General features: G+C 45.2%; 1 protein-coding gene across 1 annotated transcript; it reads left to right on the top strand.

Annotated features, from left to right (window-relative positions):
• The first annotated feature begins 26,677 nt into the window (after positions 1-26,677).
• Positions 26,678-56,108, top strand: LOC130490981 (keratin, type I cytoskeletal 23-like). Its single transcript, XM_056864806.1, has 8 exons — positions 26,678-27,273; positions 34,147-34,229; positions 36,460-36,616; positions 43,411-43,572; positions 45,780-45,905; positions 50,410-50,630; positions 53,186-53,214; positions 56,004-56,108. The coding sequence occupies exons 1-8, from the start codon at positions 26,869-26,871 to the stop codon at positions 56,105-56,107; spliced, it is 1,287 nt and encodes a 428-aa protein (XP_056720784.1). The 5' UTR covers positions 26,678-26,868; the 3' UTR covers position 56,108.
• The last annotated feature ends 15,981 nt before the right edge of the window (positions 56,109-72,089 follow it).

Raw genomic sequence — 72,089 nt, forward strand, 5'->3', positions numbered from 1 at the left:
CTGATCTCCAGCCGATAGAGAAAGCGACCTGGAGAAAATGGCAACTTTGGCATTTGGGCTCTATGGCATTAAAGTCCCAGCCCTCCCCAAACCCCACCCTCCTCAGGCTCCTCCCCAAAAACCTCCCACCAGTTGCGAAGAGGGACCTGGCAACCCTAGTCCTAGCATAGCAGAGAACCTGCAGTGACTTAAGAAATCAACCAGAAATTCTGGTAAGCCTCCATCTGAAAGAAATATTCCACCCTAGCGAGAACCCCAAAAGGTAGGCCAAATTCTAGCTACATTAACAGTCCGCGGCAATTGTACCCAGGATGGAATTCAGTGAGCCTCAACAAGAAAGAACTTAGCCATGTTGGTCAATCTGACTCCTTGATTTGTGCCAGTGCAGGTGTGGGGAGAATCGGCAATGTTCAACTCACCGCCATAGGGGTGGAGGAGCTGCCTTCTTCTCACCAACATCAGTGAACAGCCCACACTTTTCAAGTGCAACTGCTAGACCAAGGTGATGGCGTCTGCCTCCCCAGCAACAACTTGTCAGAGGTCAAAAAAGACACAAGATATTGATGGCTGCCCTTTAGGCAGTTTTTGTTGAGTTAGTTTCTGCTTTCTCTACAAGAAAAAGCAATCAAGGCAACAGTTCTACAGTTCACTGCCTGCTTTTCAGTCCAGTGGCAAGCGGGACAATGGAATCACTCGCTGGCTCTGCGGAGTTCCTGAACAACTCTGCATACAGTTAAGCCCTTTACATATTTGGACTAGGGCTGAAAATGTTAGGTGTTATGCTACAGATAACAGTATGAATAGGTCTTGCACAACAGCATAAGAAACCTGCATCGCACACACATGCACCCCACCCTGGGCCCACACACTCTCCAACAACAAGGAGGAGCAAGGAGCCTTAGTGCACAATGGCAAGGTTTTGTGCACTGGCATTTTACAAGGTGGTCTGTTTTCATTTGACACACAATTTGTGGTTTCAGTTCCTTTCACCAGAGGCCAATTATCGTGATGGTTTTAAGGCACATGTTATTCAAATGGCCTTGAACAAAAAACCCGAAACTTTTAAATACGTTCCCAATAGACTAAGAAAACAGATTTTTTAAAATGAAGACGTAATGAATAGCAGGCACCATCATAACAAAACCTAACACTGCAGACTCACATTACTCTCCCAGACTGTGGCTTAGTACTTGGTAGAATATGTCTGCGGTAAGAAAAACTGTGTGCACGGCTTGGGATAAGAAGAAGATCCAGCTGTTTGGGGTCTCAAATAGAAACTCCTTAAGGTTTCAGATGACTGATATGCTCTTCAAAGCCAAAAATGAGAGGTCTGCAGCAGCTTTTTTATCTGGAATTAATAGCTGACCTGAAATAAGGCATTAAGACGTCTGAGATGGGCTGGTAGTGAGTTAACTTTGTATATGCTGGAGGGAATTATTTTTGATAGTAAGTGAATTAAATCATGTCCTGATTAGAAAGAATTTATTTAATATTGAGTAGATCCATATCCTACCTTTTTCATAGCCAAAACTGCATTTGCTGGATAGAGAGGATTGGATTCAAGCCATAGAAGTAAATTATTATAGCGAGTAGTCCCCAAACTATAGGACTTAAAGGTCCAATTCACGTGTTACAGAGTCCCCGTGTCCCCAAATGTCTGACCTGGTCTTGACACTCAGACGTGTGCTGGGAGGGCTGTTCTTAGTATGTAATGCCCAAGAAGCGTGCAGGCTAGGGTTCCCAGGTGCCTGCCAATGGCAGGTAATCACTTGGCGTGCCCGATGACATCACTTCCAGTGCGATGTGGAAGCGCTGGCACTGCACCAGGGGACGCTCTATCACTCTCCCCAAAACTCTATGGAAATCTTAGAGTTTTAGGGGCAGATGCTATAACATCCCTCTGGTGTGATGCCAATGCTTCTGCATCGCATTGGAAGTGATGTCATCACATACACGCATACCCCCCCCCCCGATCTCTCACTGGTTGCCAGGAGGGACCTGGAAACCCTAGTGCAGGCGCAAATTGGATCGGGAGCCTGGTAGGCGAGGAGTGGAGGCTTAAGCTCCCCTCCTACACACACACTGTTTTCCCAATCTTAAACAATTTCATGGAGACACTTTTTGCCCCACTGGAGGAAATGTACACGTACTGAAGGATTACATGTAGGGTTGCCAGTAGGGTTGCCAGGTCCCTCTTGGCCACCAGTGGGAGATTTTTGGGGCGGAGCCTGAGGAGGGTGGAGTTTGGGGAAGGGAGGGGCTTCAATGCCATACAGTCCAATTGCTAAAGTGGCCATTTTCTCCAGGAGAACTGATCTCTATCGGTTGGAGATCAGTTGTAATAGCAGGAGATCGCCAGCCGCTACCTGAAGGTTGGCAACCCTGGTTGCCAGGTCCCTCTTTGCCACTAGCGAGAGGTTTTTGGGGCGGAGCCTGAGGAGGGTGGGGTTTGGGGAGGGGAGAGACTTCAATGCCATAGAGTCCAATTGCCAAAGCGACCATTTTCTCCTGGGGAACTGATCTCTATTGGCTGGAGATCAGTTGTAATAGCAGGAGATCTCCAGCTAGTACCGGGAGGCTGGCAACCCTAATTACATGTGTACTGATGAGCTACACTTGTTTCCCCTATGAGGCCAAAAGTGGCTCCCCGAGCTGTTTCACGTTGGGAAAACAATGTACGTGGGGGGGGGGGCTCTCCCATATGACACGGAGCTGATACTAATCGGGTCCCAGACAGCTAGTTATTAAGTTCTGAGCATGGAACACCAGTGTATGGCTGAACAACATAATTGATGTGGGACACAAGGACTTTGCAATGTAATAGCCCTCAAAGGCATCATAAAATTAAGGGAGATACTACCAAAGTGAGAACTATCTGTGAGAAAAAGAACAGCTGGGAGCAGAAGGCTGGGAAAGGCTAAGGGTCCAGAATATCCTCATTATATAATGTCTGAGTTGCAGCTAGGGATGCCATGTCCCTCTTCGCCACCAGAGGAAGGTATTGGGGACGGAGCCTGAGGAGGGCGGATCTATGACTACAAATAAAGTCTGATTCTGATTCTGAATATATCAGAGATTTAAAGGATCAAGTCAGAGTTGAAGAGAGAAAAAAATTGATAACTCTTGAAGAGTGAGGGTGTCTGCTCGTTCCGTAATTATATGTTGTCTCCACACCAGATAAACACAAATTAGACTTTGAGTCCTCCTCCGCAAGCCCAAACAACCATCATAGTATATGAGTGCTAGATAAGCCTTTAATTACCCTAAAAAATGATGTCATGAGAATGTCTTATAGTAGGTGATGTGTAAACCTGAGTGTCAAGGAAAATAGTTGGTCCATGCTTGCCAACGAGCAATTAAGGGAAGAGTTCACACATTTCAGGATTTGTTTACACTAGTGTAGATCCATGGATTAGATCAGTGTGTGTGTGTGAATCTAGTTACCCAGTATTTTTGCAAGGGGGGTCTAGTCAACAGGTCTGGAGCTTTGAGAGGTACCTGGATGGTCACAACTGTAACTAGGGAAGCCAACCTCCAGGTACTAGCTAGAGATCTCCTGCTATTACAGCTGGTCTCCAGTCAATAGAGATCAGTTCACCTGGAGAAACTGGCCGCTTTGGCAATTGGACTCTATGGCATTGAAGTCCCTCCCCTCCCCAAAACCCATCATTCCCAGACGCCACCCCCAAAATCTTTAGGAATTTCCCAACCCAGACCTGGCAACCCTAGAAACCACCAAGGAAGACTTTACAGAAGGTAGCAATGGCAAAACACCTCTGCTTCTTACTTGCCTTGAAAACCCTACGGGGTCACCATAAGTCAGCTGTGACTTGAAGGCACTTCACACACACATATAGGATATATCTTATATGGGTAGACATATACATGTGTGCATAAATATAAAATCAGAAGCAAGGCCATAGAGAGAAATATTGTTAGGCACAGGCGGTGCAAACTGAGTAGGTGATATAGAGAATCCTCTAAACAAAGAGTACAGGAGAGTTTTCAGAATCTTTAATAATTAGAAGAGGGGGGCATTTGGGGCAGGAACAATCTGGCTGAGAAGAGGAGAGAAAAGCTGCCCCTGCTTCTTTCACACAATTATGTATACTTATACAGATATATGCCCTGACCTGGATGGCCCAGGCTAGCCTGATCTCGTCAGATTTCAGCTGCTAAGCAGGGTCAGCCCTGGTTAGTATTTGGATGGGAGACCACCAAGGAAGTCCAGGGTTGCTGTGCAGAAGAAAGCACTGACAAACCACCTCTGTTAGTCCCTTGCCATGAAAACCCCCAAAAGGGGTCGCCGTAAGTCGGCTACGACTTGACGGCACTTTACACACACATACAGATATATAAGTTATATTTATAGAGAGGTTTATAAATTAACGAATTATTTGAAATGAAATCTGTGCTTTAGTAATCCTGTCCCTGTTCCATTAATGTTTCCTACCTAATGAACAACTATTATTCTGCTCACCGTAACAGAAAGCCAACTGATTTTTTTTTGTTATCATACTTGTTTTGGGGCCCACGGTGGCTCCCTGCAGAGCATTCAGAAATAGCTGGCCACACTGCTCTAGCATTTATTAAAAGAAACTTTATTAAAAGTCCATCCCCTTGGAAATGTTTGGTTTTCTTTTCTCTGATGAAAGCGATTACTACAAGTGCCAAAGGGGCACTGAAACGAAGAGCATAACAGGAAGGGAGTTTTCCACAAGGCAATTTCTTCATTAAGTGGAGGCTCAATGCCACGGGAAAGATCAAAACCAGATTCCTTAAAAGCATTTTTTCTGTTTAGCCATTCACACGGATGCGTGTGGGTGTCTCTTCCTCTTTCATTTAGGTGACCTAAATGGAGAAAACTCTTGGAAATGCAGCAACCTTACAGGTGTCCTCCTGATCCAGTGGAATTTCCTGGCAAAATATCTTACTGTGTACATGGCTGCATCATGTGGGTGATCCTCCACCACTGAGAAGAAGAGTTGGTTTTTATATGCCGACTTTCTCCACCACTTAAGGAAGACTCAATCCGGCTTACAATCTCCTTCTCTTCCTCGCCCCACAACAGACCCCTTGTGAGGTAGGTGGGGCTGAGAGAGCTCTAAGAGAGCTGTGACTAGCCCAAGGTCACCTAGCTGGCCATATGTGTAGGAGTGGAGAAACCAACCTCGTTCACCAGATTAGTGTCTGCCGCTCATGTGGAGGAGTGGGGAATCAAACCCGGTTCTCCAGATTAGAGTCCACCGCTCCAAACCACCGCTCTTAACTGCTACACCACGCTGGCCAATTAACCTGACTGATGATGCAGTTGAGACAATCAGTGCAGACTTGGGTACCTCAAAATGTAACACTAGATTACTGTGTCCTTTCACGAGAGGAGGAAAACTATTATACGAGGACTTCTTTACAAGGACAGGTCCCAGTTTGTCAGTGGGTAGATGTGCATGTTTTTCTGCTTAGGGTTTATGATCCCTGGGCAGTGCAAAGGCATAACAACATGTGAGCATGCTCTGCAAAAAAAAAAAAGGACACCTGTTGAGGTGATCATAAAACTACTTCTCTTGGCAAGACATCAGCAAGGAGTGGCCCAGCTTTGCCAGGATTTCACCAGGAAGCCATGACTCCTATGAATCAGTCCATCTGAGAGAATGTGCCTCCGATATGTCCTGTAATGGGGAACAGCGGTCCTTTATCAAGACGTTTACTGGACCAGCCATCATGCATGATAAACAGCAAATGGTACAAGAAAGAATGTTGCAAGATTGCACTGCAGGCTTTCCTATCAAATGAGGCCTCTGGAATGGTCTTACTAAGACTGTAACCTTAAGCATATTTTGCTAGGAAGTAGCTCTACCTGAACACCATGAAGTAGGGTTGCCAGGTCCCTCTTTGCCACCGGTGGGAGGTTTTTGGGGCAAAGCCTGTGAAGGGCGGGGCTTGGGGAGGGGAGGGACTTCAATGCCATAGAGTCCGATTGCCAAAGCAGCCATTTTCTCCAGGAGAACTGATCTCTATCGGCAGGAGACCAGTTGTAATAGCAGGTCTCCAGCTATTATCTGGAGGTTGGCAACCCTGCCATGAAGACTCACTTCCAAATAAAAATGCATAGGATTGGGTGGAATGGCCCACCTCGTATATTTCAGATTACATATTATATATTAATTTTATTTAGGGAATGTATATGCCACTTCTTCAGAGACCTACTTCAGGCTGCTCCCAAAATAAAATTAGAAAGCTATAAAATCATTAGGAAACCATTACAAACAGTGCTATTTTCTTGGCAAACCATTCAAGGCATGTGTAAAGTAAGGATAAACTTGGAATCCAGTGCAGAATCCTTCCCCTTCCATGGCTGAAAAATGCGTAATCATTATTCACAAGACAAGCCTGCTTTTGGTTTGCAAATGGGAATTCTATAAATCAGTTGAATTCTACCTTACACTTCAAATTTTAGATTGATCAAAAGTAGGATTGCCAGGTGCCCGGTGGTGTCGGGCAAACCCCCAACCATTTGCCTCTCTGCCTGCAGACCAGCTGAGGGTCGGCGGGCAAATGGCACAGCAAGAACTTGGGCGGGGCCAAGGAAGTGCAGAAGTACGGCGCAGGTACAGCAGAGCCCTGTCCCAGCCCCCACATGTGTTGGGAGCCATCACGCACCGCCGCGGGGAAGCACAGTTGCCGCAGTGGCTTCCCCGCCGCCCACCGGCCCCAGGATGCTCCCGCCACCGCGCCCAGCTGCCTCGACACTCAGCTGGCCGGCCCAGTCCCGCTCACCATCCGGGTCACCAAATCAGCTCCCCAGGTGAGTGAAGGGCCGCACTTCCAGCTGTAAACCGGAAGTAGCGTGGGCGCGATCCCCAGGCTCTGCCTCCAAAGCCTCCCGCCGGAGGAGAGGGGGGACCTGGCAACCCTAAAAAAAGTCAGGCGAATTCCTTGCAGGGCTCAGCTCAAATGGCTGTTTCCATTTTTTTATATATATATATTGTATGTTTTCACTGTCACTTGATATTGTATGTTTTCACCGTCACTCAGTTTCAGTTCACTTCATTTCAAGGTTTGACCCAGGAATAGGGATGTCTCCGGTTCTGGATGGGGTTGCAGTACCCCTATAGGAGCCGGTTCATAGCTAGGGGGTGCTACTGGACCCAGGCCTCCTGTTGGATGAACAGGTGGCAGCAGTGGCCAGGCGTGCCTTTCACCAACTGTAGCTGGTAAAGCAGCTGCAGCCCCTCCTGAGAAGGAAAGATCTTGCCACTGCAGTGCATGCTCTGGTTGCAATATGCTCTGTGTGGGACTGCCCTTGAAGACTGTCCAGAAGCTACAGTTGGTACAGAATGGTTCAGCCAGAACGTTGACTGGAGTGGGTCATAGGGATCATGTCAATGCATTTATTTTTCATCTACCCTTGCTCCCAAACTGCTTCTGGGCCCAATTCTTGGTATGTCTATACGTTTTTATCGTTTTGTTAAGTATTTGTGCATACGTTTTAAATGCTGCTTTTAATGTTTTAATGTCTTTATGTTTGTTCCTTAGGGATCCTATTTGGGTGGAAAAGCAGCATATACATGTTTTAAATAAATAAAGTGCTGGTATTTAAAGCCCTGTAAGGCTTATAGCCAGCATTCCTGAAGGATCGGCTTCTCCCACATGAACCTTCCTGACCATTCTGGTCATTTCAGAGGAGATTTGTCTGTTCCCTCTCATTTTCCACTGCCACGTAAAGTCTTTTTTGTTTTCTTTGGCATTTCATCCCTAATTCTTATTAGCCCACATCCCTGTTTGTTTCTACATTAATGTATTTATATGTTATGTTTTATTGAATTGTTTAACACACACAGGAGAAAAATTATAGATTAAAGCCCCCAAAGGGGTCTTACTGTGGCTGTCTTCTGTTCCATCCGGAGGACTGGGTAATCCAATATGATTCTATTAAAGCACTGGAGGTTTGCCTTGGATTTGCCGCTCTGGAGATGCATACAGGATAGGGTGATCCATTCATCCCAATAGGGAAAAGGGGAAAGCCCTTATCTCGGGACCCTCTGACCCAATGTTTACAAAACCTGGGGGGTCTCTTAAGAAGGCTCATCTGAAGCTATGCTGAATGTTTGGGGGCTGCACCCCCAAAAATGCACCCCCTGCAGCCACAGAAAGAGAAAAGGGGGGAGCCCATATTTCTGCCCCCACTGAACCCATCTTTACAAAACTTGGGGGGTTTCTTAAGAAGGCTCGTCTGAAACTATGCTGAAAGTTTGGGGGCTGCACCCCCAATAAAGTGCCCCCTGCAGCCACGGAAATGGGAAAGGGGGGAGGGAAAAGGGGTGGAGCCCATATCTCGGGACCCTCTGACCCAATGTTTACAAAACTTGGGGGATCTCTTAAGAAGGCTCATCTGAAGCTCCGCTGAAAGTTTGGGGTCTCTACCCCCAAAAATGCGCCCCCTGCAGCCACGGAAAGGAGTGAATGTGCACAAGCACCCCCCCACGAGGATTTCTCTCACTCTCTCTCTCTCTCCCCGGCCGGGCCGCGCAGCAGCTGATTCCTCCAGTACTCAATCCTGACTGATTGGCCAGAAGAAGACCCAGCTTGGCCACCGATTGGAAGGGGGAGGAGAATGCTGCTTACTGACGGTTATGCTGCTTACTGACGCCCCGAATTTGCCGAATTTATTCGTGAACTCCTGAACTCGCTGAATTCGGCTCCCCTGGTTTCCCGCCATTTTTGAGTTCGGTTCGTCCTGAACTAAAAACCGCCGAATCAGGGGAAATTTGGCTGTTTTTCAGTTCGGCCCGAACCGAATCGACAGCCCTATTTAATATATATTTTAAACATTGTGTTAATGTTTGAAATGTTTTAATGTTTGCCACCTTGATGATGATGATGATAATGATGATTCAATAGAATTCAACACTCTTCCAAGGAGGTCACTGAAAAACATAATCACTTGCAATGCCTGCTAGTTCCATTGTCCAGGTGAATATAGACATGGAAAGAATTTTAGCTTTGGTTTCAATTTAAACGGATGCACAGCCACTCAGGTGAACTTATAACTTGATTTTTATTTGATTATTATATGGATTTATGATTTTATTTCCCCGCCCCGAGCTTACAAATCAGTAAAACATCTCACACAATTCCTAGGCATATTCACCTGAGAAAAACCTTAATTACAACTTTTAAACTGTCGCGCTTGCCTAATATTGTATTGGCAATTACATCCACTCGTTGTTATTAATTTTATAGAACAATAAATCTTTAGAAATGGAATGTTCTCTGCAGACAAATAAAAGCACTAGAAATATTTCTGAAAAGACTGGGGGAAATTTTCCTTTCCACATCTCTGAGCCCTAGACTGGATATTTGTCTAATCGTGGCACTGTTTTTGGTATGACTGGGCAATGCTGCTGTAGCAACCCCATTAGGCACTCCAGTACCATTTTTCTGGAACAGAAGAAGAGTTGGTTTTTATATGTTGACTTTCTCTACCACTTAAGGAAGAATGAAACTGGCTTACAATCACCTTTCCTTCCCCTCCCCACCACAGACACCCTGTGAGGTAGGTGGGGCTGAGAGAGGACTAAGAGAGTTGTAACTAGCCCAAGGTCACCTAGGTGGCTTCATGTGTAGGAATGGGGAAACCAACCTGGTTCACCAGATTAGCATCCACCGCTCACGTGGAAGAGTGAGGAATCAAACCCGGTTCTCCAGATTAGAACCCACTGTTTCAAACCACCACTCACTACACCACATTGGCAGCACAAACACCAGGGGAGAAGACAGACAAAACATCTCAGTGGGGCTGTTCTGGAAGCACCATGGCTGCATTTAGTCCAAACATATTTTTCCTCTCCAGGGTGAAGCTCTGAATAAACTAGTTCAGCTACTCTGCCACAGAAGCCACCTGTGCACATTGCTGGTTAGCGTCCCCACTCGTGATGTCACTGAGGAACCTCTCCCACCCCCACAGCTGTTTTTCATGTTAAAGTTGCCATGTATCTTATTATTTATTATTTTACTTAAACCCCGCCCTTTCTCAATCTAATCTGGCTCAGGGTAGCTTCCAACAGTCAATACATAGAGACAATATAGAATAAATTAAAACATAGGATTAAAACATGGAATTAAAAATATTTTACAAGACAATTAAAAGATGGCAACCTAATTCCAACCTACTACTGATTCTAATGTTTTCCTGATGGTGAGGTGGTCTGTAACGGTTATAAGCAGAGGACCAACAGTGATCTGGATAACAATCCTCAGGGATGGAGACAGAAGAAATCCAGAAAAAGTTAAAGAACTGACAAGGGGAGGTAAGGAATAGGGTTACCAGGTCCCTCTTCCCCACTGGTGGGAGGTTTTTGGGGTCGAGCCTAAGAAGGTTGTGTTGGAAGAATTTTCCCTTTGCCCTCTCCCTCGGTCCTTGATGTAAATGGAAAATCTCTGCTAGCCTACTCACCAAAACGTAGCTTAGAGATGGGATAATCAGAACAGGCCATTCATTCCTGCATCACCCTCAAACATCACATTGAACAAATATCAGTAAAACATGCAGGTTTATTAGGCTTACAAGAGATATATAAGGTAAGAGAACAACAACAAGAAAGCACAACAATACTTTGGTAAATATACAAGACAGAAAATAACAGACCCACATAAAATTGACACACTAGCAGACAGACAATCAGAGCGCTCTGGGTCATCCCAAGGAGAGAATGGCAGGAACTGAGAAGCCTGACCTCTTTCCCTAGAATGACCAAATACCAGGATTTTGGGAGGCTCTTTTATAGGTCAAACTGTGGGAGAAAGATTTTTACAACAGCCCTCCTTTCAAGTTTTCCCGGAGATGGCCTTGCCATGTTTTTGTTTTGAAGCTTTCTGTTCCCAGAGTTTCTGACAAATGTTTGCCTATGAAGTCTTGTGTATTTTAACACCTTTCCCCAATCTAGCAGATAGATTGCTGCCTGACCAAATGTCTGTTCCCTCATCAAACAATTGCAAGCATCCTGGTGTGTTTACTTTTAGGTAAACTAGCTCCTAGCCTGCAATTTCCTCCAAGATCAGAGGCTCTAATTGGAACTGGGGTCAGCTAAAAAGTCAGGTCTTCTAAGCTAGAGATTACTAAACTACTTGGTTCTTATTAATCCAAAGTTATACTTTTAATAAAGAAAAAGAATTCAAAGAATTCCCGCCACAGGTTGGTGTTTGGAGAGGGGAGGGACTTCAGTGACATAGAGTCTAATTGCCAAAGTGGCCATTTTCTCCAGGTGAACTGATCTCTATTGGCTGGAGATCGGTTGCAATAACAGATCTCCTGCCACCACCTGGAGGTTGGCAACACTGGTAAGGAAAGGGGAGGGAAAACAGGAAGAGAGGGTTGGGGAAGGGGGAGGAGAAAGAAAAGGGGAAGGGAGGTCAACTGATCTACTGCCTCAACTGTATGCCTCAACTATAAAAGCAAAGCATGGATGGAAACATAGGGCCAATGGAATGGTCATAGGGCTGCCAGCTCCAGGTTGGGAAATACCTTGAGATTTTGGGGGTGGAACCTGTGGAGGGCGAGGTTTGGGGAGGGGTGGGACTTCAATGGTGTATAATGCCATAGAGTCTATCTTCCAAAGCAGCCAGTTTCTTTAGAGGAACTGATCTCTGTCACCTGGAGATCAGTTGTATTCCAAGCAGATCTTCAGCCACCGCCTGGAGGTTGCAACCCTAAATAGCCACACAGCACTTTTGAAAGATTGGTGGGTTGCCTGAAGCATGGAGGGAACAAGACTAAGAAATGCTGGGTTTACCTCATAGCTGAAGCACACTCTCATTTCTATTATGTCTCTCCTCACCGCAACATTCAAGCTGTGGCATCTTTTGTCAGATCACCTTAGGCAAATGCCAGCATAAACTGGTTCTCTCTGGCAAGGGTGTTTTTAATGGTCGGATTATGTCCCACCTCCACTTCTTATTTTGAGTCAGTACAAAACACTTCGAGCTTGGGAAACAACATGGTTCCTCCTTCTCATCTGTCAGCATTCATACACCAAGGACATCCAATCAAACCCACCCAATATCCCACAGTCCTGCCTACCTAACTGTCACCCTCTGCTGCTGATTTGGCTATCAGTTAACTCAACATTAGTTCATGGGAAACTATGGCTATTGTCCTCATCTCTTTCGATAATCTGAATAACCATAAATAACCACGATCTCAGCCTTCCTTTTTCTCATCCTGCCACTGTAGGGTTGCCAAGTGCCCGGTGGTGATGGGTAAAATCCCGCCAATCCACCAGGCTGCCCGCTGGCTGGCTGATGGCCGGCGGGCACTGTGGGCACATAACCATAGAGCTTTACCCGAGATCGCTAGAGCATCCACGTTGCTTCCGGGTAAACCCAAAAGTGAAGTGAGTGCGTTGCTCGGGGTGCGTGCGCGCATTGCGCCAGGTGCGCACGTGCACTGCGCTCTATAGCCACGGCCTCAGAAAGCTCCCGCCGGTGGAGCTACGGGGCCTGGCAAGCCTGTGCCACCGGAAGACTGCCAGTTCACCCAAAGACCTGATGGCTGCCTGGGAAACAATTGCTGTTCTGCATGGGGGGGACGGGACATAATGGAATCCAGCATTCTGCCATAAGATTTCTCCATTTCATTTTCTGTGGTTCATTTTCTTTCGCATTTTAAGAATTAGATACCCCTGACAGATGACAATTGCTTGCTAGTTATTTGTAAATGGCTGCTGTGATCATAGCATTTTTTTTGTATTAATATTAAATTTAATTAAAAATTTGAAAAGAGAGAATTTAGTCTTGCCAAACGTGGGAAGGAACCTGAGCAGTTTGGTGAGGCTCCCCAGAGAGAGAGTTTTTCATAGATTTGTCTTGTCAGAAACCGGGGGGTGGAGGGCAATATCCCTGCATGTCTGCTGGGTTTTTTAATAAAATAAAATAAAATAACCATGTTATAACCAGCAAGACATTTTAAAGCAAGTAAAGGGGAAAATGAGATCAGGACCTTGGAAGAAACTCCCAGAAACTGCACCAAATGACAGACCTCCGTGTCCAGCAGAGTTCTCAGTCAGTCTGGCCCTGGCTTGCCCATCCCAGTGAGATAAAACTGCAGCCCCCTCCCCAGTATCTAGAAGCAGGGTACTTCTTTACATTTAAGGCTAAAAGAAACATTAAAAGAGGCAACTAGAGAAAAAAGAACACTGAGATTAGGTTATTACTGGTCACCACCGCTCAACCTCAGCCCTACCCCTTGTCTTCCTGGTGGACCTGTTCTCAGCTTTCTAATATCCTCCAAGGAGGTGCAGACAACTCATGGTTACTCCACTTTCATTCCTTTAAAGGTGCTGCTCGTGTTAGGAATACCTTCTGCTCCTGAAGCTGCCCCCTGTACTTCGGGACAGCCCTACACTGGAGTCCTGCCTAGCAGCAGAGGGATCATTTGTAGGGTTGCTATCTCTGGTTTGGGAAATACCTGGAGATTTTGGGGGTGGAGCCTTAGGAGGGTGGGGTTTGGGGAGGGGAGGGACTTCACTGGGGTATAATGCCATAGAGTCCCAAAGCAGCCATTTTCTCCAGGGGAACTGATCTCTGTCACCTGGAGTTCAGTTGTAATAGCAGGAGATCTCCAGCTATTACCTGGAGGTTGGCAACCCTACCTCCAGCCTGGCCGTATTCTTGCTGGGACAATGGAGGCACTGAGCCAACACCCACTCACAGCAGAGCCATGCCAGCTGACAAATAGTTACTACTAACCTGTGCATTTGGTCTCCTTGTCAGCTAGCTGCCCAAGTCTATTACATCCCTCAAATCTGCTTCTTACAGTCAATGGTATCTACAGGGTTGCCAGCCTCCAAGTAGTAGCTGGAGATCTCCTGGTATTACAACTGATCTCCAGCTGATAGACATCAGTTCCCCTGGAGAAAATGGCCACTTTGGCAATTGGACTCTATGGCATTGAAGTCCCTCCCCAAACCCTGCCCTCCTCAGGCTCCGCCCCAAAAACCTTCCACTAGTGGTGAAGAGGGACCTGGCAACCCTAAGTATCTACAGCCTTTCACAGCTTTATTGCACAATTTGAATGCGTAGTTTATCTCTATGTCAATAAATTTGCGTGCAGCGTGCCTATATTTATTCAGGCCACACAGAAGCAAAAAAAAACAAAACCCAGTTTATTTCCTCTAAGCTTATAGACATTTTTTAATTCCATAAATAACTGACACGTACTAACATCAGGAAACTGAACCGAACACTGACATTGGGTTGACATATCTCAACTTGGGTTACCCTCTGTTTATCCTTTCAGGTCATGGTGAACTGGTTGTACCGTTTCAGCTGATGAGGGGCCACTTGAGTAGATAGCCAATGACAGAGGATGCCTCAAGCATGGCATCTCATCTTGAAGCACCCGGTCTCTAAATGTGTCCCTGCTCTCAACAACTTGAGAGCTGGAGCTCAATATGCTCCAGGGAGGGGCTGTGGCTCAGTGGTAGAGAATCTGCTTGGCATGCAGAAGGTCCCAGGTTCAATCCCCATCAGAATCATAATAAAACCTCTCCATAAAGCCACCTTAATACATTACGTAATAGTAGCTACATCAGTGCTCCAACAAAAACCAAACAAAATAGTCACATCACCCAAAGGCATGTTAAAACAAAAAGGCATTCATCTTTCTCAGAAGACTTACACTGCTTAAACTTTGGCTTTGCCCAAGAGTGTAGCCTAAGGGCTACAGAGAACTTTCAACACAATATATAGGGTTGCCAACCTCCAGGTACTAGCTGGAGATCTCCTGCTATTACAACTGATCTCCAGCGAATAGAGATCAGTTCACCTGGCGAAAATGGCCGCTTTGGCAATTGGATTCTATGGCATTGATATCCCTCCCCTCTCCAAACCCTGCCCTCCCCAGGCTCCACCCAAAAACCTCCCGCCGGTAGCAAAGAGGGACCTGGCAACCATAACAACATACCAATTGCCCTCTTTCCTCTTAGGACACTTCTATAAAATAACAAGTCAGCTTTAAAAATTGACACCTCAAATATCCCTGTGGATGTAATTAAAAATCTTGATTCATTAAAGAAGGATGCGAGCATGTTCTAGGACTAGCCAAGCAAGCTAAACATGCCATGTTGCCTGTTGGGAGGACTCCTCGTGATCAGAGGGCACAGCTTCAGCCCTTTACACTCCTCCTTACAAGGTTCCTAGGCTTAGAATATCACCTACCCTGACATCTTTTCCTCCTTCCACTCCTGCTCCAAATGCCAAAGGACTGCAAGTTCTTGGAAAGTCTCCATGTTTGAAGATGGATACATTATGTACTGATTTATTGTTTGCTGATATACAGAATTTGAGGAACCCCAGTAGACTTTTTTTGTACAAAGTAAATACTGCTTTACGAGGACCATCCTTCTTCTCGAGTTCAACAACATGAAGGCCAAACTGTATGTGATGTAAGGATGTCCCTCAGTTTTTAAAAGTACCAGTACGGTGTGGTGGTTAAGAGTGGCGGATTGTAATTTCGAAAACCGGGTTTCATTCCCCTATCCTCCACATGAGTGGTGGACTCTAATAGGGAGAACCAGCTTTCCTTCCCCTATCCTCCACATAAAGCCTGCTTAGGGTTGCCAACCTCCAGACCCTAGATGAGATCTCCTGCTATTACAACTGATCTCCAGCCAATAGAGATCAGTTCACCTGGAGAAAATGGCCGCTTTGGCAATTGGACTCTATGGCACTGAAGTCCCTCCTCTCCCCGAACCCTGCCCTCCTCAGGCTCCACAGCCAAAACCTCCCATCGGTGGCAAAGAGGGACCGGGCGACCCTAAGCCTGCTAGGTGAACTTGGGCTAGTCACAGTTCTCTCAGAACTCTCTCAGCTCCAGCTATCTCACAAGGTGCCTATTGTGGGGGAGGAAGGTGATTGTAAGCTGCTTTGATGCTCCTTGCGGTAGAGAAAAGTGGGGTTTAAAAACCAACTCTTCTTCTTAAAAATGCAATTGGCTGCAGGGAGAGGGAGGGGATTAGATCATGGCAGTGATTCGTACCACCCCTCCATGCTACTTTTCCATCGCAAATTGCTTCTGTTGGTCCATACTAATATTTGCTATATTTGGCTCCGCTGTAGAGGATTTATCCCATTATATTTTAGCTTGTCCTCTTTATGCAATACCTAGGGGGAAATTCCTTCGTACGATATTAACTGTGTTAAACTTGCTTCCTGATTCCGATGAATTAGTATTTTTGTTGTCAGACACTAACTCATTTATCATAGGCTGTCACTTTTCGCTTTAGCACCTAAAAAAGATAAGAGCTAAACTGGTGTCAAAGAATGTAACCAGCTAGAACTGATGGCCAGGCAGGATAAACTGCAATTATACTGTATTTTATCATAATTTAAATGGCATCTTGCATTTTATAATTTTCTTGTTTCATTGTTTAATAAATATTTACTTATTTACAAAGAGCCCCGTGGTGCAGAGTGGTAAGCTGCAGTACTGCAGTCCAAGCTCTGCTCACGACCTGAGTTTGATCCCAACAGAAGTTGCTTTCAGGTAGCCAGCTCAAGGTTGACTCAGCCTTCCATCCTTCCGAGGTCAGTAAAATGAGGACCCAGCTTGCTGGGAGTAAAGGGGAGATGACTGGGGAAGGCACTGGCAAACCACCCCGTAAACAAAGTCTGCCTAGGAAACCTCGAGATGTGACATCACCCCATGGGTCAGGAATGACCCGGTGCTTGCACAGGGGACCTTTACCTTTTTTTAACCTGTATTTACTTGCCATATGTGGACCTGTATTCTCCCCCCCCCCATGGAGCAAATAGTAGTTTGGTGTGCCCGTGTGTGTGCGTAGGGGAGACGGGGTTATCACCCCTCTTCCTGCATCATGGCCCCAACTCAGGTGAAGACCTTACCCTAGGCCACTTCTCAGACAGTGCAGCATCTTGGCCATCTTCTGGGCATTTAGTAGGGGTCACTGGGGGTGTGGGGGGAGAGATAGTTGTGAATTTCCTGCATTGTGTGTGGGGGATTGCCTAGATGACCCTGGTGGTCCCTTCCAACTCTATGATTCTGTGAACTGTGGAGCAACAGCCACCTTTCGCAATCAGGTACAAGATAGGGTTTGTGGCACTGTATTCCACAGAATAGTTGGACAATCTCCCAACAGGCAAGCAAGCATTCTCTACACAAATGAAAAGCACTCCCAGGTGTTCAACCATACCTGGATTTCATAACCTTTGATAACAAAAAGTGGCAACCAAAAGTAAGATTTGCTGTACCAGCCCTGAAAGAGTCACTCTAGCCCACTCTTCAAATGCATCCCTTCCAATAACGTCTCCTCTCTCTTCCAATAGCTTCTCGTCTCCTACTTACATTCACTCTGCCAGGTTAAGTGTTAAAGGCAAGTTGCCCAGCTCTGCTCAAGTCAACAAGGGCTTTGTGCTAAGATTCCTCCAAGGAAAAATCAGTCATCAGCAAGCAGTTATGGAAAGTCACATAAATCTTAAAAGAAGACTGGGACTCCCTGTTCAAAGAGAGCATGAGAAAATGCTGGGCCCCATTGACACGGAGAAGAGGGTGCCGTTGATATAACAGCAGATTTGGCAACCTTTAACGATAACAACACAGTTGTAGGTTTAGAACAAGTCAGAATGTGTTTGGACAAGGTTTTGCTGAGCGTTGCCATTCTCTCTGCTTCTTTATGATTAAAAATCATAGTGAGATTGTCTTCCTCACTGTCATAAGAAACTCGGCCATGGATTTAATACTTTTAGTGTGAAAAGGGCTACAGAGAATGAGGGAGATTAGAAGATAGGGGGAGATTATATGGAGCCAGGGTAGAGGGACCAATTCAGACCCAGGCCTTTCTCCCATGAGATTTTGCCACTCTAAACCACACACACACACACACACACATACACATATATACCCACAGAGAGAGAGGAAGCTGTTATTTGGCTTGTCCCTACCCAACTGATCCCCACATCTACTTTAATTATTATTTTTAACGTGAGAGATCTGATCATTGATCTTCTGCCATCTTGATGGAGGACCTTTAACTCACTGGCAGAGCATCTGCTTCGCATGCAGCAGCTGGCAGGTTTAATCCCTAGAATGTCTAGTTAAACAGATCAGTTAGTGTGAAAAATCTCAAACCAGCTGAGATTCTGGAAACACTGCCAGTCCGAGGAAACAATACTGCCTTGATGGTCTGACTCTACATAAGACAGCTTCATGTGTTCATATGATCTGGTATAGTTTAGCTCTTACGCATTTTGCCATCTTCCAATGCTAACGCTGCCCTATATCCTGCTGGCTGATAGCTTGTGGAAACATTTGCTGCCATACTTCATATGCATTATCAGTATTTTGGAAAGTGTGCGTACTAGGGTTGCTAGGTGCCCGGTGGTGGCGGGCAACCCCCCGCCAATCCACCCCACTGCCTGCCGACCAGCTGAGGGTCGGCAGGCAAATGTGCATGTGTGTGTACACACCGTGGCAGGTCACTTCCAGTTTATTCCCGGAAACGCCGCATCGTGAGGAGCCTTATACTACTTAAACTGTGAGTTTGAGTGGTAAAGGGCCCCTTGCGATGCGGCGCTTCCGAGAGTAAACCAGAAGTGACGTGCACACACACGCGATCCCATCAGCTCTGCCCCAAAAGCCGCCCGCCGGAGGAGAGGGGGGACCTGGCAGCCCTAGTGCATACCACCAAGTGACATCTTCTTTAAAAAAACCTATTAAAAAAAGAAGCAATATACAACAATACGTATATGACATAAGCAAAATATTTAAAATATAATAAGAACTAAATTTCAAAATTGGAAAATGCTCAAAGAAAATCTGCTCCAAAATTACAAAACTAGGTAATACACTTATCAGTGCCAATGTACTTGACGCTCCAGTCTAATTCCTGAAAATCGGTGTGCAAACTCTGGGGGGGGGGGGAATGTTGATTTTAAGATTAAAGTTGCATTCCTAAAGCCACATGTATACTGTAACTTGGACAAATAGTCTTAATTTGTAATTAATGCAGGATAATCAAAGTTAATATTTCTTACCCACAGCAAATGCATTGCTTTTGGCTATATGGAATTCCCTGGTCTTTTTAGAATTTTGAACACTGTATGGCAAACATAAGCATTTTAGTACAGGTTCCTATTAAGGTAAGGTAAAGGTAAAGGTCCTCTGTGCAAGCACTGGGTCATTCCTGACCCATAGAGTGACGTCACATCCTGACATTTACCAGGCAGACTTTGTTTACGGGGTGGTTTGCCAGTGCCTTCCCCAGTCATCTGCCCTTTGAACTAGCCAGCCATTGAGGCAAACTGAGCAGCTGCCCAGGGTACTACAGTTCGAAGGGCGCCAACTGACACCTTCTGAGTGGCCGCCTGTGTCATCACACAACCAAGTTCTATGATGGCACAGTTTCATCTCCAGGAACCTTCCAGCGCACAAGCGAGGGAGATGGCACTCATGGTCTTTTGCTTCTGCGCACTTGCTTAGTGGCAAACTGAACTCTTTTTTGCAACCACCATAAATAGAAAATCCTCCACTAAAAGTGAGATATGCCTGTAGAGTGGAAGGTGGGCAAGTTGCACAGATGATCAGTCAAAGACAACAGTTTCCAGATAAACAGCCAGTTTTTTTAAAAAAAAGAAAGAAAAGAAAACATTGAGTTGCTCCTACAAGGGGATAATCCTTCAATCACTTTACAGGTTGCGAAATTTTGCTCGGCAGCAATGAAAATTCAACGCCATCGAACATTCTCTTAGCCCAATTGGCAGAAGTGTCTCGGTTGTTATTTCTTTTTTTAAGTGTTATAAGACTCGGACTGTAATTCTTTGTTTGTAAGAATATTTTAGTCCATGTTTCTGGTTTTATCTGGCTAAGGGGCGTAAATAAACTATCTATCTATTTTTATTTAAAAAATGCAGAAAAAGAAAAAAAGAATAACACACATTACATACACAATCATTCACTTGCATACAGTATAGTCAGTCTTCCAGGAAGTTTGTTTTGAGTTAATCTTCATATCATGCTAGGTATTTTTTAAAAATAATAATCTATTTGAAACTTACATCAATATTTTCACTGCTATCAATACAATACTTAATGCAATTCTATGCATTACTTTTATTCTTGATCTGCTATGCTAAACTTGACTATTTCATATACAGAATAAGTCTACTGCCTTTATATTACTATTCTTTTACGTATTAGTAAGCCTCCACCCTTCTTTACTAAGTTATAATTTCTACTTTATATAATCAAAATATAACTCCCATTTCTTTTGAAATTCTTCCATCATTCAGTCAGTTTTTCTTCTTCATTCTCTCTGTGCAGTCTTTCAATTGGGAGAATGCATAGCTAGTATAGAGGAAGGTGCTGGTGACCCTAGAGGAAGAAACTGCCATGCATGTCAAGACCTGGCTGATCTGACATGCATGTCAAGAGTACTGTCAGGAGAACAAATGTAGTTGGAGTTCTCCATTGTTCTCACTAAGGAAAGAAGCAGTTCTTCTGGTTCCTTCATGGTGGTCAGTGAGTGGGGTGGAGCTTGCTTTGTCCTTCTAAGTATGAACAAAGAGGCAAAGCTCTCCTCCCAGGGGCACATGAGTGACAGCCCTTTGGCTAGAACCCCAAGAGGTACATAAAGAGTGCCCTGCAGAATCTAATGGTTCAAAAGTTTGGGTACCAAGATGAAGAACAATGTGGTAAGTTGCCAGCAGCAGAAAGAGCAGCAGATGCCAGTCATTTAAAAAAAATCTCCAGTGATAAAACTGTTCTAATTGATCTGCTGAGTGATGGGCTTATGTGCATTATCCTGAAAGCATGTCTCAACCACACACATTCCAATCCTACAATTCCTTTTCAGATCCCCTGTACTACTTTATTCAGTCCAAATGAGACAGCATATAAATGTTGGCAGAAGATATTCATCAGTTTGTGGTTGATCATTATCAATGTCACCATGCAGGCAGAAACAAAATACAGAATCTGCAGAGTCTGGCCATTATCACCAAAGAGGAAAATTTGGTTGGTCAGATGCCATGAACAGAGTGGATTGGACCATAACTGGACATTCAAGACCCATGTTCAAATCCGCACTACAGCAGGATACAATAGGTGGACTTTGGTCTAATTCAGCAACTCAATTTTTATGTTCTTAAACTGCCATTCCTTAGCCTAGGGAGAGGGGGGTGCGAGTCATAATAGTGAACAAGAACTAAGTTTTAGCTGGTAATGATGATAGTGATGTTAATTATAATTATTTACTAGCCATGATGGCAGCGACAGCATTAAGTAGGTAAGTGTAAAGTACTCTCTGAACTGGAAAATTTTATAAAACAATTTTATTCTTAACTCCCTTTACAATTCTTCTTTTTTAGATTTAGTTCCTCCAGCCGTTTTGCATATATTTATTGTGATCAGCCATTGACACTGAAGCTGAATAGTTAGGCCTTTTAAAGTGAGTCGGGACACAGTTCCAGTGGTGATAGGGGCAGAGAAATTCTTGAAGGGTAGCTACTGGGCAGCAGCAGTAATGGAAGGTGACACTGGCATAGGATATATCACAGGCAAAAACAGTGCCCTGGTTAGTAGTGCACAGAAGAAGGCAATGTTAAACCATGTCTGATGTTTCAGGCAACCAAATAGATGACTGTATTCATGGACATCACCTAGGGTTGCCAGCTCCGGGTTGGGAAAAACCTGGAGATTTTAGGGGTGGAGCCTGGGAAGGGATGGTTTTGGGGAGGGGAGGGACTTGCAGGGTATTGCAGAGTCCAATTGCCAAACTGGCCATTTTCACCAGGTGAACTGATCCCTATTGGCTGGAGATCAGTTGTAATAGCCACCACCTGGAGATTGACTACCCTAACTTCACCGGATGGCCAATATAGAAATCGGGAGGAGCTCCAAGATGGCGTCGAGATAAGATGTGCCAGCTCAAACTCTCCACAAGTTAAACTTATTTTGATCTTTTAAATAAGTTTACGTCCATAATTTGCAGCTGTAATCTCTTAATAGGAGGCTAGAGATTGTTGCTAACTCAATATAGACTTTAGTTATGGCTTCTTGAGCTTTTCCTGCGGCGATAAATCAGAAGGGATCTCTTTACAACACAGAAATCAAAAGATTACATAATTGTAAGTGGAAGATGTGGAGAAGCTCTATTCTCTCTGCTAAAACAAGACCAGGAGCCAACTGTGATACAGACCATGAATTGTTAATATAGAAAATTAGAATAAAGTTGAAGAAAAAAACCCAAAACATTCATAGTGCCAAAATACAATCTAAACAACATTCTGGAAGACTATGTAAAGAGCAGATTTGCATTACTAAGTTCAAGTGAACAGGAACTAGAAGAACTATGGTTTGAAACCAGAAACATTATCAGGGAAGAATGTGTAAAGCCTATTCCTGTAGCCAAAAGAAATGGAACGCCTCAATGGATGTATGAGGAAACTCTTAAAATTGATAAAGAGAGAGAAGAAGCAAAAAGAAAAGGTGACAGAATCAGAAGTCTAAATGCAGCATTCCAGCATGTAGAGACAAATAGAACTATCATAATAATCAATGTAAAGAAATAGACGAGAACAACAAAAAAGGAAGAACAAGAGCTCTGTTCCACAAAATCCAAGAAATCAAGGGAAATTTAAAGCATGGTCAGGCATGCTGAAAGATCATCATGGAATTATATTAACTGGACAAAATAAAGAAAATATGAGAACAATAAACTGAAGAAGTATACAGAAGAGATGAAAGGATGAAAAATTCCTTCCAAGAAGAATCTTTTGAAGAAGAACCTGCCATTTTCTAAAGTGAAGTGAAAGCTACACTCAAAGCAACTGGGAGAAACAAATCACCAGGAGTAGATGGGATATCAACAGTTATTTCAAGCCACAGAAACAGAATCCCTCAAAATCTTAACAACAATATGCCAACAAATATGGGAAACAAAACAATGGCCCGCAGATTGGAAATGCCCAACCTACACTGCCATTCCAAAAAAAGGAGACGTGAAAGACTGCAGCAACTATTGGACCATCACATTAATTTCTCATGCAGTTGAAGGCAGCAGGAACAGAGGAAGACTCAATCAAGGAAGCCATGGCCTTCAGTTTGCAAAACCTGAGCAAGGCTGTTTTTAGGTTTGCCAGGTCCCTCTTTGCCACCGGCGGGAGGGTTTGGGGGCAGAGCCTGAAGAGGGCAGGGTTTGGAAAGGGGAGGAACTTCAATGCCATAGAGTCCAATTGCCAAAGCGGCTATTTTCTCCAGGTAAACTAATCTCTATTGGCTGGAGATCAGTTGTAATAGCAGGAGATCTCCAGCTAGTACCTGAAGGTTGGCAACCTTAGCTGTTTCGGAGGTCATTAATTCATGGAGTCACCATAATTCAGAAGCGACTTAACAACACTTAAAACACACACAGGTCACAGCTGAGATTTTCATCAAAATCTCTTTCAACACCAGGCCTACAGGAGGAAAAAGCAACTCTGTTGGCATGTACAGAATGCCCTTCATTTTATTGTTTTGCAATTACAAATAGCCCCCAGACAGGATGAGGGTGAGGAGCATTTAGGTCAGACAGTTTGCTGGAGCCCTGGCCATGGGCAAGCTCCCATCTTCCCTCATCTCCAAATAACAGAAAAAACATTACAATGTGTCTGAAACATGTTCAGTCTCAGACTCTGGTGAATCTCTTGGGAAAGAAGTTCTAGAGTTGCTGGGCAGTCAGCATCATACAGCATCACAAAAATGCTTCTCCAAGCATGTTTTCTTGGTGATACTGAAAGTATTTTTAACAGGCCACCCACAGTCAATCAGAGAGACTGCCAAAGATGAAATGATGGAGGAATGGGCGGAACCCCAAGCAAATTCGTCCAATTCAAATGTAAATTAAAAATTACTAAACCCCACCCCGTTCCTAATTACAGATATATCTGGATTTTTAAAGAACAAAAATATCGTATACAGCAAGGTGACATACAATCTCCAGATCAGTTGTAATTCCAGGAGATCTCCAGCCACCACCTGGTGGTTGGCAACCCCTGTAACAGTCCTTGTGCTGTGGCAACATCTGCTGCCAATGAACTGTTTTTAAAATTCTGTGCAGCCGATCAAATCTCCAATGGCCAATCAGATCAGAAGCCTTGAAGGGGAAAATCCCTCCTGACCCCGCCCACTTTCTAAAAACACTTGGGGGGGGTGCCAGGAAAGGTGCCAGGTCCCTCTTTGCCACTGGTGGGAGGTTTTTGGGGAGGAGCCTGAGGAGGGCAGGGTGTGGGAAGAGGAGGGACTTCAGTGCCATAGAGTCCAATTGCCAAAGCGACCATTTTCTCCAGGTGAACTGATCTCTATTGGCTGGAGATCAGTTGTAATAGCAGGAGATCTCCAGCTAGTACCTGGTGGTTGGCAACCCTAGTTTATAGGCACCATGGTACCCACAGGCACCGCATTGGAGAGCCCTGCTCTAAACTTAGATTTTCCATGGGCAGGACACTGAGAACAGCCTCCGTGTTTCTGCAGACCCCTGGCTTGGCTGTGACAACTGGTGATGCTCTTTACATGGGTCTCTTCCATTTACATGGAGGCCTTCTGTGCCAGCATCATAACAGCATCACAAATCTGTATCTGAGGAAACCAACGTGATTGAGTACTCTGGATGTTACAGACAAACTGAGGTAACGCCTTGGGCAAGTCACTCTCTCTCAGCCTCACCTACCTCACAGCCCCACCTACCTCACAGGATGTCAGTTGTGGGGAGGGAAGGGAAGGGGATTGTAAGCCGGTTTGAGTCTCCCTTCAGTGGTAGAGAAAGTCGGCATATAAAAACCAACTCTTCTTCTTCTCCACCGTCTAAGGTGGAGGTATTTCACATGACCTACCAACTGATCCTTTTACCTCAGGGGTGGGGAACATCAGGCCCGGGGGCCGTATAAGGCCCTTGAAACCATTTGTTCTGGCCCTTCATGGGTCCTGGCAGATCTCTAGCTCAGAAGGATGCTGCCCTGCCTGAATGTCTTGGGCCCAGCTGGGGACAGCAGAGCTCAAAAGCGAGTCGCTCTATGTGGCAGACACTCGGAGCCGTCTCCGGTCGTGCCTCTTGGCTAAATGCTTGACCAAATATAGCAGGCTAATTTTTAAGTTGATAATTTTGTATGGCCCCCGAATGATGCTATAAATATCCAAATGGCCCCTGGCAGAAAAAAGGTTCCCCACCCCTGTTTTACCTGGAGATGCCAGAGATTGAACCTGGGACCTTCTGCATGTCAAGCAGATGCTCTATCACTGAGCCACTGAGCCTCTCCCTGCATGTAGAACAGCAGCTCCTCCTGCACTGGAGGTTGTCCAAGTTGGGTGCTGAATGCCTGTTCTTTCTCAATCACCTTTCTCCTCCTGGCTCTGTATGTGTAGGCGTGTACTCTGTCCTGCTGAAGCCCGGGGCTTTCTTCCCCTTGTAGTGCACCACTCTTGAACTCCAATGCCTGCAGTTTCAACCTCTGCGTGAGACCTGCCGAAACTGGGGGGAGGGGAAAAACAGGGGTAAGAGGTGAAGAACAGAGGAAGGAACCTGGCTGGAGGAGAGCATCTTCTTCCTTCCAGTCACTAAGAACGTACCAAAGGCCAGCTTCCACCCTCAGCATAGTCTGACGTACAGTACAGCCTAGGGTTACCAACCTTCAGGTAGTGTCTGGAGATCTCCTGCTATTACAACTGATCTCCAGCTGACAGAGATCAGTTCACCTGGACAGAATGGCCGCTTTGGCAATTGGGCTCTATGGCATTGAAGTCCCTCCCCAAACCCCACCCTCCTCAGGCTCCGCCCCAAAAACCTCCCCATTCTGTGGCAAAGAGGGACCTGGCAACCCTAGTACAGCCACAAGTGGTTGGATTAGGGTTGCCAGCTCCAGGTGCGGGAAAACTGCAGCCTGAGAGGGTGGAGTTTGGCAAAGGGAGGGACTTCAGTGTGGTATAGTGGTATAGTGGTATAGTGAGGTATAATGACCACCATCCAAAGCATCCATTTTCTCCAGGGGAACTGATCTCTATCGCCTAGAGATCAATTGTGATAGCGGGAGATCTCCAACCATCACCTGGAGGTACTTTTTCCCCACTTATGTATTTTTTGATAATTTTATTTATTTCTTATAAAAATTAAACGATAGCCTTATAGCTGTTGGTGAGCCCGCCCCCCCTTGTCTCCTGGTAACCAATATTTTTAGACCCAGTCCACCACTGATGCAGAACCCCTGAAATTGGCTGAAGGTTTTTCCTTGTAACTTTTCATATGACAGCCTGAGAAACCCATAACTTGAGCGGGGAATTGCAAGCGATTAAAATGTTAATGAGATGTCATAACTTGAAGTTTCAGAAATGAATGCAAAGGACGCAGGAAACCGAACCCATTTTCTGGCATTTCGCACGGTGTGTAATTCAAGCACTTTTTCTCACCGCTGCAAACAGCAAAACACATGAGCCATGAGACCGAGAAGAAACCTGAAGCAGACTCTGAGCTGTTTCAGCTCAGCTCCACCCTCTCTTTGGGGGCCACACCTCGCTGATATAATGCAAAAATCAGCAAGGCTGGGGGGAGAGAGAAAGAAGGAGAGGAAGAGCAGAAACCTTGGTATGCTGTTGTCGTTCTTCGTAATGACAACTGTATTTGCCGGCTCAAAGGATTTCAGAATTGACCAAGAGGAAACGCATATTTGGTGCTGACGCAATCTTCTTGGCATAGTTATTTAACATAAGGAAACTCCCACAGGGAAAGGCTTAAAAGAGCTCAGGGAAGGCTGAGACACTTGTCAGACTGTGCCGGCAGTCCAGAGAGCGTGCCGAGTGTTTACGTTCAGTTTCCAACAGGTGACAGCATGAACGCCGGCCAAGGCCTGCATCATTTTTCTTGCAGCTCTCTCAGGGGCGTTGGAGGATGCGGCTTTACCCACGCAGTCGTTCCCTACAGGGCTGCCAGCATGCATGCGGGGAATATGACTTATATTCCCATTTCCATTGAAAATCCAGCCTGGGTGACCTGTGAGGCAGGGCGGGGAAGCGCTTGGGAGAGCCACGGGAACATCTTCTTGGACAGAAGCGAGAAGCAGACGATGCAAGAGCTGAACGACCGCTTGGCTACCTACCTGGAACGGGTGCATTCTCTGGAGGAGGCCAACACTCAGCTGGAGGGCTGCATCCGGGAGTGGCACAATAAGAGATCTCGGGGCAACCAGTACGACTTTAAGGAATACGAGCAAAACATTCTAGACATGCACGAGCAGGTAAGTCAGAGATACCAAACTGTAAATCACTCATTCAGCCTGGATGGCGGCACTGAATATCCGAAATACTACTCCAAGGGGGTACTGCTGCTGAAGTCATGCGTCAGAAATGTCCCCAAAGAAAGGGTGTGAGCGTGAAGGTCGGAACAGAGAGAATGGGGTAAAGGTATGAGAACCTTTCAGAAAAAGATACATTCAGGTTAATTCTTCTAACAACGGTTTAGTTGGGGGGAAGTTATATTTTTCTAAATGAATATTTTTTACAACATCCCAAGAGCTGAACAATTTTTTAAAAAAATCCGATCACAAAATGGCAGACTATTGCCTTAAAGTTTTTTATTTTCAGTGGCAAGATTTGTTTCAGTCCTTACATCCCTCAAATGTTAGATGTATGCTGCTCAAGATCAATGGATCAAGGAGCTTCTAAGGGATAAAGGAAAGGAACGTTTTTATTAGCATGATAAACTTTAGTTTTCTTTTCCCCAAGCATCTCACCAACTGGAATTAAAAAAAAAAAACCTGAAATGAAAAAATTCAGATTCAAATGATTAACATTTTAAATCTCTGTTAAAAACATTTGAGTTCTAAGCACAGCATGTTGTTTTCTGTATGCTGAAGCTGAAATGATGGCTAATGTTTATATGTATTTGTAAAGGATAATTGTTGACATGCTGGCAGGTGCAAATCATAAGGGGCCTAGAGGATCCTTGTTGTGGATCCTAGACTGCTGTTAAATTAAGTTAATTGAATAACCCTTGAGCAAGCTGAATGGATGATGCATTCTAATTAAATATTTCCATATGCATATATATGTGGGACTTAACTAGCCATTGGATAGATGCAAGATATTGAAAAGCTGTTAACAAGAGGCTATAAACACCAATCCACACAAATTTATTTTTGAAGTTTCCCTTTGAGGGTCCATCTTCCATGACTTTATATGATGCAAAGGGAGGGAACTTCTGCATTGTCCACCTGTGGGAACCTATGAGCACTACAAGAAAGGGGGCCATTCTGCCCTTAATAATTACACAGTCCTTCTAATTTCGCTATAATAATAGTTTTAAAAAAGAATTTCTGGTTCCTACTAATAATTTTATATGAGTGTTCAAGCTCACAATTCTCCATGTGATTGTAATCTGGACTCATAATAAAATCTATTTAACTGGCACTAATCCTTATGACTAACCAGATCAATAACTTTTAATTTTGCATTTCCATATAAGGCAAGAAGCCATGATTTTTCACAAAGTTGTGGCTTAGTTTAGAAGGAGCATCTCTGGTTCTGGATGCAGATAATTTTTGCTTCCTGTTATCCTGGAAGACTTTTACAAAGAGCTCTGCAAGGTTGCATTTAGTGGCAACCCTCCCAGGGGTTTAACAAATATCAAGGCAACTCTTTCCCCATGGTTACAGGCCCCCTGAGATTACAGCCGGCATGATCTAGGTCTGGAGAAAGAAGCAGGAGCCACACGGCCAATGGGGAGGACCCAAGAAGTAGTGGTTTCAACTTGGTTTTTCTTTCAGTTTTGAGGATTCTCCCAGGTTTAGAGACCTCAGCCAGCACATCTGGCCATGCCAGCTGATATCCCTTCCCCTGTCCTCCTCCCCTCCCCCAACAGACTTCTCATCTGTCTTTGCTCTGATCCAAAACTGCTCGAAATTTTGACCATGTGTGGCTCTGTTTGCCTGAACAGGTCCTCTTGCTGGGCCAAGGAACTGGTGCACCTGACACCCAGAGGGTAATAAATGTGAAATCTGAGAGCCTTTGGTTCTCCTTCCACTCTTATCTCAGGAAGTCCAGAAAACCCATCAGTACCGCATGTAGAAGATGATTACATGCTGGCTTTGGCTTGGCTGTGTCCTTCTGCTGACTGGGCTGGCTCACTCCTAAGTGATCCTGGACACCTTCTGGGGCGGGGAGCCATGGCTCTGTTGTAGACAGTCTGCTTTGCACGCAGAAGGTCCTGGTTCAATCCCAAGCACCTGCATCTAAAAGGCAGTGGGTGATGTTAGACCTCCACTTGAGACCCTGGAGAGCCACTGCTAGTCAGAGGACACAATACTGTTGTTGACAGACCGAAGGCTTCACACAGTATAAGGCAGATTCACGTGTTCATGCATGAGTTGAAAAGCTGCCTCTGCCCCAAGTTCTGCTTGTTCCTTCTCCGTCCACCTAAACGACAGTCCTCCCTTTCTGGGGGTGGTGAAGAGTACTGTCAAGTTGCAGCCGTCTTATGGAAACCCCATAGGGTTTTGAACACAAGAGACAAACAGAGGTGGTTTGCCATTGCCTGCCTCTGTGTAGCAACCTTGGGCTTCCTCAGTGGTCTCTCATCCAAGTACTAATCAGGGCTGATCCTACTTAGCTCCCAAGATCTGACAAGACCTCCCCATCTGCAAGTCCTAAATCCCCTTCTCTGCACTCACGATGTTCCGGTTCTTCACCTCTGTTTGCTTTCCTAACTCAAATACTTCTATAGAATTACGTTCAACATATTGAACTTTCATGATCTGATCGGAGATCTCCATTTAGTCATACTCACATGTTGATCTAGGTCCTCAAGAATGTGAAGGAAAAGCGCAGGCATCTGTCCTTTGCAAATCCTCCACATATTTGCAGCCTCGGTCGTTTGCTTATCCAGCAAGGAGAACCAGATGAGATACTGTCTGTCTGGTCTCATAACAGTTATGTGAGCGATTAATTTCTTAAATGAAGGATACTAGGATTTCTGTTGTGGTGCCTCCATTTTGACCCAATAGTTGACCCATTCCCCAACCAATATATGCTTGTGGATTTTCTCCATTTTCTCTGAAGCACATGAACACATGAAGCTGCCTTCTACTGAATCAGAACCTTGGTCCATCAAAGTCAGTATTGTCTACTCAGACCGGCAGCGGCTCTCCAGGGTTTCAGGCAGAGGTCTTTCACATCACCTACTCGCCTCGTCCCTTTAACTGGAGATGCCGGGGATTGAACCTGGGACCTTCTGCATGTCAAGCAGAGGCTCTACCACTGAGCCACAGCCCCTCCGCTATTAGAGCCAGGCTGTAGTCCAGCATCTCATCACCTCTGCCTTCACCATAAAATTTCTTTCTGGCATGATGGCTCTGTTCACACTCACCCTCGGGCTGACTGCCAGATTTGGAGCCAGGAAGTGAATTTTCCCCTTTCAGATTGGATGGAGACCCTATGCGTGTCTGTTGTCTCATTCTCTTGCTCGCATCATCTAAAGTCATTTGCTAAGCCAGCTCTCTGATTATGACACATTGCCGTCTGGGCTGTACTTGTTTCTGAAGGGGATGCAGGGGAAACTGCTGATAGCCATCATCGCTTCTCCCAGCCACCCAAAGATGTGAGTCGGCAGCTTTTTGATAAGAGACTTCCCATCTATTATGATTATTATGCCCCTCAGAAGTTTCAGCTGATACATAATGGATGCTCCATCAAAATGTAAAATATTCATTACCAGGCTTCTGCTACTGTCCTCTTCCTGTTCCACAGTTCAATAACAATTACATGCCTTGGACTTGAAAACGTTGCCAGGTGTATTTTGCAGCCAGCTGACTCCTTCAGGGCCTTCCACATCACACCTTCTGGCGATACTTGAGGTGTACTCTAATTTCCCAGGAATGTAACACCTGTTCCCTATATTGCTTAATGAATATGTTCCGAATACAGATCCTTCCAGTTCTGTGATATTTGTTTCTTCTTCAAGGAAAAGGTTCAGGGTCATCTCCTGGGAATGTTTCAGTTGCAGAGTTCAGGTGACTCAAGTTCCTACCCAAAGCCATATACAAAACAAAACAAAAAATGGCCCTGAGCCAAACTGCACCTTCTGTCCTCGGATGTTTTATAGCCTCTTTATAAACTGCTTGTTCAGAGCCACTCTTCAATAACTCCAACTGTCTTTTCCTTCTAGAGTTGCCAGGTGCCCGGTGGCGGCGGGTAAAATCCTGCCAATCCACCGGGTTGCCTGCCGGCCAGCTGAGAACCGGCAGGCACAGTGTGCCCGCGCACGCGTTGCTTGCGTCGCTTCCGGGTAAACCATAGAGTTTCCGCCAGGATCGCTAGAGCGTCCAGGTCGCTTCTGGGTAAACCCGGAAGTGACATAGGCGCATTGCATGCGTGCACCGCGCACGGCCACTGCAGCCCCGCAAAGCTCCTGGTGGAGCTGTGGGGCCTGGCAAGCCTATTTCCTTCCCCTCCAAGGGGATGTTTGATGCACTTATTTGTGGTCACTTAACACATTTTAACCACCATTCCAGGGAAGGAGGATTATTTCCCCACTCTTTCTGCAACTATATGGGAATGAGTGGGGATCCTGACGCGTGATTGTGAATATATGGTGTCACCGAAGGTGTCGCATCATGTCAGATTAAATAGCAGACAGCAGGGGGAGGCCAAATCTTTACCGGAGCATCCAAGGCACTGCCAGGACTGCTAGAGCCAGAAGTGTGGTAGAAGGCAACGGGCACGCCTTACACCTTCCATCCCCTCCCAGACTTGCACAAGCACAAGGCAAGTCCAAGGCATCTCTGAGATAGGGTTGCCAAGTGCCAGGTGGTGGCAGTGAACCCCCGCCAATCCACCTGGCTACCCACCAACCAGCTGAGGGTCAATGGGCAACGCATGCACGTGCGCCTGCCTGCTACTCCACGTCACTTCCGGATTAGCGGAGGCTAATCTGGTGAACTGGATTCGTTTCCCCACTCCTACACACGATTCGAAGCCAGCTAGGTGACCTTGGGCAAGTTACAGCTCTCTTAGAGCTCTCTCAGCCCCACCTACCTCACAAGGTGCCTGTTGTGGGGGGTTGCCAGGTCCCTCTTCTCAACCAGCGAGAGATTTTGGGGTGGAGCCTGAGGAGGGCAGAGTTTGGGGGGGAGGGACTTAAAGGCCATAGAGTTCAGTGGCCAAGGTGGCCATTTTCTCCAGGTGAACTGATCTCTATCAGCTGGAGATCAGTTGTAATAGCAGGAGATCTCCAGCTAGTATCTGGAGGTTGGCAACCCTATCTTAGTGGGGATGTGATACAACAGACTCCACCCTCTAAAGCTGCCATTTCTTCCAACAGACATGACTCCTGTCATCTGGAGATCAATCATAATTCCAGAAGAACTCCAGGCCTAGGATTGCCATAGAGTCTAGTTGCCAAAGCTGCCATTTCCTCCAGGTGAACTGATCTCTATCTGCTGGAGATCAGCTGTAATAGCAGGAGATCTCCAGCTGGTACCTGGAGGTTGGCAACCCTATCCAGGCCCCAGATGGAGTTTGGCAACCCTTCTCCTCATAGACTCTTAAACATGATGAGTATCTATTTAGTTACAGTTCCTAAAAACAGATAACAGTTCACCTTAGGTAGTTCTTAACCATAAGGGTATTATTTTGGAGCCCAAAGTAAAGGAAATGTTAGTTAGTAAGCTACTCTTGCTAACCAAGAAACAAACAGAATGTACAAAGCTGCAGTTCTGTTCTTAGTTTAGCACAGGAGTCCCCAACCTTGTTCAACCCACAGACATTTCTGGAAGTGTGAGAACAAGGTGTGGGTATTATGGGGGGAAAGGCTGCCATGGGGTCAGCAGCCAGCCACAAGGTGAGTGCTGGGGCCAATCAAAAAATATTTCCTTGCAATACCTGTGTCCTTTTTATTCCTAAAAATGGTAATCTTTCAGGGTAAATTGGCAAGTGATATTTTGAAGTGTCTTTTACAACCACCAGAAACGGAGACATTTTTTTTTTCCTGGAAGTTAAATTCAATTGCCACGTTTGCATTACGCAAGTCCTCCAATTTTTATCACATTAATTCAAGTTGCACAATTTAAAAACTTTTTTAAAAAATTAAGTAATTCAACAGGTGTTATAAAAGAGCCCTAATGTTTGAAGTAGTCATACTATAAATTCTAACAGTGCAACCTTCAAATCAAGCATGAGACAAGAATTCAGTGCACTCTTAGTTTGAAGAAAGGGAGAGAAGAGAAATAGTAAAGAAGTTGGTACTCATTTCCCTTGCCCAAAGCTCTAACACTTCTCGAACCTGAGGCCGCTGCAATGAGAGAGACACCAATGCTTAGCACATCTTTGAAATTCATGTTATGATACTTATATAGGGTTGCCAAACTCCAGATTATAGCTGGAGATCTCCTGCTATTACAACCAGGTCTCCAGCTGAAAGAGATCAGTTCCCCTGGAGAAAATGGCCGCTTTGGCAATTGGACTCTATGATATTGAAGTCCCTCCCATCTCCAAACCCCACCCACCTCAGGCTCTGCCCCAACAACCTTCTGCCGGTGGCGAAGAGGGACCTGGCAACCCTATACTTATAGTATAGTTAAGGTATGTGTAGTATGCTATAGTATGTTAAGGTATTACTAGGGTTGCCAAGTGCCAGGTGGTGGCGGGTAAACAACCGCCAATACAACGGGCTGCCCGCCGACCAGCTGAGAGCCGACGGGCACCCCGTGCACACGCGCACGTGTGACGCGCCTACGTCAATTCAGGGTTTACCCTGAAGCGACGTGGACGCTCTAGCAAATTCAGCCGAGATTGAGAGGGAATCCCCATCACTTCCAAGTAAACTGAAAGTGATGTAGGCGTGTCGGCGCACGGGCACGTGGGCGCATCAAGCCAGGCATGCACCTGCACCACACACCCCAGAAAACCTCCCGCTGATCGACCGACGGGACCTGGTAAACCTAGGTATTACTCTCAAATCCAGCATACTAAGGATCAAAAGCCCTACCTACATTTAATTGACCTCCCAAAACACACAACCCCCTTCCCCCCCCAAAGAAAAAACCCACATGAGAACCCTCTCATAAACTATAGCCATATGTCCAGACAGGGATTAATTAAATATGTAAAAATTACAGATTGAAAATGGACGGGTTACCAACGCAGGCGTTGTTCTTCAGATTGACAATGCTAAAATGGCAACAGAGGACTTCAGGATCAAGTAAGTAGTTTCTTGAATCTCTAACTCATTCTTAGAAAGAGAACAGGGCAAAACCCTAGACCTGGTTCTTAATCTGTAACAATCCAAAAAATATTGCCTACAGATAAAGCATGGTTGAGATAATGGCAAGTTACAGCACCTGGGTGGGAAGCATCCATTACAAATGATTGCAGGAATCACAAAGGACCAGAAGAATAGCTTTTAAAATAAGTTCTGTGTAAGGAATTCCCCAGTGCCTGCAGACTGTCTCTATTTTTGCCCCATCTCTTTACTCGGTCTCGCTTTAATACTGCATTTACTTGAAAGGAAGGTGACACTGAATGTAAGATGGTTCCCCTACAAATATGCAGATAATTCAAGTGTAACTTGTGTGTAAATGTAAGAGGGGCTGTGGCTCAGTGGTAGAGCATCTGCTTGGCATGCAGAAAGTCCCAGGTTCAATCCCTGGCATCTCCAGTTAAAGGGACTTGGAAAGTAGATGATGTGAAAGACCTCTGCCTGAGACTCCAGAGAGCTGCCGCCGGTCTGAGTAGACAATACTGACTTGGATGGACCAAGGGTCTGATTCAGTATAAGTCAGCTTCATGTGTTCATGTGTTAAGATGACCCCCTCTTTTTTGGGGGGGATGGCATACCTGGGCGGGGGGATATAGTCTTGCATTTGAGTAAATACAGTGTTTGTTGTGCCATGGGTCCCATACCTTCTTCAGGGCACTCGCCTTGACCAGTTTCTTTCTATTTCTGTTGATCATGGAGTCTAGGGTTGCCAGCTCTGGGTTGGGAAATACCAGAAGATTTTGAGGGTGGAGCCTGAGGAGGGCGGGGTTTGTGTAGGGGAGGGACTTCAATGGCGTATAATGCCATTGAGTCCATCTTCCAAAGCAGCCATTTTCTCCAGGTGAACTGATCTCTGGCGCCTGGAGATTAGTCGTAATAGCGGGAGATCTCCAGCCACCACCTGGAGGATGGCAACCCTAATGGAGTCCTCTTGGCTACAGCAGCTAAAACAACTCCTTTTTGAGTCACTGTAATGTAATCTAATGGGAATGTCCAAAATGTAGTTGTTTTGCTAGATTTTCCTTGGAACAATTCCACAAATGTGCAAATAGTTCAACATGAGCTACAAGTTTCCAGGCAAATTCTGAACCTATTCCCCCTAGTCTAATGAGGCAAGACAGTTTCTAATGATGGCCATGATTAAAATTATTGCTTACACTGGGTGCCATTTTATCCTGCTATAGTAAATGGATGAATTTGCACCTTTGCATCTGTCATCTGCCATTGTGTATGCACACAAAGGAAACGTATCCTATCTAGACACCAAATGTATTAAGAATGACAATTACCTCTGAGTGTTGACAGTCACCTCAGGGTAATTCTGACATGCATTACAACATAGACTGCATTCCAAACACCAGTTCACTGCATGTTTTATACAGTCACTTGTTTCCAGAATCCACCCCCAACCACTACTTTAGCTCATGAGTTTTACCAAACTGATTTAGGGAGCAATCATTTGGGGTCAGAACCCCATGGCGCAGAGTGGTAAGCTGCAGTACTGCAGTGAAAAGCTCTGCTCACGATCTGAGTTTGTTCCCGACGGAAGTCGGTTTCAGGTAGCCGGCCCAAGGTTGACTCAGCCTTCCATCCTTCCCAGGTCGGTGAAATGAGTACCCGGCTTGGGGGTAAAGTGTAGGCAACTGGGAAAGGCACTGGCAAACCACCCTGTAAACATAGTCTGCCTAGTAAACGCCAGGATGTGACGTCACCCCATGGGTCAGGAATGAACAGGTACTTGCATAGGGGACTATCTTTACCTTTTATCATTTGGGGTCAGTTATTGATGCATGCCAAATATCAATAAAGTGCTTATTAGTTAGTTTTCTACAAATTCTACTGCTGCACTTTACTGAGGCCTAGGAATTTCCCAGAATCGAAGGCCAGATGGAATAATAAGTTATTTTTAGTTGCTAGGACCCATCCCACAATTTTTGCATTAAGGTGGTAGAAAGAAAAGTGTGGACTGGCTAAGTAGTTAAGGCTGCAATCCTACAGGTACATTCCTGGGAGTAAGCCCCTTTTGACTAACATGAGATTTAATTTCTGAGTAGACAGTCTTCGAGTTGCTCACATAAGTCATGCATTCCTAAAAGATTTGAGTGTGGAGGGAGGGGGTTGGGCTCTGTCCAAGCTCTGTTCATCTATATCACTTTTCCCCCTCTCGGTTAAGGTATGAGAAAGAAAAAGCACTCCGTCAAAGCGTGCAGAATGATGTTGAACAAATCCGTAAGGAACTTGATAATATGACAATCATCATAACTGATCTGGAAATGGAGATTGAAGCTCTCCGAGAAGATCATATACTCAAGAAGAAAAAACATGAACAGGTAGGACAAACATCAAAGATTTGCTTTAATTTTTTTTATTTCACTAAAGTGCATCGGTTGAATTTCTGAGATTTTAATTTTTACGCTTCCAAATATAACAGAGCAGTCCTAAAGTGAGTTACATATTTTCTAAATGCTTAGATGTCAGTGGATTTAGGTTCTTCTTCAAATCTGTTTAGGGCTTTCTTGTAAGTTACCTGAGACCCTTTTCAACTTGTGGTCCAGCTGAAAACAGAGGTGCTGAGAAGTCATGCTCCAATATTTGCTTTGATTTTGCTGGGAGCCACTGCATTTAAGAGGAATACTATCCATACTGCTTTCTATTCAGAAAGCTTATCTCTGACCAGGACAACTTACTGGGAAGTTGCTGGCTCTACCTATACTGCATTCATTACAATATTAAACTGTTACTGATTCATTAGTTCCCCCCCCCCCCCGCCACTTTCACAAGCCATTAAGTAATTCCCAGTGAATGGATTATTTTGGTATATACTGTTTGAGAGCTGAAGTCTCAGGATCTGATTAGCATTACTTCTTACCTGTTAGTTACTACTGAGGTTTTGGGGATTGGTTTTAAGACAGTCCAAGTATAATAATGTCAAAACTCAAAGAAAAGATAAGAACGTAAGAAAAGCCCTGGTGGATCAGACCCAGGCCCATCAAGTCCAGCAGTCTGTTCACACAGTGGCCAACCAGGTGCCTCTAGGAAGCCCACAAACAAGACAACTGCAGCAGCAGCATCCTGCCCATGTTCCACCGCACCCAAAATAATAGGCATGCTCCCCTGATATAATTGGCTTACTCCTCTGATACATTTGCCTGGATTCCTAAAAAGGAGAGCCACTTAAAGCTCTTAAACCACAGCTGAACAAACTCTTGAACTTAATCCCTGTTAGTGAAACACTGAGGCTGAATTCTCACCCTGCCTATGCCGTTTTGCATACCATTCCCTGACATATGTTGGCGCAACACTGCCAGTTTAACTTGTTGTCTTAACTGTATGCCAAGTTGTGCCACACAGAGTGATCACAGCCTGCGTTTGTTCGAGGTGGGAGCAGGCACGGCGCCCGGGCGAAGGGGAGGGAGGGGATGTGCCATGTATTTGCGCACATGCTGGAGCCAGGCGCTGGCGGCCAGAAGGGCAGTTGCGCGACGCCGCCACATACTCACCCTCCCTCTGGCCTCACGCACAGCTGCTGTAGGTGCGGCGCACATGACGAGGAAGGACGGGCGACTAAATGTTGGGTGGCAGCGTATGTACCCCCAACCTCCTTGCACCCAACGCACGTCCTGCCACCCCCCCCCCCAAGGTCCAGCCCTGGGTCGGAGGTGTATATTTAGTTGTATTTATATCCTGCTTTTCTTTGGGAGGGGGCATAAAGTGTCTATAAAGTGTCCCAGCCTGATGATTGTATTGACTTACTCTGTGAAAACCGCCTTGTGTCCCAGTGAGAAACTCAATGTTAATAAATAATGTTAATAAAATAAATAAAATTACAACAACAAACACACACACTATAGCTAAACAAAAAACAAAAAGAAAGAACAATTTGGCTTGCCTGGGCTGGGAATCAATTGCTGATTTATCCACTTGTGCTATCTAAGAGCCAAAGGCCAAGAGCCCTTTGGCTCTTGCCCTTCGGTTTGTGCCTCTGGACACGCCCAAGCTTATAGTACCTATAATATAGTCTCATTTGCCTTCCTATTCCTACTATAGTACCGTGAAAAGAGGAAAGCAAATATAGTTCAGATGGAACTCAGCTGCCAGCATGATGACCACCTCCCGCCTGATTATTTGGCTTCATTTTGAACGTTTTATCTCCTTACTTCGAGCTTAACGTTCACCTGCCAACCCACTTCAGTAGCATGTGTGCACTCGTACATGTGTATACATACACACCATGGTACAGCTAATCCATAGAAGAAGAAGAGTTGGTTTTTATATGCTGACTCTCTCTACCACTTAAAGGAGACTCAAACTGGCTTACAGTCATCTTCCCTTCCCCTCCCCACACCCTGTGAGGAAGGTGGGACTGAGAGAGCTCTAACAGAGCTGTAACTTGCGCAAGGTCACCCAGCTGGCTTCGTGTGTAGGAACAGGGAAACAAATCCAATTCACCAGATTAGCGTCCACCACTCATGTGGAGGAGTGGGGAATCAAACCCAGTTCTCCAGATCAGACTCCACTGCTCCAAACCACCACTCTTAACCACTATACCACGCTGGCTCTCTATTGTTACAAATAAATAGAGTGCTATGTATCTGAAAACAATATTCTCTAGCCAGCTACTTCTTTTGAGGATAACAGATGTACCAATTGCTAGACCTGTTCTCAATGTGCCTTTAACACGGGTTTCCCCGCGAAGCTCCAGAACTATTATTTGCTAGGGTTGCCAGGTCCCTTTTCTCAACCGGCGGGAGATTTTGGGGGTAGAGCCTGAAGAGGGTGGGGTTTGGGGAGGGGAGGGACTTCAATGCCATAGAGTTCAATTGCCAAAGCAGCCATTTTTCTCCAGGTGAACTGATCTCTATCAGCTGGAGATCAGCTGAATTAGCAGGAGATCTCCTGCTACTACCTGGCAGTTGGCAACCCTATTATTTGCTCTTCTGGTGGCAATGCAATCCAACTTCTCATAATACAAGTGAAGCGCAATCATTGCTGTGCTAAGAGATCCTGTAATCCCCACAGCTAAAGAGGAATGGAAACATCTGCAAGAATGTAGAACATGACCCACATATGAGCCAGAGGGCCATCACTAATGTAATTTTGTGCTGGGAGGGGGGAAAATACACTTTTGGCGAGATGCATTAAGATTCTCCCCTGCAAGCAAGCCCTCAGAATACTACATCACAGCTTACAGACAACTTGAATACTGGCTGGTTTGAACATTATTATCTTGGCTTCCCAAGGGCAGTTTGCAGTATATGAGCCACAGGATGATACTGTAGTGAAGGGAACTTTACCAAACCTGTTCAGCTTGTCTAATAATTAGGTTGTTTACACAGTAATTATGTGTACTCTATTCAGTTACTCCTGTAGTAATTACAGCCTTTGCATATAAATTGGTCACACTTAGTTTTGTGAAAACTGTATATAGGAAATGAAAAACAGCCTCAAGTTAAGTAGAAGAAGATGCCCCTTGAAGTTGTGAAGTGCTACTTAAGTAAGGATGCAGGAATTCCAAAATCCTATTTAACTCTGCTTTCAAAACTGGCTCAGAGGGTTAAATTTTTTCACAGCATCGTCCTACTCCAACTCTTGTATTCTTTCACAAACACACGTTACTCCAATATTACCCTGGTGTCCTATAGGTAGGGTTGCCAGGTCTCCCCTCTCCTTCGGCAGAAGGTTTCTGGGGTGGGGGTGAGGCAAAGATTGCGCGCGCAGCTGCACCAACGCGATCGCGTCACTTCTAGTTTACACCCGGAAGTGCCGTGTCTCAAGGGGCCTGGGAGTGTAAGTGGTAAATGGCCCCTTGCGATGCGGCGCTTCCAGGTGTAAACCGGAAGTGACATGGCACGGTAGGCAGGTGCCTGTGCACGCGTTGCTGCCGACCCTCAACTGGTTGGCGGGCAGCCAGGTGGATTGGCAGGGGATTGCCGGCCACCACCTGGCACTTGGCAACCTTACCTATGATGCTCGAACACCCAGTTGCAAACAGAAACATGATTTTTCAGTGATCAATTTGATGGTTCATTGATCTGTTTGTGGGTGTTCGAAAGGTTGTTCCACAGTATTCCTTACTAACCGTGCAACTGGATTTGGGGGCATGTGGGTCCTCACCCAGCCTGATTGTGATCTACTACCTCCCCACCCTTGCTGCATAACTGCTCCGCTCAGCAGGGCATCATTTAAAAAGACAACTAGATCATTTGCCGATCATACAAATCAGACATTAATAAAATCCTACCTTTTGGTGTTCGTCTTAGCTATGTTAATGGCTGCTGATCAGATTGAATCAGCAGCATCCTTGTGCGTGTGCACTTTTGGCAAAACCTGGTGCAACCGAGTTCGGGATACGTTTGCGGCTGCTAGACGTGAGCCAAATCAACTGGGAGAAGCTGGGGACACTCTGGCATTTGGGCATCAAATGTGTTCACAGTGAAATTTGCAGACTCCCTAGTGTCCTACATTTTAGCTCTCTACGGTAGGCAGACCCTGACTGGATTAGCCCCAGCTAGCCCAATCTCATCAGATCTCAGATGCTAAACAGGATTGGCCCTGGTTAGTATTTGGATGGGAGACAACCAAAGAATCCCAGGTCACTATGCAGAGGAAGGCAATAGCAAACCAGCAATGTTAGTCTCGTGCCTAGACAACCCTATGGGGTCACCATAAGTCTGCTGTGACTTGATAGCACTTTACACACAAACACTTCACTCAGGCAATGCCTCAGTGGCTAAGCATCTGCACAGCATGCACAGGATCCTGAGTTACATTTTAAGCATCTCCAGTTAATGAATCTTTGGTGTGCCACAACCTTCCCTGATATGCCCTTTCTTTCTTTGCCTAAAACCTCAGAACACACGTTGCACAAACCTGGAACACTGGGTTAATTTCCCCTGATGAAGCTTGGTGCAAGAATTTGGGTTTGGGAAACTCTGTTTAACGCAAGGCACGAGAAGTCTCGAACTGGTATTTCCAGCCTAGTTAAAACCTCCTGGGTTAAGAGCAGGAGAGCAACCACCTGGGGTGGGAAGCTTGACGGGGGGAGAAAAATAATTCAACACCCCCAAATCACTGGTTTCATACAGATCAACAGGGACAAGTGCGTGTGACGCAGAAAGGATAAGCATTCGAAAAGATGAGGATCAGGAATCCGGTTCCACCAGCATAGGCCTCCTAATGCTAGAGAAGGCTGTTAGAATCTCTCCCGGCTAATCAGTGCCAAATTAGACACGACAGGCACACCCTTGCCTGCATGTGTAAAACACCCGGGGTAGGGTGGGGTCTGCCTCCTTTCTTTGAGCGCAGAGGCCGCCCCGCCTGCCTTCCCTGCACAACTGTTTGAACCATTTACCTTTACAGCTTGGCTTCCTTCCAGGGGATCTAATGGTTCTAGCAATGAACTGCACTGCAAGGGAAGTGGCAGGATTCAGCTCCTCCCATCTGCATGCATCATTTTCCTTTTTAAGCATGAGCAATCATCCACGGTAACTAATAGACACGCATGCTAGGGTTGCCAACCTAGAGTTGATGGCTGGCGATCTCCTGGGATTACAACTGATCTCCAGGTGACAGAGATCAGTGCGCCTGGAGACAATGGCCTCTTTGGAAGGTGGACTCCATGGCATTATACCCCTTTGAGAGCCAGCGTGGTGTAGGGGTTAAGAGCAGTGGTTAAGAGCGGTGGAGTCCGATCTGGAGAACCAGGTTTGATTCCCCGCTCCTCCACATGAGCGGCGGAGGCTAATCTGGTTGGATTCATTCTCCCACTCCTACACACAAAGCCAGCTGGGTGACCTTGGGCTAGTCACAGTTCTATTAAGAGCTCTCTCAGGGTGCCTGTTGTGGGGAAGGAGATTGTAAGCCGGTTTGAGTCTCCCTTCAGTGGTAGAGAAAGTCGGCATATAAAAACCAACTCTTCTTCTTCATGATGACTCTATGAATCAATGTCCTCCAAAACATCCTATCATTAACAGGAACAGGATATAGGGGCCTGTTTTGGGCTGCTGTGGGAAGCAAGAGACAAGGAAATTGTTCTCCCCAGACAGAAGCTCTTACATCCACAGAACTGTTAGTCTGGATCCAAGCCTTGACACCGCTCCTCTTCCTATGCTATCTGCAGGGCCCAGATTACAACTGGTACTTAAGAGTTCCTATATTTGTCCTATAATCAATCGATAGGTTTGCCAGCTCCAGGATGGGAAATATCTGGAGATTTTTGGGACAGTACCTGGAGGTTGGCAACCCTAAGCATAGGTCATTTGGGAGGGGACATTCCCACCACTCCAAATTTTGAAAGGAAATATCCTTTTGATACTACTCATCCTTTTGATGGGTGCAAAGGGTCAGCTCAAGTCTTGTGCACATTTGTTACAATAAACTGGAAGGATCACTGCGGAAGTTATTTTCTCTAAAAGGTGAATTGTAGGGGCGAATATCATGGAATACTTACAGGGCCGGATTTAGGTTTGATGAGGCCCTATTGAAGGTAATGGGGCCCTTTTTATGTCCAGCTGTCCTTTGTCAACAACAAATTGTCGCTGTTTTTTGTGTTGAATATATGCTATATGATAATTTATGGACCTAATAGGTATCTAAAGCCACTTGCACGTAACAAAATATGCAGGCGGGGCCCATTACTTATATCATAGACGCCTACACAACAGAAAACAAAACACTGTTGCTGTATGTAGGTTTTATTTTGTTTTTTATCTTATATTTTGGAAATGTACATCCAGGTTTTTTTCCTTTAATTTTTTTGGGGGGCCCCAAGAGAGTGGGGCCCTAAGCTATAGCTTGTTTAACTTATACATAAATCAGGCACTGAATACTTATTTCCAACAAATGAACTCTGGTATGTTTGCAAGACGTTTGAGCTGCCTTGAAACTTGTGTTTAGCAAAGGTATTTTTGTCTGTTTCTTTTTTTACTTTTGAAGGAGCTGTGGCATCCTTAGCTAGGAAATGAAATCATTTAGAAAAATCTCACTGAAGGCGAAACTGCACATAACAGAAGTAGTGTGCCTTAAATTGGTTTATCTTCCACTCAATGTGACAAGGCAATTGGACTGTCTTCCTTCTTGTTTTGGGTCTATGCTGATTTCCTTCCTCACGTTTGTTCACGCACAGGATATGGCAATGCATTCCTCTTCCGAGGACTTGAAGGTGGACGTGAAGGTGAACACAGCCCCACCAGAAGATCTGGCCAAGATTCTGGCAGGCATAAGAGAAGACTATGAAGCAATAATTGAAAAGAACAGCAAAAGCCTTGAAGCCTGGTACCAACGGCAGGTAACTGAGCAAGGCGACAGACACCCTTGTAGATCCTAGCCTATATTCTTACGACAAATCCTTTTGGGCTAGGGTTCTTATGGGTTAGTTATCTCTGGCTCAGAACCTGGCCCCAGGTTGCCACCAGAGCTTGCTGACTTAATCCCATTCCAGGAATTCACAGTGCCCTGAGGATCTGTCACAGACAAACATTGTCCCAGACACCGCAATGAACTTCCTTGGAGATGCTCAGTTGTGTCAAGGAATAGTGAAGGCATAACACTTCCTCATGGGTGGCAATGTCCTTTCCTGCACTCGGTAATTATTAATACCCTGACCCTGCAGGGCTGGTTTAAAGCAAAGTTCTCCATTGGCTGGGCCCAAATTAGAATGTGACACCCTCCAAGCCTCACCCTCTGTGCTTGATTAGCCAAGTGGCCCGAAGGAAACTTCCTCCCCAAAGGTATCCTTTTGAAAAGCAGGTTTTTCCCTTGGGTGTGTGTGTCTGTGACATCACCCATCCAGGGAAGACTCCCTAGCATTTTGACCCTGAGATGCCGGTATATGCATGCTGATCTCGGAAGTCTGGCCGTCTCAGCTTACACCAATGCCGAGTCAAAGTCTACAAGTTAGAACCATGTTCGGTTTTTGCTTTCTTTCCTTAATTGCTTTTTTTCTCTCTTTGTTTCACTGGTAAAGTAAAATACTTGTGGTGGTTAAATGCTCTGTACTGTTGTCAGTGCAGCAAACTGAAATGTAACCTACCCACCAAGTGCCTAGATGTTTGGCTAATGTCAGTGTGGTAGGGTTGCCAGGTCCCCCTTTTGCCACCGGCAAGAGGTTTTCGGGACGGAGCTTGAGAAGGGTGGAGTTTGGGGAAGGGAGGGACTTCAATGCCATAGAGTTCAATTGCCAAAGCGGCCATTTTCTCCTGGTGAACTGATCACTATTGGCTGTAGATCAGTTGTAATAGCAGGAGATCTCCAGCTAGTACCAGAAGGTTGGCAACCCTGGTCAGTGGACTGAAGAGGAGTGTATACTATGATGTTGGAAAGACCACACACAATAGCCTTTTATGCGTGGCTTTTTCCCTTGCTGTCACCTCTTCGACAACTTCAGGTATTTCAAGTCAAGTCAAGTAGCCTTTATTGGCATAAGATAAAGTGCATAAAAGCAAATACATAAAATCCGTACAATACTTCAGGTATTTGTTTTGATTATGCATGCCTTTTCCCACCGTTAGAGGTCGCCTTGCTGTCCCCAGTGTTTCCCTGAGTTTTGCCCACGTTTGCAAATTCGAAATAAAATAGGCCTCTGAAAAGGCAGGCAAAACGCGGGGAAATCCACAGGGAGAGCAAGGAGACCTCTGACGGTTGGAAACGGCATGCATAATCAAAACAAAGGCCCGAAGTCATCGGAGGGGTGACGGCAAGGGAAACAGACAGTCATGCACCAAAGGCCATAGGAATGGTTCGGAGGCACAGATATAACTACAGCTTGTCATGGTGTAAAAGAGCTTGGGAGATTCTCAGGTTGTCTGCGCTCCCCCTCCTCTCACATACAGCCAACTAATGATCAATCTGCTGTTTGGACTCCTGATTTCCAAGCAAAGTGAAAACCAGAGTTTTTTGGGAAAGCAGGGATAACTGAGTTGGCTCAATTCAAGGGGAGGAAGGAACACATGCATCAAGGGTCCCCCAACTTATATACATAGCACCAAACCACAGTTTGCCCTTGTGTCTGAACCATGCCATATAGAGTAGAGCAGAAGACCTTATATACCCAGCTTCACAATCCCTCCCATTCCCTAACAATTTCCCCACTGTGGGAAAGAAACACTCATTTTTGAAATCTGGTGACAACTCTGTACTTTTGGGGTTGAGACTAAAGGAAAAAATCTTATGCTGAACCTGTAAAACCTTGCAGAAAATGGGGTACTAAAGCCCTCTCAGTAGGGTTGCCAGGTCCCTCTTTACTACCGGCAGGAGATTTTGGGGGTGGAGCCTGAGGAGGGCGGGGTTTGGGGAGGGGAGGGACTTCAATGCCATAGAGTCCAGTTGCCAAAGCAGCCATTTTCTCCAGGTGAACTGATCTCTATCGGCTGAAGATCAGTTGTAATAGAGGGAGATCTCCAGCTAGTACCTGAAGGTTGGCAAGCCTACCTCTCAGGTGAGCCAGGACATGACAGCCAGTTAACAAAAATTATTTTGTCTGCTTCTTCTCTACAGTTTGCAAAAGAGTCGACTGAAGCAAGCCCCAACCGTGAAGAACTACAAACTGCTCGGAAAGAAATCATGGAACTGAATCGCACACTGCAAGCCCTGGAAATTGATCTGCAGACCCAGATAAACAAGGTAAACTACCATGATCTAAGGCGGAGCTAGGCTGAATCACTTTTTGTGCCCCCTTAATAAATTCCTCCACATTCTGATTGTGATTTAAACATTGTGTACCCAAGGCTGGCTCCACTGGTGCTGTAAATGACAGCAGCATTTGGCTAAAAACGTGACTTTTGTCCATTTGCGCCCCATGATCCCATGCCTTGTGAGATTCAGCGTAATGTGCTCAATGGGGCCATTTATATACAGCGTGTCCTAGGGTTGCCAGGTGCCCGCTGGCAGCGGGCAAACCCCCAGTATTGTGCCCCTCTGCCCACCGACCAGCTGAGGGTCAGCGGGCAATTGCGCATGCGCGTACCGATGCACACTTCCGGTTTACAACCGGAAGTGCAGCGTTGCAAGGAGCCTTAGTACACTCAGACTCTTAGTTTGAGTGGTAAAGGTCCTCTGCAGCCCTTTACCACTCAAAGGCTCCTTGCGACACAGCACTTCCCGTTGTAAACGGGAAGTTCACATCGGCGCATCAGCACCCCTGCGTGCACACGCAAGTGAGAGAGAGGTCTTCTTGGAAACCTCCCGCCGAAGGTAAGGGGGGACCTGGCAACCCTAGCGTGTCCCCATGTTTTAGGCTCTTTTTTTCTTTATTTTCTCAGCGTATGGTTTTATACAAATTAAGGCCAACTTGCTAGATCATTCTGTCATTCAACATTTGGTTTCTAACAGCAGCTAGATAAATGCCTATGGGAATTCAGAGTCAGAACATGAAGGTGACAACAGCCTCCTGGGTATTAAGGGCTTAGTTGTACATTACAATGGGCACAAATCGTGTGACTCACAACTACACATAGGGGGATTTACCATTAGAAAGAGGTTGGCCATGCTGTGAGGCTCTGAGCACTGTGGACAGGAGATGGGTTTCAGGGCACTTTTTGCAAGTGGAAACAGCCACAGAGTGTTTGCCCCTTCCAGCGTGGTGTAGTGGTTAAGAGCAGTGGTTTGGAGAGGTGGACTATGATCTGGAGAAGCGGGTGTGATTCCCCACTCCTCCACATGAGCGGCGGAGGCTAATCTGGTGAACTGGATTTGTTTCCCCACTCGTACACATGAAGCCAGCAGGGTGACCTTGGGCTAGTCACAGCTCTCTCAGTCCCACCTACCTCATAGGGTGTCTGTTGTGGGGAGGGAAGGTGATTGTCAGCCGGTTCGATTCTTCCTTAAGTGGAAGAGAAAGTCAGCATATAAAAACCAACTCTTCTTCTTCTTCTTCTTTGGTTCCATGTGTTCTTGATCACATGACCGCAGGACACATGGAGCTCAAGAAAGGACAAATAGACAGCATAGCTGTTTCCACTTGCAAAAATGACATGGAGGGAATCCTGAAACCCCTTCTTCCACCTCCACACAAAGCAGTGGAGACCTTTGTAAAGGTGAATTCCCCCTCTGTGCATGTGCAGTTGTGAGTCATCCTGGAGGATCCCCAATATGACTCATGTCCATAATGTACAGATAGCCCTTAGAGGTATAGTTCCTCTGAACGTGGAGAGACATTTAGGTCCAAACTACATTACACTTTTGGACACAAGTTGGGTCGGTGTTTCACCATAGCCAGATGACAAACACTGCAAAGCCCAATTTGGGTCAAGACCATGACAAATATGCTATGGGTTACCAACCAGCCAGGAGAAAAATGTCCTGCCCCTTTCACAGAGGTGTAATAAGTGAAAACAGGCAGTTCAATCTTTTAACGGCACAGAGGTAAACCCATCCCCTGGTATTTACTGCAGATCAAATTGATATTAAAGGAACAGCTAGAGGGTACAGGTAAAAAGTTGGCAACGTTGCCAACCACTAGCAATCAGCAGGCGAGGGAAGGGGCGGGAATTGAGGGAATGACATCATGGTGTCACTTCCAGCAAACACCTGGACGTGACATCACTGTGCCAACATGATGCCCTAGGATTTGTCCAAAACTCTATGGTAAAACCATAGAACTTTGGGTGAATCCTAGAGTGTTGCACCTTCACGGTGATGTCACTTCTGGATATTCGCTGTAAGTGACATTGCACTGTTAGTGCAAACAATGATTTCCCAAGCCATTTTTCCTCCACTGCTCATCAAGCAGCGGTGGGCAGCAGGTAGAAGGTGGGAGCTCTCCCACTGAAGCAGGAGACCCTGGACTGCCTAATAGTGCACAAGGGGAAGCCTCAGCCTCTGCACCCTTTTCCTGACGTGAAACGTCCAGAGGTCATTTGCCCCATGGGGCCACCTGCACATACACTAAATACTGCACAGGCAAGTAACAAAAACTCGCACTGAATACCTATACCTGCAGCTCCCCCCTCATGGGGCTATTTAGGGTTGTAGAATAATGCGGGGGGGGGGGCTGAAGTCCCTCCCCCGCTGCAGTCCCAACCCAAATTGGGTTTTTTAAGCAAGTTAGAATAATGTTTCCATTAGGACTGAACCGAAATGGTGAGAAATGTTTCATGAAAAAGTCACACAATATAAATTGCATCTGCCTTTTTTTTCCAACAATTTGTAGGGGGCTCCAAAGAGAACAAGACTTTGCAACCATACAAGGTGGTGGAAAGTGCTCTCATAGGTTACGGCTGACTTATGGCAGCCCCATAGGGTTTTCAAGGCAAGAGGAGAACAGAGGTGATTTGCCGATGCTTGTCTCTCCCTGACAACCCTGGACTTCCTTGGTGGTCGCACATCCCATCCAAGTGCTAACCAGGGCTGACCCTGTGTGATGAGACACACATTTGGCTAGGTAGACACTACAAAACCAGTTCTCCATATTAGAGGCCACTGCTGTTAACCACTACACCAAGCTGAGCTGTACTTGCAGACAGAGGCTGTATTTTGCCCAAGAATCTTCCAGCCATTGTGCACATTTTGAAAAGATAAGCGAGGGTTATGGGGCTTACCCAGAGCCCCCTTTTGCTGTTCCAGGTGGGGACAGAGGCAGGAGGAACCTGGAGGAGGCTTGGGGGGCCACTGGAAAGCAAGACGCATTCTGCATGCTGCTCCTTGAGAGCCAGCGTGGTGTAGTGGTTAGGAGCGGTGGTTTGGAGCAGTGGAGTCTGATCTGGAGAACTGGGTTTGATTCCCCACTCCTCCACATGAGCGGCGGCGGCTAATCTGGTGAACTAGATTTGTTTCCCCACTCCTACACATGAAGTCAGCTGGGTGACCTTGAGCAAGTTACAGCTCTCTTAGAGCTCTCTCAGCCCCACCAACCTCACAAGGTGTCTGTTGTGGGGGGTTGCCAGGTCCCTCTTCTCAACCGGCGATTTTGGGAATGGAAGAGAGGGCGGGGTTTGGGGAGGGGAGGGACTTCAATGCCATAGAGTCCAATTGCCAAAGCGGCCATTTTTCTCCAGGTGAACTGATCTCTATCGGCTGGAGATCAGTTGAATTAGCAGGAGATCTCCTGCTACTACCTGGAGCCCACGTGCTGTATCATTGCTACAGTCACTACCTTGCAGTTGGCAACCCTAAGCGGAAGGGAAGGTGATTGTAAGCCGGTTTGAGTCTCTCTTAAGTGGTAGAGAAAGTCGGCATATAAAAACCAACTCTTCTTCTTCCTTCCCCACTGCTCAGCTCCTGGCTCAGCAGGCTTGCTGGCCAATCGGGATCCTCTCTGTAGGCTCAAACGAGCCTACCAGCAGTTGGGTGGAGTGGAGGACAGATGCTGGAGGGAAAGTTTTCCCTCCGGTACATCCTCCCTGGATAAATTAGGCGCTGCTGCGGCATAGACGGCAGTTCGCCGAATGGTTTTGTCCCAACTCTCCCTCCCTTTAAAAATAAATAAATGTTTTTTCAATGTTAGTTACCACAACTGCGGTGGTAAGCATGGGACTGGTTTCATTTTGGGGGGTGAAACGGTCTGCATGCCCCTTTCCCCCATGATTTGGGGATCCAAATAAGGGATTTGGGGGGAGGCTCATGCCCAGCTCGGGGGCTGTGCAGGGAGCCTCCTCTCAAGTGGCGGGGGAACCACCAAATGGCTCATGCCCAGGTAATTATCCCAATACTGCCATCCTGCACTACTAGGGTTGCCAGGTCCCTCTTTGCCACCAGCAGGAGGTTTTGGAGGCGGAGCCTGAGGAGGGTGGGGTTTGGGGAGGGGAGGGACTTCCATGCCATAGAGTCCAATGGCCAAAGCGGCCATTTTCTCCAGGTGAACGAATCTCTATTGGCTGGAGGTCAGTTGTAATAGCGGGAGATCTTCTGCTACCACCTGGCGGTTGGCAACCCTACGTGCTACTCTCAGCAGGCTTGCTGAGGTAGGATGTTTACATCAGCCATGTTGGGGTCAGCCCATGTTCCGGGTTCCAGTTCCCATGCTGCACCAATTGTAGTGATCAGGTTTAGCCAATAAAACCGGCCATTTACTTCCAAAGGTACTGTTGTGGTTTTGTGTTATTATGGGGAAGTGGGATTTAAAGGGTTTGGATGACTCTGCCTCCATCACCAGCTTGCCTTGGGACAGCAAAATCTTTTACTCTTTCAGAAATATGCCCTGGAGAACAGCTTAGATGAAACCAGATCTCGCTACTCCTATCAACTCCAAAGTATCCAACACGTCATCTCCAAATGTGAAGAAGAGCTCGCTGATCTCCGCCACGATGTCAAGCGTCAAAATAACCAGTACAAAGTACTCCTGGGAATAAAAACTCGCCTGGAAAAAGAGATTTCCACTTATCGCCAGCTGCTGGAAGGAAAGATCAGTGGGTAAGGCAAAATTAGCTGCAGGCAGGAAAATAAAAGAGGAATCAATGCCCACAACCTAGGTGTGAATGATGAGGGCATTCATGCACAGACAGTGCATGGCAGACAAAATTGAGATTAGTGAAGAAACAAATCCAAAAATTTAAGAAAGATGTAGACAAGCTGGAATGTGTCCAGAGGAGGGCAACAAAGATGGTGAGGAGTCTGGAGACCAAGTCCTATGAGGAAAGGTTGAAGGAGCTGGGTATGTTTAGCCTGAAGAGGAGAAGACTGAGGGGATATGATAACCATCTTCAAGTACTTGAGGGACTGTCATATAGAGGATGGTGCCAAGTTGTTTTCTGTTGCCCAAGAAGGTCGGACCAGAACCAACGGGTTGAAATTAAATCAAAAGAGTTTCCATCTAGACATTAGGAAGAATTTTCTAACAGTTAGAGCGGTTCCTCAGTGGAACAGGCTTCCTCGGGAGGTGGTAAACTCTCATCATCATCATTCCTTTATTGGCATAAAAACATAATACCCAAAGGATACAAAAGGAATGGAGATTTCCACTATTGAAAAAAACCCGAATGATTGCTAATGAGCTGAGTTCTGCTGATTTAGTTGCAAATTGATAATGGGTTTTCCAAGATGCATTATGATGGAAATAAATGCCTAAATATTTAAAATATTTGACCTGCTCAGGTGAGTTGCCAACAATTATCCATTTAAGTGGTTTCCAGGACTTTGAAAATACCAGGACCTTGGATTTTGCATAGTTCCACACCAGACCACTTGCAGTACAATACTCATGGCACCGGTTTAGTAATCTCTTTAAGCCAACCCTTGAACATGACAATAGCACAGCATCGTCAGCGTAAAGTAACAGGGGAGTATGTCTGGAGCTGAGTTTGGGACTGGCTGTCAACCTCTCTTAACGCAGTAGCTAGATCATTTAGGAAGAGGTTGAAAAGAGTCGGAGCCAGGATACAGCCCTGCTTAACCCCTTTATTGATATTGATTTTCGGGGATAGTTTGCCTGGCGGTGTGCACTTGACTTGACAACTTGTGTTGGTATACAACCCGCTGATTAGGAATACTAATCTCTTGTCGATGATCATGCTCATTAACTTATCCCATAGAAGGTTTCTTGGAATGGAATCAAATGCTTCCTTAAGGGTGGTAAGCTCTCCTTCCATGGAGGTTTTTAAGAAGAGGTTAGATGGCCAACTGTCAGCAATGCTGATTCTGTGACCTTAGGCAGATGATGAGAGGGAGAGCATCTTGGCCATCTTCTGGTCACTGGGGGTGTGGGGGGGTAGTTGTGAATTTCCTGCATTGTGCAGGGGGTTGGACTAGATGACCCTGGTGGTACCTTCCAACTCTATGATTCTATGAAATAGGCCTCCGGCAGGCCCTTACTATATTTGCATCCATAGCTTATATGTGGGGTCCCACATGTGCCTTAAAGGATTACTTTTAGGTGGCTCAGGACTCTTATGGATTTTACAAGACATTCCCAGTGCAATCTTTACTCCAGTCTAAGCACATTGATTTCAGATATCTTAGACTGGAGTAATTCTGAATCGGATTGCCTTTATATGGCAGGAGATACAGTACAAACACACACACCCTTTCATCAGCTATATTCACTGCTGACCATTTTTAATGGGGTTTTTTTTTTTAATGACAGGGCAGGAAAGATGTGTACCCAGCAGTTTCTTGAAGATTCACAGCTGACAGGGATTTCACTACATGCTGCTCCCCTAACCATGTATACTGCGGGCAGAAGCAAATTTAAAACTAGCCTGGGCTATACACTACACACGCCCAGAGCTAAATAAAAATTATGTAGCTTTTAAAAGCTTGCCTACGTGCCCGATTTCTCTCACGTGTGGCAAAACAGAGACGTATGAGGAGATGCAATCTGGATGCATCCAAAATTAAGGTTCCTTCAACATTTTTTTTCCAAGGGCTCCAGCACCATTAAAATGTTGGACTTGAAAAGCAACTTTCAATCCTAACCACAGCTTATAAATCATTGCCTTTGGACCTTAAATTATACTGTTTACCATAACCACTCCCTAGAAGCAGGAATCGCCTTAGAAAAGAGGTCGCCAATGGATTTTTAAAAAAAATTATTAGTTTTACCAGACAACATGAAAAATACCCAGTAGGGCCTATATCAATGGTTCCCAAACTTTTTGGGCTACTGCCCCCTTGGTTCCACAAACTCAACCCCAGCGCCCCCTACCCTATCCAACAACACAGTTGAAGAGGCCCCCATCTAGCACCCCCCTGCTGCCCCCTAGCCTCTTAGTGCCCCCCTAGGAAATCTCACTGCCCCCCAGGGGGTGGTACTGCCCACTTTGGGAACCATTGGTCTATATTCTACATACAAATATTGCATACATTAAATATGAAACAATATGTATACTTATAACTTCACAAGGGTTTCAAACATCAATTTATTCACATTGCTTACTTAAACCAACACTTCCGTTTTCACCTAGAGAATCTTATGAAAGACAACGGTACTGCGTACTGATTTATTCTGCTTTTCTTTTATCGCTTTACAGGACGACAGGCTCTGGGTCAAGTTTTAAAGGTAAATGCTTCTTGTCCTGATGCTGGTTGAAAAGCTTGCAGTTTCTGGGTCTGATTATGGTCACAGCAGAGTAGAACTAATATCTGTGGAAAGCTGGAGCAGACCCCCAGCAAGCCCACCATTTAAGGAATTGAACATCACCCGACTCCGAGTATGAGCAAGTTGGACGTGTGTTCCACTTCACCGGAGATTAGGGTTGCCAGCTCTGGGTTGGGATATACCTGGAGATTTTCAGGGTAGAGCAAGGGGGGCATGGTTTTGGGAGGGGTGAGACCTTAACGTGGTATAATGCCACAGAGTCCATCCTCCAAAGCAGCCATTTTCTCCAGAGATACTGATCTTGGTTGTCTGGAAGTTGGCAACCCTAAGGAGCTACTTCCATGATATTTAGCCATTGGCAACCCATCTATTTGAACTAAGACTCAAATTATTGTCGAAGGCTTTCACGGTCAGAGTTCATCGGTTCTTGTAGGCTATCCAGGCTGTGTGACCGTGGTCTTGGTATTTTCTTTCCTGACGTTTTGCCAGCAGCTGTGGCAGGCATCTTCACAGGAGTCAGTGTCCTTCAGTGTTACTCCTCTGAAGATGCCTGCCACAGCTGCTGGCGAAACGTCAGGAAACAAAATACCAAGACCACAGTCGCACAGCCCGGATATCCTACAAGAACCAATAAGACTCAAATGTTCTTTGTAACTGGACGAACAAAACATTTGTTGTGAGAACATCAAGGAAGTGCTGTACCACCCACTCTCTAGAATCCCTGCCTTAGGACCCCTGCTGCCTTGACTAAACCTGAACAGGTAGGGCACACCTGTTACATAGGTTTGAAATGCTGCCTTTGTGCTTTGGCCATCCCATTGGTTTATGCTGGTGTAGGCAGTTTGTGAAGTATCCTGGTCTCAGGCAGTTCAGGGCTTTCGGGATAAGAATCAGCGATTTGCATTGTGCCCGGACACAGACTGGCAAGTACTGTAATCCTTTAAGAGCAGGCAGGTTATGATCGCTACAGCCCACAGCAATTAGCAGCCTTTCTGTGCCACTTGAAGTCTCCAGACAGTCTTCAAAGACAGCCCCACATGCATCACAGTGAATTGCAGTAATCTATCCTATCGTATTTTGTCACATTATGAGAAGACAAGAGTCACTGGAAAAGACAGTCATGCTAGGAAAAGTTCAGGGCAGCAGGAAAAGAGGAAGACCCAACAAGAGATGGATGGGACTCAACAAAGGAAGTCACATCCCTTAATTTGCAAGATCTGAGCAAGGCTGTCAAAGATAAGACATTTTGGAGGACACTGATTCATAGGGTCGTCATGAGTTGGAAGCGACTTGACTGCACTTAACACACACACACATCCTGGATGTGCTCAGAGCACAGGCAACCATGGCCAAACTTCGCTTTCTGGGTCCTAACTGGTAAACCAACCAATGCTGATTAAAAGTTCTACATTCTCCAGAAGAGTATTGAGCCTCTATTCAGTGGCATGCATCTAATAGCATGCCAAGATAAGAACTTGCTATTTGGGGAAGGGGGGGGATGCAACCCTGTCCAAAAGAGGCAGACTTCTTAATCCCTGATTGGCTACATTCTCAACCAATTTCACTTGGGACTGAGCTTTTTGGCCCTCACCCAGCCTGTTATTGCCTCCAGACACTCACTGAGAACAACCATTGACTCACCTAACTTGGTTAACAAGAAGAAATGCAGGCACATGCCATCCTCATACTGATGGTATCTCACTCCACATCCCCAGGTGGCCTCTCTCAGACAATCAGGTATATATTAAATAGCATGGGAATCAGGATAGAACCCTGCAGGACTCCACAGCACAAGTGCCATGGAGCCAAACTGCTGTTACCCAGCGCCACTTTCTGAAACCAACCAAGCACACAGAAACGGAGCCCCATGAACCTGATAGCCATCTTGGACTACCAGTCCAGAAGAACAGCATAGCTGCTGCTGAGAGGTGCAGGAAAACCAAGTCACTCTCCCTGTTTCTCCCCTGACAAAGGCCATCCATTAGCATGATCGAGACTGCTTCAAGTACCCTAAAATACATATAGGCCATTTATGCAGGGTAGTTTTTGATGCTCGCTCAAAGCTGCTCTTTTAAATCTCCCCTTTAAAATGACTACTCACTGTCCCGATGCAAGAGGAGAAAGTAAAACAAATTCCACCACCCCCTCCTCTGGCCTGCTCCTTCGTTCCTTCATTTGCATAGCCATTAGCAATGGTCTTTTGCGTAGATAAGCCACGGCTGTGATTTTTCATGGTTCCTTCAGTAAAGGGGAGAAGCAAATACAAAAGTTCTCGTTAAAAGGGCTCTTAAGAACTGCAAAGCAGGTATGCGCCGGCTTCGCAGTGACGGCTGGAATGACATTCAGCGTGAGGAAATAAAAAAAAAATATGCAGGGCGCTTCAGCCTGGAACACGCTGCTAATTACCAAGCATAGAAAAGTTTGAAATTACTTTGGATAGGGCTCCCCATCCATAACTTTCACAGATCAGCATTCTGTACCATGTGTGGCTTGGCTTGCTGTCTGCTAGAGCTTACCTCTTTTACGAGACAAACTTTGTGTCCTCTGTTTTGACTGTAACATGTCAGGTTTTCAGATTTCTCCAACAATGAAAGTGGTTTAGGAGTGTATGGGACAAATTTCCACTTTCTAGGTCATACAAAAGAATCCTAAGATTTCTACTACCCTTGCAAGGTACTCAGTCCAAAGAACCATTATGTACATACATCTACTACTTCCCACATAATGATGTATCTCTAAATTTCTTCTAGAACATGAAGGTTCAAACAGCCAAAATCTCAAGAAAATTGTGCGAGACAGTGTGGACGGGCACGTTGTTGCCACACACACTGCTGAGATCAAAAGACAGGCGTGACCTCATCGATTTGAAGAACGAACATTCGTCTATACAGAAAAAACTACAGAATTTTCTGAATGTAAACACCTCTTTTAGGTATCTGTGCTCATCTTTTCTGCAATTTCAGAATGTAATTTAATTTAATATGAATGCAAATAATCTACCATTCTTCTTTTGTCTCTGACTTCTTTAAAGACCCCAAAGATGTCATTTAAAGACCACAAAAATTTCATTAAGTTACTATTGTTCCTGGTGCCTGGATTTTAAGTATAGCAATACATCAACAAAGAAGTGTGTTGAAATGCTGCATAGCTATATATTTAAAAAATATAGAAATGTAGTTTAAAGGAAGGGTATGGTGCCGGCTAGTCATGATGCTGCATAAATGTTTTCAAACAAATTTAACAGCAAACATTTTCAAAAGTGGGTGCACCTCTGGAGAGCTTATTCATCCTGGCTTTGCATGAGTTGTTTGTTAAAGATATACTGAAAATCAGATCTTTTTAGAAACAGCTGAAAATAAACATTCATATCTCTTTGCAATTTGGTGAGCAAGCAATAATTAACTGCGAGGGAATTTTATTTATAAGATGTTCTACCTTTGTCCCAGTGAGTCCACAAAGCATTGTACAACAATAAAGACTACAGTATATCAAAATTAAAACAATAAAAATGAAACAACTCCATAAAAATATGATTTATTAAAATTCATATGGAACACCATGGAGGAAAAACAGGATGACTGATACACATCTCCCTGGACTGACAGAAGATATATATTTCCTTCCCAAAGGTAAATAGGGAAACCCTGAAGGCTTCCTAGCTGGTGACACAGCAGGAGTTTGGGAGACACCCTACTCCTCGTAGGGGCTAATCTCACTTTAGACATAGAAGACATCCACACAGCATGGTTCCATCTGAAGGTCTCACAAGGAGGCTCATGTGATAACACTGGCCTTTTATACACGGGTTGTTTCCATCATGACCACCTTCTGACTACTTTGGGGCTTCGTTTTCATTATGCACATTTTTTTTTCAACCTTTAGAGGTCACTTCGCTCTGTTCCCGCATTTCTTTCGTGTTTTCTGAAGTAGCTGGGGGAGGATCGCCATGGAAATAACCTGTGCATAAAAGGCCATACAGAACCAGGCTGTACTTTAAAAGCTATATATGTGACAAAAAAGAATAACCTAGATAGGCCTTGAATTTGGAAGGGGGGCTCCAGCTGGTGGGACAGGACTTGTTGGTCAACTCTGCATGAAGACTTTGGTGATCTGTGTGGGACACAGACTTGGACAAGATGGCTTTTTGGTTCATGAAATAAAACCGCTTTGAAAGGTTCCATGAAGGAGTAGTCTTAGATTGCCCATTAAGATGACTGCATACAGAATCCATTCTCATGAGCCAAACCTTTTAGAAACATGTCAGGACCAGTTGATGACCACAACCCATGGTTACATAAGGAAGATTCCAAAAGAACTTTAGTGGATTACCTAATCTTTGTGTGTGTCTAAATTGGGTAGAACGGGTAATACCTGATAGATGGCTTTAGATGCATTCTGAAATATTATTTCAGTTTAACTCCCAGAAGCAACCTAGCCAGCAAGATCTGATTCTTACCATCCCAGATAGATTAGCATGGGCATGACTTCATAATACTGTACCATTATTTTCACATCATTCATCCCATTAATTTTTTTGCAGCAGCGCAGTAGTGGTAGAAAAGACATATAAAGTGCTAACTAAAATGATCAGGGTTGAAATTTCTACCTGATGAAAAACACACCTAAGTAGCTGGAGCTCTTATGCTCGGCCAGCGTGGTGTGTGGTTGAAGTGTTGGACTAGGATCTGGGAAACCCAGGTTTGAATTTCCATTCTGCCACAGAAGCTTGCTGGGTGACCTTGGGCCAGTCTAACCTACCTCACAGGGTTGTTCTGAGGATAAAACAAAGGAGAGGAGAATTATGTAAGCCACTTTGGATCCCCGTTGGGGAGTAAGCGGGATATAAAATAAATAATAAAATGAATAAGTTTTAAAAGGGCTGAGCGGGGGTATTAAAAGGGGGTTTTGAGAGGGGGGACAGACTGAAAGTAACAAGAATCTCTCAATACACAATGGTCCCCAATTCTGTTGTGCCTCTGGGCACCTTTGGAATTCTGACACAGGGTGGAAGACAGTTTCAGAGAGTAGCCGTATAGGTCTTAGATACAACAGCTAGATTTGAGTCGAGTAGCACTTTAGAGACCAACAAGTTATTCAGGGTATAAGCTTTCGAGAGTTGGAATCGGGGTTGCCAGACACAACCACAAAATGCCCCAGGAGGCATAGCCGCACATGCAGAGGAAGTGAGGGAGAATCACAGAATCATAGAGTTGAAAGGGACCGCCCTTCTAGGGTCATCTAGCCCAACCCCCTGCACAATGAAGGAAATCCACAACTACCTCCCCACACACCCCCAGTGACCCCTACTCCATGCCCAGAAGATGGTCAAGATGCCCTCCCTCTCATCATCAGCCTAAGGTTATAGAATCAGCATTGCTGACAGATGGCCATCTAGCCTTTGCTTAAAAAACTCCAGGGAAGGAGAGCTTACCACCTCCCAAGCAAGCTTGTTCCACTGAGGAACCGCTCTGTTAGAAAATTCTTCCTAACGTCTAGTTAGAAACTCTTTTGATTTCATTTCAACCTGTTGGTTCTGGTCCAACCTTCTGGGGCAACAGAAAACAACTCTGCACCATCTTCTCTATCACAGCCCTTCAAGTACTTGAACATGGTTATCATTTCCCCTCTCAGTCTTCTCCTCTTCAGAAGAGAAGAGGCGTGAGAAAGGATAAAACCAATACTGTGAGGGCAGCTGCTGCTGAAACAACATTCCTTTAATCTGCACAGCCAGCCAGATCTCTGGGCAAAAGCCCCATAAGGCCACACCAACTTTCTCCAAACACTTGGTAGACACCAGGAAAGAATGTCAGTGGATGCCATGGTACCCATAGGCACCATGTTGGGGATCTCTGTAATACACTATGGATCATATAATATAATTCCCTGGCAGCAGGTTCAGACAAACATAACAGAGAGTACGGCTTTGATCGCCAGAAAGGGACACTGGTAATATTGTCCTTGTTTAAGCATGGAGGGGACAAACCGTGTTAAACCAAAGCCAAAAATCAAAAACAGGTTTACTTTCCATTAACGACAGCCTTTTTTTCATAACATTCTAATAAATCTTATGTCTGTATAGAAGCAAGGTATACTGGCAGAAGCCAAACTTTCAGACTACCTAGAAAGCTCTTTCGTCATGCTAACTGAGAAAGAAGATCAAAGGCATCTCAAATGAATTTGCATGCATCTTGTTTTGCATCCCCAAAACTTATAATCAGTTTCATTATTATTTGAATACATACTTACCATGCCAGTGCTTCTAATTGCAAAATATGAAACAAGTACATCAGTTGCTGGCTACAAAAGCAACCCCCCGCCACCTAGGCCTCTTGCTTGTTCTCCCTACTTTCCTTAGCCATTGAGTAACAACAATTCCTCCTGCAGCAGTGTGCAAATTTACGACAGCATTGATCAGACTTCCTAAAGCAGTAGGTGAACCACACACACACTTAGCATAGTGTAGTGGTTAAGAGCGGTGGTTTGGAACGGTGAACTCTGATCTGGAGAACCAGGTTTGATTCCCTACTCCTCCACATGAGCGGCGGAGGCTAATCTGGTGGATTGGTTTCTTCACTCCTACACATGAAGCCAGTTGGGTGATCTTGGGCCAGTCACAGCTCTGTTAGAGCTCTCTCAGTCTCACCTACCTCACAGGGTGTCTGTCTGCTGTAGGGAGGGGAAGGGGAAGGTGATTGTAAGCTGGTTTGATTCTTAAGTGCAAGAGAAAGTCGGCATATAAAAACCAACTCTTCTTCTTCTCAAAGAAGCTGGTGGGACATCATCTTGATGTGTAATAAACCTGAAAATTTTCAATTATTTGAACAAGCCAAATACTTTACATTCGGCTTTTTAGAATTTTTAGAAAATTTTTGGATTTATTAAACTCAAACCCGAAATATACTGGAAAAAGGAGTGCACAGCCCTATACAGCACTTCCATCTTCTGTCCACATTGAATTTCCACTGTGTTCTTATGTCCTGTCCAGTCACCACTATGCTGAACAAGTACTGGAGAATGTAGGCTGGCCAAGAGTACAGAGGTACACCTCAGCACATGTGCTTTACAATTATATAAGAGCAATAGCAATACTTGCGATTTATGGGCTGCATTTCAAAACACTTCACATACATTTCCTCTGTAATGTTACAGTAGCCCCATTAGTACTGTAATCCCCACATGGCAAATACGATGGGAGCTAACAGTGATTTTCTGAAGGCCACGTACTAAGTTCATGGCTAAAATGAGATTTGAACTAGATTTTTAGCTCACAATTCATTCCCTTTGCCATTATGCTGCACTAAGGTGAGAGAAAATTGCTAAACAATTTTGGAAGAAGATTTAAGGGCTGGAATGGATAACAAAATGAACCTGGCTCCATAATGTGATATTGCTGTATTTAAGAACAATGTCGTTTCGGGCAGCATCAATCTAAGCATTGTTTCCAAGGCCTTGTTCTGGTATGGCCACCTCCCAGTCCTCTGTACAAAGTGCTGATACCCCAAGTTCAATCAAATGTTGACTTATGGGAAAGGATCCATCAATGAGTTTGACCTAAGGGGAGATAAAAACAAGAAGTAATTTCTTGACTTTAATAAAACTGCCTAGGAAGGATGCAGCATCATTCTCCTGGGAGGTTTTCTGAAGAAGGTTGTCACGGGTTCTTTGTATACAGGGCATTGTATGATGAAAGAGGGTGAATTACCTGAACCAATTGGTCCCTTTCCAAACCAATGATTCAGTTCTGTTATCTCAGCATTCTTGGGTAGGGCACTATTATATTTTAGAAAGGACAGAACTGAATCCAAGAGATCGCAAATTTCCAAAGGCCACCCATAGAATCCCGCAGCTTGCCTGCGATTTGAATCCAGATATTCTGTATGCAGTTCCAACATTCTTGGCGGGGGGGGGGTGAAGCAGTTTAAGTATCACTTAAAAATATTATAGGTTTCATGCAACTCCCATTTATTCGTCACTAGGGCTGTCAATTCGGTTCGGCCCGAACTGAAAATCAGCCGAATTTCCCTTGATTCGGCGGTTTTTAGTTCGGGACGAACCGAACTCAAAACTGGCGGGCAACCGGGGGGGGCCGAATTCAGCGAGTTCGGGAGTTCACGAATAAATTCGGCCAATTCGGGGCCGTCAGTAAGCAGCATAACCTTCAGTAAGCAGCATTCTCCTCCCCCGGCCAATCGGTGGCCAAGCTGGGTCTTCTTCTGGCCAATCAGTCAGGATTGAGTACTGGAGGAATCAGCTGATGTGCGGCCGGCCGGGGAAAGAGAGAGAGAGAGGGAAATCCTCATGTGAGTGTGAGGGGGTGCTTGTGCACATTCGCTCCTTTCCGTGGCTGCAGGGGGCGCATTTTTTGGGGTACTGACCCCAAACTTTCAGGGGATATTCAGACAGGTTTTTTTAAGAGACCACCCAAGTTTTGTAAACATTGGGTCAGGGGGTCCCGAGATATGGGCTCCCCCCTTTTTCTTTCCATGGCTGCAGAGGGCGCATTTTTGGGTGTGCCGACCCCAAACTTTCAGCGGAGCATCAGACTAGGCTTCTTAAGATACCCCCCAAGTTTTGTAAACATTGGGTCAGGGCCCCCCGAGATATGAGCTCCACCCCTTTTTCCTCTCCCCCCTTTTCCATTTTCGTGGCTGCAGGGGGCGCTTTTTTGGGGGTGCAGCCGCCAAACTTTTGTCATAGCTTCAGAGAATCCCTCTTAAGAGACCACCCAAGTTTTGTAAAGATGGGTTCAGTGGGGGCTGAAATATTGGCTCCCCCCCTTTTCTCTTTCCATGGCTGCAGGGGGCGCATTTTTGGGTGTGCCGACCCCAGACTTTCAGCGGAGCTTCAGTCAAGGCTTTTTAAGATACCACCCAAGTTTTGTAAACATTGGGTCAGGGCCCCCCGAGATATGGGCTTTCCCCTTTTCCCTATTGGGATGAATGGATCACCCTCGAGAGATGCATACGTATGGATCTTATATTGGATACAAATGGAATCATATTGGATTACCCAGCCTCCCAGCCCCTCCTGCTGGAACAGAAGACAGCCACAGTAAGACCCCTTTGGGGGCTTTAATCTATATTTTTTCTTTTCTGTGTGTGTGTGTGGGGGGGAAAGCAGAGTCTGTGTGTGTGTGTGGGGAGGGAGCAGTTTCTGTGGGTGGGGGGGGGAAGCCAAAGGGGGCTTTTGCCGGTTCTGCCTGGGGTGTGTGTTCCCCCTTCAGTCTCTCTCTCCCTGGTTTGAGGGGGGGGCTTCATTTTTATTCTTCAGGGTTTTCCTCATTCATAAGATCAGTTAGGTTATTTTGATGCTTGCTCAAAACTGGTTTTCAAATGGTGACTTAAAGAATGCATCTGCCTGGTCCCAAGTCCAATGCAAAAGGAGAAATTCCACCCCCTCCTGCTCATTATGCATAGCTAGCTGCCTCTGTTCCTTTCCATGGTATGCAAACTCCCAGGCATCAAGTGTTGCTATGCACTGTTGCAAAGGTGTTGCATTGCGTGCTTGTGTTGCTTTGCAGTTGTATTGTTTTGCAAAATTCTTCACACCTGCCCCGCCCTATGCATGTTTGCAAAGGGGTTGCTCTGCCCTTGTGTTGCTTTGCAAAGTTCTTAGCACCTGCCCCGCCCTTGCTCTCATCAGCTGTTTGTCAGGGCCGGGAGCTTTGTGCGTGGGCGGCAAGCTCTGCGGAGAGATACACATTAAGGGTGGGGGGGACCCCTTTCAGGGCCCATATCTCAGCCCCCCCTGACCCAATCTTTACAAAACTTGGGGAGTCTTTCAATATACGTCCTTTGAAGCTCTGCTGAAAGTTTGGGACCTCTAAGCCCAAAAATGCCCCCCCCAGAGCCGTGGAAAGGCGCGGTTGTGTTTTTAATGGCTTTATTCGGCCGAATTTTTTTTCCGAACTTTGAATTCCCGCCGAATTGAACGGATCCGAAGTGGGGGAGTTCGGACTTCGGCACGTACCGAACCCACAAGGGCCAAATTCGGCCGAATCCGAACTGTACCGAATTTTTTTTTTTTTGACAGCCCTATTCGTCACCATTCCCAGCAATTATCCTACCTCCTCATGCATCTTATTGCCTCCTTGATACATAAATAGGCCCTCACAGGGTATCTTCACTAACTTGCCTTTATCCGTTTTTTTATCTACCACTTACACCGTTTACAAAATGCGAGAGAAGCATTTGTAGCCCAATAGCAGACTACACGTTTTGAGTTTGTGAGATCCAGTCGGTTGCAATCCTTCAATGTCTCTGCTTAAAGGATCTCAAATTCTTTGCATCTCTACCTAAGACCCTGGAAAACTGCTAACAGGTGGGACATATTCTCTCCAGAGAGAGAAGTGCAAGCCACTTATGCATTATGCAGCGTGATGTAGTGGTTAAGAGCGGTGGTTTGGAGGGGTGGACTCTGATCTGGAGAACAGGGTTTGATTTCCCCGCTCCTCCACGTGAGCGGCGGAGGCTAATCTGGTGAACAGGGGTTGGTTTCCCCACTCCTACACATGAAGCCAGCTGGGTGACCTTGGGCTAGTCACACTCAGCCCCGCCTACCTCACAGGATGTCTGTTGTAGGGAGGGGAAGGGAAGGTGATTGTAAGCTGGTTTGATTCTTCCTTAAATGGTAGAGAAAGTCAGCATATAGAAACCAACTCTTCTTCTTTCCGCACTCCTCAGTAATGTCCAATGCAACAATCTGCATGTATTCTCTGCAGACTAGAGTTGCCAGTGCTGGGTTGGGAAATACCTGGAGATTTTGTGGCTGGAGCCTGAGCAGGGTGGGTTTTGGGGAGGGGAGGGGCTTCAATGCCATAGAGTCCAATTGCCAAAGCGGCCATTTTCTCCAGGGGAACTGATCTCTGTTGCCTGGAGATGAGTTGTAATAGTGGGAGATCTCCAGCCACCACCTGGAGTGGTGCCACCTCTAGACTGCCACCTCCAGTCCGAGATTTCTTGTCTTTGCCATTTCCAGTCCAAGATTTCTTGTTACCTTTTGGGGAGTTGATGCCTTTTGAACTTTGTACTCAGGCACACCCCGACTTTCTGTATGAACTTATTGCGCTGACTATTGTTTGATTCCTTTTGAATTTGTAATAAGCATGTTATAAGCACCCAAGGATTGAGTAGTTATCAACCTGTTGAGGTGTCTAAAGAAAATTATAATAAAAGAATGTAAATAGTTAGATATAGTTGCATATGTATTAGAATTTGTTGAGCCCCATGCTGGTAGTTGTTTGCACCACCTGGAGGATGGCAACCCTACTGCAGACTGATGCAGATACCCTTCTCGTCAACAGGGAGATGTCTATGGCAGAAATTCAGACATTTCCTACAGTAGGAATAGAAAAGTGGCAGCCTCTGCATCAAATCTTGACCACTGCACAGTGCCACCTGGCCCTACCATTGACAACCCAGGGCTCAAAAGTAGGTGTGGAGGGAACAGCTGTACCCATCAAGCTGCTGTACCTATCAAATTGCTAGCAATGCACAGGCATGGCAGTGCCCTGCTCTGCTAACCTCCTGGTTAGGGTTGCCAACCTCCAGGCAATAGCTATTACAACTCATCTCCAGCCAATAGAGATCAGTTCACCTGGAGAAAATGGCCGCTTTGGCAACTGGACCCTATGGCATTGAAGTCCCTCCCCTCCCCAAACCCCGCCCTCCTCAGGCTCTGCCCCCAAAATCTCCCACTTGTGGCGAAGAGGGAACTGGCAACCCTACTGCTCAAACCCATATGGATTGTCAATGGTAGGGCCAGGTCGTTAATATTACTGGTCAAAGCAGCTGACCAGTAATATTAATTGCTAACCAGAATACTACTGAGTACTAAGAAAGAAAGACTATTAATTACATACGATGGCAACTGCTATATACTTAAAATCAGAATGTGGCTTTAGGCAGATTTTTTATCACGGCAGAGTATTATAAGGGATAATCAACACTTAAGAAACATGGCCCTTTCCATATCCCCCAGTTCTTCTTAAGAAGTGACTACACAAAAGGTCGAACTAGTAAAGAATTCATATGCAAGTCTGTCTTCCTAATATAAAAGTTATGTGTTTTCTTTAACATGGGTATTGTTTCCTTACTTCTATGGACTAGTTTATTGTTTAAGGCCGTTGCTAAGTTTCTGCCTGTGTCAACAGGTTGTGTAGGGCAGGAAACAGAGGTGGCTCAATTATAGTCTGCTGCTTTACTCTCAAGTGGCAGCCCCAAGCGACTCGAGGAAGTGCGGCTACTCTACCCACAGAAAACAAAGCCGTAATTAATTGCTCAGAGACCATTAAAAGCATTATCTCATGGCAAAAGTCCTCCAATTTAAGGATTAACATTTTGTGCTCTTGTAAGATCTATGAGAAGATATGGCATGACTTTGCATTCTTTGCAACCCAAACAAGATATGATTCATGCTTGCGATGGATTGTGTTCAATTCTGGTATAAATCCTGTATGGGCAGTTATTTATTTTCTTTAAACAGTGCTTTTTTAAACAGTAGGGGAGGGGCCGTGGCTCGGTGGTAGAGCATCTGATTGGCATGCGGAAGGTCCTAGGTTCAATCCCCGGCATCTCCAGCTAAAGGGACTAGGCAAGTAGGTGATGTGAAAGACCTCTGCCTCAGACCCTGGAGAGCTGCTGCCGGTCAGAGTAGACAATACTGACTTTGATGGACCAAGGGTCTGATTCAGTATAAGGCAGCTTCATAGGGATAGGCCATGGCTCAGTGGAAAAGCATGTCCTTGGCAAGCAAGAGGTCCCAGGTTCAATCCCCGGCATCTCCAGCTGAAGGGACCAGGCAGGTAGGTGATGTGAAAGACCTCTGCCTGAGACCCTGGAGAGCCGCTGCCGGTCTGAGTAGACAATACTGGCTTTGATGGACCAAGAGTCTGATTCAGTAGAAGGCAGCTTCATGTGTTTGTGTGCTTTCAATCGCCAACGTATATTGCAGCCTTTGTCACTCACTGTCCTCACAACAAGCATATGCCATAGGATCACTACTGTTCTCATCTCAACTATAAAAAATTAAGGCTGAGGAATAGCAATAGAGATTTGGTAGCCTAGGTTAATTCATTCTTTTTGTGATTTTTAAAAATAAAGTCAAAACTTTTTGTTATTTATCAAAGAAGAATTAACAGGCAACTTATGAGGTAGGTGGGGCTGAGAGAGTTCTGAGAGAACTGTTACCAGCTCAAGGTCACCCAGTAGGCTGCATGTGGAGCAGCGGGGAATCAAACCTGGTTCTCCAGTTTGGAGTCCGCTGCTCATGTGGAGGAGTTGGGAATCAAACGCGGTTCTCCAGATTACCATCCACAGCTCTTAACCACTATGCCACACTGGCTCAGAAACCCTGAAGCTGTGCATTGAAGATCAGCAGTGATGGACAAACTTGTCTCATAAGGATACATATCAGCCATAACGGATGTTTTAAATTAAGGAACTCCCTGATAAGCTGCTGAGAAAACCCAGGGTTCCTCAGAGCACTATTTGGAAACCATTACATAAATGGATGTAATTCAATAGAACAAGTTCAGATATCAAAGGCTATCTCTGGATTTTTTTTTTTTAATATATGTTGTTTTCAACAAGAGCATAAACTTTTGATTTAAATAAAGTACATTTAAGTGTTTATACTATTATAAGTTTGTAAATGTTACCCTGCCTTGCTGCATGGAGTAGACAACAAATTTAACAAATATTGGCGGCAAATCTAACACCTTGACAAAGATCACAGGCTAAGCACAAGTTCTAACCCTGAAACTTATTTTTTTTTACTACGCAGGATCAGCCTGGATCATGTGAAATAAGGTGAGCATTATTTGAAGAACGTACAGCATGCTTTTTCATCACCACTGGATAATCCCAATACACCTCTGCGATTATACATAAGGACTCCCACCTTAAGGGAAACAGCCTCCAGGGAACTGTATGCCCTGGTGGCCCTCTTTTTGAAAGCTGAACCCTAAATTACATGAGTGTCTGAGCTCAAACCCATCCAAATTAAAATGCAGGTGAAATTGTGTCATGTTCCTTCACAGAAGCTTCTTGAAAATCTACAGCCGGAGCAGATGGAGCCAAGAAATCTCTGTTTTCAGGTGTTATGCTCTGTGAACTGCCCTTTCAAAAAGATTCATCTTGTCAGGTACTGGTAAAAAACAATGAACATTTAAAAAAAAAAACCCACCCTGGCTCTGTGGTAATTGTAAGGATCTGAAAAAACAGTCACCTCTAATCTCTCAAGATTATAGAGCTAGAGGCTTGAGAGAAATCCCTAAAGAGCATTATATGTTTAAACGTAAATTGAAAGCAGAAACAAAATGTCATAAGAATAGAGAGTAAGCACTTTCCAAACATAGTTCTAGGAAAAGACTCAATGAAATGAAGTGAGTGCTCATTCATGTAATATTTTGGATGTTACAAGCTCTTTTGCTTGTTTCGGTTTTAAGCTTCCTGTTCTACAAGAGGAGAATGAAAAACTTTACCTAGTGAGGAGATGTGCTACGAGAATCAATTAGCTGTTTCTTAGTCATCACATAATTATTTTAAGTGCTATACAGTAAGTAGCAGTATTTATTACCATTATTAGCCATAGCATCCGATAGATCATCTTCTAGAAAATGCACAGCCTGCAGTATTTTCTTGTAAATATATATGTAAATTCAATCACATTTAATGAGGATGGAGACTGTTATGCTGGCGTTCTTATAGAATCCATTATATATCTGGGTATAAACAGCTCTAAGCTACAGGTGCATTCATTTAAATAAAAAAGACAAACTTGAGAATACTTTTTGCACCCCACAAAGCCAGTCCACCTATGCCTGCTGCCACCGGTCACATCATGGATGCCGACAGACAATGATACTACACACTGAAGTCTCAATAACAATGGATATATTAGATGTAGGGGTTGAGGAATCTCCTACGGGAAGGGTCAGCCCAGACAATGAAACAAGTAGCTAAATTCTGTGCTGCAATATACAAGATCCGTCAGACAAAGTGGGGGCTTGGCAATCTAACCTAAAATGGAAAATGTTATATTAATCTGAGGTTTTTAGCTAACAGTAATTTGTTTAATTTATTTAAGAATTATATATCCCGTGTATGTGTGTTAAGTGGCGTCAAGTCGCTTCCGACTCATGGTGACCCTATGACTCAATGTCCTCCAAAATGTCCTATCTTTGACAGCCTTGCTCAGGTCTTGCAAACTGAGGGCTGTGGCTTCCTTTATTGAGTCAATCCATCTCTTGTCTTCCTCTTTTCCTGCTGCCCTCAACTTTTCCTAGAATGACTGTCTTTTCCAGTGACTCTTGTCTTCTCAATATATCCCATAGTTTTAGATAGTGTATCTTTTAATTCTATTTTGCAATTGATATGAATATTTTAATGGCTTTGCCGTATTAACAATAAATCTGAATATTAGATGTAGGAAATGAGAGCTCATATTCAACAACAACAACAACAACAACATATCTCAGAAATGCCTTTTTTCTTCCACATGAAAAACAATCAGGCATTCACATAAATAGTAAGAAAGAGGTTCACGTGAAATTTTTCTGAGAGCTGGTTTGTATTGACATTTGTGCATGTAACCGTTCATGCAAACAATCTATTCACTGGAGCTGTGGCATGATAGGGGAAGGGAATACACAGAAGACTGCATATCACTTTCTATGAGGGAGGATTGCCAGTTTCAGAGCATAGAAGATGATCTTTGAACTTCACTAAGTTTCCCCCATCCCTCATTACATTGCTAACTCCAGGTAGAATGTGACTCAAAACGAAGACGCTTTGCCTTCTCAAACAAAAGAGTTACAAGTATGCCATTATTTCTCAATAGAAAAGAACTACAACCCCGAAGCCAAAGGTACAAAATTCAAGTCCAGTTGCACTTTAAAGACCAAAGGGTATAAACCTTCAAGAATCACAGCTCCCTTCATCAGTTATAAGTAGAAATGCAGATTCCTGAACCCTTATATCCCAGACAGAAGATGGGAGGAGTGTTGAAAAGGAAGGAGTCAGGATGCAAAGGTACAGTGCAAAATACAACCAACTAGTTTACATTACAGCAGGAGAGAAATGCTTAGGGGCAGAAAATTAAGCCAGAAGTGAAACTCCCAGGAGAATACTAGTACCACGAAAAAGAGAATCCAGAAAGACTATGCAACAGAGTTGGATATAGCCAGTTTTTTTCATTCTTGACAAAGGAGGAAGGGTCCCTCTGAACACTCAAAACGTCTATGCTATGAATCATGGGACGTGAATGGACAAAAGCCATGTTGGATGGGGGTTGTGATAAAAAGGGGAATAGGACCAATTAAAATATTGTCGAAGGCTTTCACGGTCAGAGTTCATCGGTTCTTGTAGGTTATCCGGGCTGTGTGACCGTGGTCTTGGTATTTTCTTTCCTGACGTTTCGCCAGCAGCTGTGGCCGGCATCTTCAGAGGAGGAACACTGTCCTTCAGTGTTGCTCCTCTGAAGATGCCTGCCACAGCTGCTGGCGAAACGTCAGGAAAGAAAATACCAAGACCACGGTCACACAGCCCGGATAACCTACAAGAACCGAGGACCAATTAAGTTAAAAAAGCAGGCTGGAACCAACTCAACATTATTAATCAAATCTCACAAGGCTTCTGAGACTGTCAGCAAGTTAAAAATGGGTTGCATAGAATGCTGCCAATGTATATGGTTGTGAAAACTCCACTGGAACAGAAGGGGACAGGTGTGCAGGTGTTAGACAACCGATGAGCAGAAGCAAAGGAAATACTGAAGGTGTGACCTTTTTTTAGGGCAGATGGAGACTGCAGGTCGAGAACAAAACAGACATTGAGTTCTTTAATGAGAAATAAGTGTATGCTACAGGAAACAACCAAGCTAGAATTAGAGAACCAAAATAATAATAATCCAGAGGTATGGAATCCTCACCTTAGTTTCAAGAGCATCACTTGAGCACTTTCCTCAGAAAGGCATGATGGATGAACATATGAAAACAATTTAGCTGGAACCATTTACTCACTACATAATGTTTGGCTCATTTTTAATCAATCACAAGAATGTTGCTTATCAGGTTTTCATATTCTGTCACTGGTGAAGTGTCTTTTACCTGTCCTGCCAGAAATTCTGCTAATCTGGGTAGAGGATTTAATGTTCCATCAATGAATCACCAGGAAGATGTTAGGATTCATAACCTGGGAAAAAAAGCAGAGAAGGTAAAACACTAGAGGTACACCTTTTAGATACAAAGACAAACATTCTGATCTCAGTTCCACAATCCATTCAATTATTGCCTCCTTTGTCCTATCTGAAATGAAGCTGACTCAATTCTCTTCAGTATTGTTTGTCAGAAAAAAGGTAGATTTTTTAGGTGAGCGGAAGGTGGCAAGAGACAGGTATTGTTTCCTGAGGTGTACACCCATTCTTTTCTCCACTCTTGCACCTGGTGAAGCAAGTTGTGCAATGAAAAAAAGAATTTAAAAACCCTGCAAAACCGTAAAGAGAGAGCCAAAACAGATATGATGTGGGAGATTCATGATCATATCTCTGGAGGTTTTATTTCTTAACTTCAAGGAGTTGTGGAGGGCTCCAAGTTTGATAGGAGCAGAGGCAGTAAGGGAGAGGGTTTTAATCCTTTCTTTTTCATCTTCCTCTCCCTGCTGTGAACACTGCTATTAATATGGGGGGAGGGGAATACAGGCATATTTCTGCTGTGAGGCTAATAACAGTCGGGAGGGTGCATTTAAATCTAGATCAGGGGCGCCAAACATAAGGGCCGGGGGCCGGATCAGGCCCCCTTAGAGCTCTTATCCGGCCCGTGAGCCAGCCGAGGCAACCACCACCTCCATTCTCAATCTGGGCTGGCGAGGCATGGCCAGCCCGACCAAGTGAGATTTATGTCATATCTGGCCCTCATAACAATTGAGTCCGACACCCCTGATCTAGATGATAACGTAGCTGAAAGGTGTAGGGTTTAAACCCCTTGGTGAGCTGGCACACCACCACCATAAGCACAAGGCCTTGGGCTTATGGTGGTGGTGTGCCAGCTCACCAAGGGGTTTAAACCCTACAGAAAGGGTTACACATCCTCTCCAAGCTTGGCTGGTGTGATTATAACAAAATTTCCCATGGCTATTGAATAGGGTTTCCAGGTCCCTCTTCACCACCGGCAGGAGTTTTTTGGGATGGAGCCTGAGGGCAGGGTTTGGGGAGGGGAGGGACTTCAATGCCATAGAGTCCAATGGCCAAAGTGGCCATTTTCTCCAGGGGAACTGATCTAAATCGGCTGGAGATCAGTTGCAATAGCGGGAGATCTCCAGCTACTACCTGGGGGTTGGCAACCCTGCTACTGAAATGTTTTTTTTTTTTTTTAAAGGCAGAGAGATCTAATCATTACACTAGGACAGGGGTCGGCAAACTCATTAGTCAAAAGAGCCAAGTATCAACAGTACAACAATTGAGATTTCTTTTGAGAGCCAAATTTCTTAAACTATATAGGTAGGTACACTGCTTATTAACTTAATAAACTTTAATTAAAGTTTTAAGTCTTAATTAAACTATAGGTACACTGAATAAAACCTGATATCATACTTAATAGTGATCTTAATTATTGATAAAAATTAAATTGTAAGTCCCTGCCATTTCCCCCTCCCCGTCCAGAGTCCTCGTCTGGAGGCCTGGTCTACCGCCATAAAAGCCTATTGGTAGACCTGGCCTCCGGCTGAGTCCCATTGGGAGGCCAGGTCTACCCATTGGCTTTCTTGGCAGTAGACCTGGCCTCCGGAGGCCCATAGAAGCCAATTGGTAGACCCCTCCTTGGAGTCCAGGTCTACAGCCAAGAA

Source organism: Euleptes europaea, chromosome 18, assembly GCF_029931775.1.
Source record: "Euleptes europaea isolate rEulEur1 chromosome 18, rEulEur1.hap1, whole genome shotgun sequence".
NCBI lineage: Eukaryota > Metazoa > Chordata > Lepidosauria > Squamata > Sphaerodactylidae > Euleptes > Euleptes europaea.

Excerpts from the sequence above, each read along its gene's own strand:
- LOC130490981 (XM_056864806.1), top strand. The coding sequence starts at position 26,869 with ATGAACGCCGGCCAAGGCCTGCATCATTTTTCTTGCAGCTCTCTCAGG. Across the intron at positions 45,906-50,409 it reads TGCAGACCCAGATAAACAAG|AAATATGCCCTGGAGAACAG; the intron begins GTAAACTACCAT and ends TTACTCTTTCAG. Across the intron at positions 53,215-56,003 it reads CTCTGGGTCAAGTTTTAAAG|AACATGAAGGTTCAAACAGC; the intron begins GTAAATGCTTCT and ends AATTTCTTCTAG.